The sequence below is a fragment of the Somniosus microcephalus genome, chromosome 6, assembly GCF_052327205.1.
Source record: "Somniosus microcephalus isolate GS21.2 chromosome 6, FLI_Smic_1.0, whole genome shotgun sequence".
In the NCBI taxonomy this organism is placed as follows: Eukaryota; Metazoa; Chordata; class Chondrichthyes; order Squaliformes; family Somniosidae; genus Somniosus; species Somniosus microcephalus.
The window spans coordinates 250,443,467-250,504,414 of NC_140992.1; the positions used below are offsets into that span (position 1 = coordinate 250,443,467).

Here is a 60,948-nt window from a genome sequence, read left to right on the forward strand (position 1 = left end):
TGCTCCATCATCGGAGGCCAATCTTAGAAGCATAGGAATTGGTGTAGGCTATTTAACCCATTGAGCCTGCTCTCCCATTTTGTTGAACATGGCTGCTCTACTTCTGCAATTCAAAGCTCAATTTCTTGCTCTCTATCCATATCCTTCCTTCTAGTAAATACCTTTCAATCGCTTTGCCTTTATCCTCTGGAATTCTCTTTCAAAAACACATTGCCTTGCTACACCTATATCTACCTTCAAAGTTTTCCTAAAATGTATCTCTTTGACAATGCTGCACCAACCCCACCTCCCCAGATTGCTTCACCTCTTGTTCTGTCTCCATCTGTCCCCTGTAAAGTGGTCTGAGATTTAGATTTCATAAACGGAATCAAGAGGAGGGGGAATCAGTGACGATGTTTATTGCTGCTTTAAAAAGGTTGTCAGAACACTGCGAGTTCAAGGAGGTGCTGAATGACACCATTAGAGACAGACTTGTGTGTGGTCTGCAAAGTGCAGCCACACAGAAGCGCCTTCTTACTAAGGACAACCTTACTCTTGAAAAGGCCATTGAAGTTAGTGTCTCCATGGAGATGGCGGAAAAGGAGGCGCACCAGTTGAGTTCAACAGGGAGAGTTCACAAGGTGTCGTCTGAGCCTAAAGGTGCGCGGAACGGCACACGTTACCGTTGTGGGAAAACGGGCCATCACGCTAATGACTGCTGGTGTACGGAGCTGGAATGCCGAAATTGTGGCAAAAAGGGTCACATTGAACGCGCCTGTAGAGGTAAAAAAAAGAACAGACAGAGCTGGGAAGCATGGAAGCAAAATGTCTGTATTTGGACAAGAGAGGAAAAAGAGTGTTCATTCAGTGCAGTATGATGGAACAAGCAAAACAGAGGGGAGCGACACCTCTGAGGAGGAAGAGGTGCACATACTGACGGTTGCAGGTGATTTAAATGGCTACTGGGTGTCACCACTGGTGGAGGGACAATCAGTGCGGATGGAGGTGGACACAGGCGCGGCTGTGTCCCTTGTTTCAGACACTGTCTACAACAAAATGCTAAAGCATCTTACCCTTCAGCCAACAAACATTGTGCTAAAGACGTATACCGGTGAACCTGTGGCCATGAGAGGCGTCATTGAGGTGACAGTTAAATTGAACGGACAGACTGCAAAACTGCTACTATATGTGGTAAAGGGAAATTACCCATCGCTACTGGGGCGTGCGTGGCTAGAGAAAATCACGCTGGACTGGCCTGCAGTCCGCATGATGTCAAAAGGGGAGTCAGGTCTGACTGCAGTGTTAAACAAACATGCAGAACTCTTCAATGGGGAACTTGGGAGCATGAAAAAGATCAGCGTGAGACTGGGCATTAAACCTGACAGCAAGCCGAAGTTTCACAAAGCCCGACCTGTACCCTATGCAATTAGGCCAAAAGTTGAGGCTAACTTGGAGGCCTTAGTCGAGAATGGAGTCCTGGAGCCTGTGAGTGTGAGCAAATGGGCCACACCCATTGTTCCTGTCCTGAAAAAGGATGGATCTGTTCGAATCTGCGGGGATTTTAAAGTGACTATTAACCCGGTGCTGTCTACGGAACAGTACCCTCTTCCCCTCATTGATGATCTTTTTACGGGCCTGGCCGGAGGGCAAAAGTTCAGCAAAATAGACTTATGCCAGGCTTATCTACAAATGCATGTCGATGACAAATCAAAGGAGCTGCTGACAATTGTGACACACAAGGGGCTATACAGGTACTGCCGCCTTCCATTTGGAATTACGTCGGCCCCTGCTCTATTCCAAAGGGCAATGGATCAGATTTTGAGTGGACTGCCAGGAGTCCAGTGCTACCTGGACGACATCCTTGTCACTGGGACAAATGAGGAGGATCATCTTCTGAACTTGGATGCGACACTACAACGACTGAAAGAGTACGGACTCAGAGTTCGTAAAGACAAATGTGAATTCTTTCAGTCTTCAGTTGAGTACCTGGGGCATGTGATTGACGCTACTGGCCTGCATAAGGCGCCGTCAAAGGTCAAGGCGATCGTGGAGGCCCCAGCACCCCAGAATGTGAGCCAGTTACGTTCATTTCTGGGGCTACTTAACTACTATGGGAAGTTTATTCCAGACTTAGCAACATTGCTGAAGCCATTACATCAGTTGCTATGTCAAGGCAAAATATGGAAATGGACTGAACTGTGCAACGAAGCTTTCGCCCAAGCAAAGAAAGCATTGCTGAAATCGGAGGTCCTGACGCACTTCGACCCAAAGCTACCCGTGCAGCTAGCATGTGATGCATCACCATATGGTGTGGGGGCAGTCATATCCCACATCATGCCTTCGGGTGAAGAGAAACCTATCGCCTTCGCATCACACACCTTGAACAAGGCCGAGAGTAACTATGCGCAGATCGAGCGCGAGGCCTTGGGAATCATTTTTGGAATTCGAAAATTTCATCAGTACCTGTTTGGGAGAAGGTTCACACTCCTGACGGACCACCGTCCATTGACTTCAATCTTCGGGCCCCACACCGGAATTCCGTCTCTCGCTGCAAGCAGGATGCAAAGGTGGGCTTTACTGTTGTCAGGACACACATACGACATCAAATATCGCAAATCAGACTTGCACGGCAACGCAGACGGTCTCTCGAGGCTACCCTTGCCTGTTACTCCCCCAGAGCCTCATCAGATAGACATCTTCTACTTTAGACAAGTGGAGGGAGCACCTGTCACTGCAGTTCAGGTGCGAAGGTACACCCGCAACGATCCAGTCCTGTCTGAGGTAATGGACAATGTCATTCGAGGGAGAGCTATAGGAGATTCTCCTAGTTTGAAACCTTACGTTTCAAAAAGAAATGAGCTCTCCGTCCAGGCAGGTTGTCTTCTTTAGGGACGTCATGTCATCATTCCGCCACCTCTGAGGGAACCTATACTGCAACAACTTCATACAGGCCACAGTGGGATGGTTCGGATGAAGGAAATGGCAAGAAGCTACTTCTGGTGGCCAGGTCTCGATGGGAATATTGAGGAGAAAGCCAAAACATGTTCCCCATGTCAAAGGGTCCGGAATGTTCCACAGCTGGCAACCCTACACCCCTGGGATTGGCCTGCAGAAGCGTGGCAGCGAGTACATGTGGACTTCGCCGGTCCTTTCGAAGAGAAGATGTTTATGGTGGTTGTGGACGCTCGTAGCAAGTGGCCGGAGGTCGCTGTGATGAGGTCTACCACGGCAGAGAAAACAATTGAGAAACTTGGTGAGATGTTCAGCCGTTATGGCTCAGCAGAACAACTCGTAAGTGACAACAGTCCACAATTTGTATCACAGGAATTTGCAACCTTCCTGCATGTGAATGGTGTCCAACACATCAGGTCTGCACCCTATCATCCCTCTACTAACAGCCAGGCAGAAAGGTTTGTGGAAACTTTGAAGCACACCTTGAAGGCATCGCAAGGTCAGGGCTCAATCCACCAACGTCTGAACAGCTTCCTGTTGTCCTACAGGAACGAGCCACATGCCACAACCAAAACTTCCCCTGCTTCGCTCATGATGAAGAGGCAGTTGCGGACAAGTTTTGACTTACTCAAACCTCCAAGGGCAGAACAGATTGTCCATTGTCAACAACAAGCTCAAGTTGAAAAGAGAGAGAAAAGAGCCAAGGAGAGACGGTTTCACCCTGGAGAGCACGTCCTAGCTCAAAACTACAACACTGGACCGAAATGGGTTCCTGCTACGGTGATCGCGCAGACGGGCCCTGTGTCTTACATGGTTGAGACTGCTGAGGACGTCGTCTGGAGAAGACACACAGATCAACTGTTGCTAGGAGCAGAGACAGCCACAGAGGCTCCAACGGCTGGTTGGCCTGAACTGTTTCCGGATGATACCGCAAACCAGCATCCTTTGCCACAGTGCTCTTCTCCAACACAGGAAGTCAAAGAGACTGTTCCACCTGTGCAAACTCCTGACTTTCAACTGACACAGGCACCTTCTCCATCTAGGCCTGTGTCAATGCCTATTGCTGTGGAAGCCAGCGATGACCGCCGGTATCCTGTCAGAGAGCGGTGGCCTCCAAGACGCTTGGATCTGTAGGCTTAGTGACTTACCCACAAGACTGGGGCAGAATAAACCCCAGGGTAAAGTCAGGGTTTGAGGCAGTCTACCTCTACCCTAGGTTCGTTGAGTGCATTGAAAGTAACTTACCTGTTGAGGAATAATGTGGACCTTCCATTTAAGAGGGGAGGAAATGTTGTGTATTGTGTGTTCTATTGTGTGTTCTCCTCCCACCTGTGGTGGCGCTGTCACAGGAGATAAATGGTTGGGTGTTCTCTGTTAAGTTTAGCTCTCTTTGTTCGGAACTCTCCAGAACTTCCTTTCCTTCCAATAAAGCACTTCATGTTTGAATCTCTGAGTTCTGAGTCCTAAATTGTGTCTAGGTAGAAAGGTACTGACACAACAGACATCATATAAGTGTGCATTATTATTGTTGTTAAAGGAAAGGACTGGCATTTAAATAGCACCTTTCCAGAACTCGGGACATCCCAAAGTGCTTTTCAGCCAAAGAAGTACTTGTGAAGTGCAGTCACTGTTGTAGTGTAGGAAACGTGGCAGCCAATTTGTGCACAGTGAGGTCCTAGAAACAGCAATGTCATACATGACCAGATAATCTGCTTTAGTGATGTTGGTTTAGGGATAAACCTTGGCCAGGACACTGGGATAACTCCCCTACTCTTCTTTAAATTGTGCCGTGGAATCTTTTATGTTCACCCGAGAGGGTAGATAGGGCTTTTGTTTAATGTCTCATCAGAAAAATGGCATCTTCAGCAATTCAGCACACTCTCAGTATTGCACTGAAGTGTCAGCCTGGATTATGTGTTCAAGTCTTTGGAGTGGGGTTTGAACCCACAACTTTCTGACTCAGTGGCAAGAGTGCTACCACTGAGCCAAGGCTGACACTTGTTGGTCCATATGTGTTTTTGAAATATGGTTTGATAGCTGCATTAATTTGGCACTAATTTGGCTCTATTACAATTGTATCAGTGTTTAAGTTTTGCATCTGTATGTTGTAAATTGGTTTTGTTGTAACCACACCAGAACAGGCAAACTACGTTAGTGACAGACATGTCGGTATTAATCTACCATCCCAGATAACTACAACAGCAGTATAAATCATACTTAACTCTTGGCCAAACTGTAGTGTATGTAACCGTTCCACCTTTAAGAGAACTATTTTAAGGGTTGCACTACTTTATCTTGGCTGCTGTATACTGTAATACCGGTGGTGACCACACCGGTATATAAGTGCTGTGTAATGATTTATTGGGCAGTTCCGCCCTGACCTTCGACTAGTAAAGACCTGTTAAAATTTACTCTTGTGGTCTGTGTAATAATTCTCATTATAACACACAGACTTAACAGTGGCTACGAGTACGATCTTACCCTGCGGCAGAGATACATCCAAGGCAGTTTAACGGGCGTCGAGAGGAGGCATCCGCCCTCATCATTCTGCTGAGAAAAGACTCGGGTCTGCAGAGCAAAGGAAGAATTCTGACACGAAGCCTTCCATCAGCAACAGGCAGTGATCATCCCTTCTATCACGGTGGTGGGTAAGCCGATCAGCGACGAGCAGCCAGTCGGCCACGTTGGCTGTGAAGTAGGGGAGGGAAAAACGGAGGATATAAGGGCGGAGAACTCGACCACGGCCGGGGAAAAGAGCCAGACAGAAGTCGGGGCCAGAGGCGCTGAGACTGGGGCAGCGTAAGGCACGGAAGCCGCGGTGAATGCAAACGCAGCCGGTGTGAGAGACCGGGCTACAAGCGGGCTGGGAGACGCAACAGCGTCGAGAGAGAGCTCGACCGCGACCGGTGAAAAAGGCCGGGCAGCTACTGAGGCCATGAGGCGCAGCGACCGGGACAGCGTAAGCGCGGGAGAAAATAAAAAAAACCGCGGAGAACTCAGCCACAGCCGGGGGGGGAAAGGACCGGACTGCAAGAGGGGCTGGGAGGCACGATTTGAAAACCGCTGGGGAGGGCGAACGCAGCAATACGGCAATCGCCATTACAGCCAGCGGGGGAGAAAGGCAAACGCGGGAAGCCGCCATTTTCGTAGGCGGGGGAAGAAGACGAGCGCGGGAAACCGCCATTTTGAAAAAAAAAAAGAAAAGAAAAATTTCTTTTTGTCTCTCAAGAAGATTGCGAGGATGCCTAAGCGTGGTAACATCAACGATTTCGATCCCGATGTTGAAGATTGGGCCACGTATGTAGAATGCATAGAGATATATTGTAAGGCAAATAAAATATCAAATGAAGATAAAGCACTAACCTTACTAAACTCAATGGGTGCGAAGACATATGGGCTATTGAAGCATCTTCTATCACCAGCTAAACCGGCGGATCAGACTTTCGCTAATATTGTTGCTGTCCTGAAGAATCATTTGAACCCCACACCGCTGATGTTAGCGGAACGATTTAAATTTTATGCGAGAACGCAACTGAAAGAGGAAAGCAACGCGGAGTATTTAATTGAACTGCGTAAGCTAGCGAAATACTGTCAGTTTGGGGAAAGACTGACAGAGGCACTGAGAGACAAATTCGTGTGTGGATTGTCGAAAGAAGGAACACAAAAGCGGTTGCTTGAAGAGAATGATCTTACACTTGATAAGGCTGTCACTATTGCAGCATCGCACGAAGCCGCAGCGAGAGGCACTGCGGAAATGCAGCTGAAGGCAGCGGTACTCAGCGTAGATCAAATGGCTTTGGGTACAACGAAATGTTATCGTTGTGGAAAGACAACACACGATCAGAACCAATGCTGGTTTAAAGACCAGGAATGTAGAAAATGTGGCAAGCTTGGTCACATAGCTAAAGTATGCCGGTCAGGAAAGAAGACCAGCAACAAAAAGTCACCGCAGGAAAAGTGCAGAAAGGTACATAAGGTGGCTGAGAAGAGTTCGGATGAACAGAATTCGGATTCAGACTCCAACAGCAAGGAACTGGGTAGTCTGAGAATTCACAATGTGAGTAGGGAAGCTGACCGACAAACTATCTGGGCCACACTGCAGATAGCAGGAGTCCAAGTGAAGATGGAATTGGACACCGGATCGGCGTTGACGGTCATGAATAAGCAAGATTACAAAAGGTTATTCACACATATTCCCCTACGGGATACGGAGATAGTATTAAAGACATACACGGGGCAAAGAGTATACCCCATCGGAAAGATAAAAGTCAAGGTGGTACACAAGGGCAAAGAACACCAAGGAATGGACATATATGTACTACCTGAGGGAGGTCCACCACTTCTGGGACGGGAGTGGATCAGGAAAATAAATATGGACTGGCACTCCCTAAAAGCAATAACGGTAGATTCCGGGAAAAACAAAGATGTCAAACCTGCACGATTGTCCAGAATATTGGATGAGGGCATATGCAGCAGTGACAGTGACAAAGCAGAGAGTGAGAACTCGGTGAAGACAATCAGCTCAGACTCTGGAACTGATGATGGTAAGACCAGCCCATGTGCAAAAGACAAGTCTAAAATGGACTTGCAGACTAATGATGGAAAAACGAAGGAGTGCATAAATGCTTCAGAAGAGAACAAAGTATCAGAACAGAATTCCACTGAACAACAACAACATAGTTTGACAGAGAATTCTGAGTCTGTCCAGTCTACAGACATGCACATTTCTGAGGAACACCGGGCTCGAACTCAACTCAATTTCAAACTACAACAGCAATTAGAACAAATGATTCGCCGTTTTGAACAAGAGATGAATGCAAAGAAAAAGTTCTTTGATACAGAGTTGAAGAATCTGGGAAGACAGCAGAAGCAGCTGATTGAGAAAATGGAGCAGGAACACACAAACCGTCTGCGCGATGAGGCCAAACGAATCAAAGCTGAGCAAGAAAGGGAATATGTCAAATTCATCGATCAGTTGAAAGCTAAGAAGAAAGAGCACCCTTTTGTGAGCAGTGTCAGCAGTAATAAGCCACTCAGGGGATTGGTGGCAGAGGCAAAAGCTGAAGTGATGGAGGAAATAGAAGACAATAGAGAAGAAGCAGAAGATGATGACTCATCTGAACCATTATCACCCCTACCAGGTCACGCACGTGGTCCCTCCGAACTGAGCCAAATCAGTCTGGAAGTAGAAAAACTTCCCAAGGTACTCGAGCCTTTAGAAGTCAGCAATGCTGGTTCTGAAGTTACGAAAGTTCAAGCTGTTAAGTCCAGTGAAGAACTATTAGATGAGTCACCCCAGCAACGAGAACCTACTACACCACCGAGAACTACTACACCACCGAGGCGTTATCCGGACCGAGTCAGGAGGCCTCCTCGGAGACGGAATCTGTGAACTGTTTTTACATGAAGTTGTGTATATATGTTATAATGTTATGTTTAATGGGGAATATATACGGTTAAGCTAAAAAGGGAGGATTGTAGTGTATGTAACCGTTCCACCTTTAAGAGAACTATTTTAAGGGTTGCACTACTTTATCTTGGCTGCTGTATACTGTAATACCGGTGGTGACCACACCGGTATATAAGTGCTGTGTAATGATTTATTGGGCAGTTCCGCCCTGACCTTCGACTAGTAAAGACCTGTTAAAATTTACTCTTGTGGTCTGTGTAATAATTCTCATTATAACACACAGACTTAACACAAACAGTGCTGATTTCCTGTATTAGTGGCATGCAGCTCCCATAAGGTATATGATATACTGTATCACACAAAGCACAAAAACTGCTGTTTCCCACACCATGTAGGTCAACAGCTATTGCCAGGCACCATTGCATTTTTGGCCCCCCACAATATTATGGCTTAACCTGGGAAGGGTGAGTAGTGGGGATGCCAACTGTCAGCCCCACTAGCTGCTACACGATCATTCTTGCCCTGAACTACTTCTAATGTGAAAGTTAGCATCCACATCAATGCCCACACTGATACACTCTCAATAACTTCATCACACTGGCAGCCTGTGGGCTGGTCATCCCCAAGCTTCAAGCTGTCTATCAATGTTTTCAAAGATCCAGCACATCCAATCTTAGCCACATACACTTCACATTGCCATCTTGCATCTCTGCACTTAGCAGAGATTTGAAAATGGCTACTGACACAGATTTATGCCTCATTAATTCAATCACCACTTAGCCTTCTTTGCACCAGTGGAATAGTCCTCGCATCTCAAGCCTCTCCTCATAACTATAGTTTCTCATTCTTGTCATTATCCTTGTAAATCTACTGTACGCTCTCTGTGGCTTTAATGTCTTTTCTGTAATGGGGTGCCCAAAACTGCACATAGTACTGCAACCTAACGATTGCCTCATACAAACTTATCATAATTACTTTGCTCTTCTAATTTGTGTCCCTATTTATAAAACCCAAAATGCTATTGGCCTTTTTTATAGCTTTATCTGCTAGCACTCGTACTTTCAAGAAGTTGTGTATTTGCATCTCTGGGTCTCTCTGTTCCTCCAAACCCATCAACTCCACCATGTGCATGCTTATTAGTATGAGAGGTTTCAGCGGCAATGTACAAGCATATAACAAAACTGTTAGGAATAAGAGGAACATAAGAACATAAGAACATAAGAAATAGGAGCAGGAGTAGGCCAATTGGCCCCTCGAGCCTGCTCCGCCATTCAATAAGATCATGGCTGATCTGATCCTAACCGCCAATCCACTATGACAGGACTATCTCCTGACTCTAACAGCATTAGACACACGAAAACAGGAGCAGGATCAGGCTACACGGCCCCTGGGCCCGCTCCGCTACCCACAGGGCCATGACCTATCCGAACCTAGACTCATGTCCAAATTCCTGCCCGCTCCCCGTAACCCTTAATTCCCTTTTCTACTAGGAAACTGTCTATTTCTGTTTTAAATTTATGTAATGATGTAGCTTCGACAGCTTTTTGGGGCAGCATATTCCATGGACCTACCACCCTCTGAGTGAAGTAGTTCCTCCTCATCTCAGTTTTGAAAGAGCAGCCCCTTATTCTAAGACTATGCCCCCTAGTTCTAGTTTCACCCATCATCTGGAACATCCTCCCTGCATCCACCCGATCCAACCCCTTCATAATCTTATATGTTTCAATAAGATCGCCTCTCATTCTTCTGAACTCCAATGAGTAGAGTCCCAATCTACTCAACCTCTCCTCATATGTCCATCCCCTCATCCCCGGGATTAATCGAGTGAACCTTCTTTGTACTGACTCGAGAGCAAGTATGTCCTTTCTTAAGTATGGACACCAAAACTGTATGCAGTATTCCAGGTGCGGTCTCACCAATACCTTGTACAACTGAAGCAATACCTCCCTATTTTTATATTCTATCCCCCTAGCAATGAAAGCCAACATTCCATTGGCCTTCTTAATCACTTGCTGCACCTGCATACTAACCTTTTGAGTTTCGTGCACCAGGACCCCCAGATCCCTTTGTACTTCAGTACTTTCAAGTTTCTTGCCATTAAGATAATAACTTGCTCTACGATTTTTCCTGCCAAAGTGCATAACCTCACACTTTCCAGTATTGTATTCCATCTGCCAAATCTCTGCCCACTTACTTAGCCTGTCTATGTCCCCTTGCAGGTTTTTTATGTCCTCCTCACTCACTACTTTCCCTCCCATCTTAGTATCATCTGCAAACTTTGACGTGTTACACTCGGTCCCCTCCTCCAAATCGTTAATATAGATTGTAAAGAGTTGGGGACCCAGCACTGACCCCTGCGGAACACCACTGGTTACTGATTGCCAGTCTGAATATGAACCATTTATCCCAACTCTCTGCCTTCTGTTAGATAGCCAATCCTCTATCCATGCCAGAATATTACCCCCAATCCCGTGATTTTTTATCTTAAGCAATAATCTTTTGTGTGGCACCTTGTCAAATGCCTTTTGGAAGTCTAAATACACTACGTCCACTGGTTCACCTTTATCCACCCTATATGTTACTTCCTCAAAGAACTCCAGCAAATTTGTCAAACATGACTTCCCCTTCATAAAACCATGCTGACTTTGTCTTATTAAATTATGATTATCCAAATGTCCTATTACTGTCTCCTTAATAATGGACTCCAAAATTTTACCTACCACAGATGTTAGGCTAACCGGTCTATAGTTTCCAGCCTTCTGTCTACTGCCCTTTTTAAATAAGGGTGTTACATTAGCAGTTTTCCAGTCTGCCAGGACCTTTGCTGAGTCCAGGGAGTTTTGGAAGATTATTACCAATGCATCCACAATCCCTACCGCCACTTCCCTCAAAACCCTGGGATGTAAGCCATCAGGTCCAGGTGATTTATCCGCCTTGAGTCCCATTATTTTACCAAGTACTACTTCCTTAGTGATTTTAATCGTATTTAGCTCCTCCCCCCCTATAGCCCCCTGCTTGTCAAGTGTTGGGATATTCTTGGTGTCCTCTACTGTAAAGACTGATGTAAAATATTCATTCAGTGTTTTTGCCATCTCCATATTTCCCACCATTAATTTCCCGGTCTCATCCTCTAAGGGACCAACATTTACTTTAGCCACCCTTTTTCTTTTTATATAACTATAAAAACTCTTACTATCTGTCTTTATATTTTTTGCTAATTTACTTTCATAATGTATCTTCCCTTTCTTAATCAATCTTTTTGTTATTTTTTGCTGTCTTTTAAAGTTTTCCCAATCCTCTATCCTCCCACTAGATTTGGCTACCTTATATGCCCTTGTTTTTAGTCGAATACTATCCTTAATTTCTTTACTTAGCCACGGATGGCTGTCTTTTCTTTTACACCCTTTTTTTCTCAGTGGAATATACTTTTTTTGGAATTTGTAAAATAACTCCTTAAATGTACACCACTGATCATGTATCGTCTTATCCTTTAACCTATTTTCCCAATCCACTTTACTCAATTCTGCTCTCATACCTTCATAGTCTCCTTTATTCAAGCTTAGCACGCTTGTTTGAGATACAGCCTCCTCACCCTCTAACTGAATATGGAATTCAACCATGTTATGGTCACTCATTCCAAGGGGATCCTTTACTAGGACATTTTTAATTAATCCTGTCTCGTTACACAGGACCAGATCTAAGGTTGCTTGCCCCCTGGTTGGTTCAGTTACATACTGCTCAAGAAACCCATCCCTAATACACTCAATGAACTCATCCTCAAGGCAGCCCTGCCCAATTTGATTTGTCCAATTTATATGATAGTTAAAATCCCCCATAATTATAGATGTTCCCTTATTACAAGCCTCAACTATTTCCTGATTGATACTCCGTCCAACCGAGTTGCGACTGTTCGGAGGCCTATATACTACACCCACTAGTGTTTTTTTCCCCTTATTATTCCTTATCTCCACCCAAACTGTTTCATTATCCTGATCCTTTGACCCAATATCATTTCTCTGTATTACAGTGATTCCTTCCTTTATTAACATAGCCACCCCACCTCCCCTTCCTTCCTGCCTGTCCTTCCTGATTGTTAAATAACCTGGTATGTTTAATTCCCAGGCATTGTCACCCTGCAGCCATGTTTCTGTAATGGCCACAAGATCATACCCATATGTAGCTATTTGTGCCTTTAACTCGTCTATTTTGTTACGAATGCTACATGCATTCAGATAGAGAACTTTCAAATATGTTTTGTGACACTTAGTTCCTGCTATTGCCCTTTTTATTACTTTACCTTTTACTCCACACCTTCTACCCCTTCCTGACACGCTCTGGTTTTTAATTTCCCCACTGCTACCTAAGTCTATGACCTTCTCTGTTGTCATTTGTATTATTTGCTCTCTGGGAACCTCCCCCCCACTAGTTAGTTTAAAGCCCTCTCTACAGCCCTAGTTATATGATCCGCCAGGACTCTAGTCCCAGCACTGGCCAAGTGAAGCCCGTCCCAACGGAACAGCTCCCTCCTGTCCCAGTACTGGTGCCAGTGTCCCAGGAAGCAAAACCCATTTCTCCCACACCAGTCTTTGAGCCACGCATTTAACTCTCTTATTTTATTTGTCCTAGCCAAATTCGCTCGTGGCTCAGGTAATAATCCAGAGATTATTACCCTTGTGGTTCTGCTTTTTAATTTGGCCCCTAGCTGCTCAAACTCCCTCAGCAGTACCTCCTTCCTTGTCCTATCTATGTCGTTGGTACCAACATGGACCACGACAACTGGATCCTCCCCCTCCCACTCCAAGTTTCTGTCCAGCCCAGAGGAGATGTCCTTAACCCTGGCACCGGGTAGGCAACACAGCCTACGGGACTCTCGCTCTTGGCTGCAGAGAACTCTATCTATCCCCCTAATAATACTATCCCCTACCACTACAACATTTCTATTTACTCCCCCCTCTTGAATGGCCCCCCTCTCCACGGTGCTGTGGCCAGGTTGCTCATCCTCCCTGCAGCCCCTGCTTCCGTCTCCACAGGGAGTAAGAAGCTCGAACCTGTTGGACAAGAGCAATGGCTGCGGCTCCTCCAACACTACCTTCTGGATCCCCGTACCTGCCTCACTCGTGGTCACACCGTCCAGTCCCTGACCATGAGCTACATCTGAATTAATTAACTTCATAGGTGTGACCACCTCCTGAAACACAGAGTCCAGGTACTTCTCCCCCTCCCTGATGTGTCGCAGTATCTGAAGCTCAGACTCCAGCTCATCAACACGGAGCTGGAGATCCTGTAGCAGCAGACACTTGTCACAGATGTAATCACCGTTAGCCTCAATGGGGTCTACCGGCTCCCACATCTCGCAACAGTAACACATCATCTGCTCCATTCTATGCAATTAATTATAAAAAAAATTATTTAATTAGATTAAATCAATACCTCTAAATTACACCAGTTTAATGGTTAACCAACTGTCTCCCTTACAGCACAGACCCTAGAAAAAACCCGCCGAATTTAAGCTTGTAATAAAAAGAAGAAATACTCACCAACCAATCCAACCAATCACCTACCTGCTTCCTGGTGACGTCACTCTTGGATTATTTTTTACCTCTCTCCTCTGCTGTTGATTTGGTACGCCTCTGGTCGCTGCCGCTGGTTTTTATGCCGGTTATAGCTCCTCCTCCTGACCTCGCTGCTCACTCCTAGGTCCGATGCTGGTCTCGGGCCTCTGGTCGCTGCCGCTGGTTTTTATGCCGGTTATAGCTCCTCCTCCTGACCTCGCTGCTCACTCCTAGGTCCGATGCTGGTCTCGGGCCTCTGGTCGCTGCCGCTGGTTTTTATGCCGGTTATAGCTCCTCCTCCTGACCTCGCTGCTCACTCCTAGGTCCGATGCTGGTCTCGGGCCTCTGGTCGCTGCCGCTGGCTTTTATGCCGGTTATAGCTCCTCCTCCTGACCTCGCTGTTCACTCCTAGGTCCGATGCTGGTCTCGGGCCTCTGGTCGCTGCCGCTGGTTTTTATGCCGGTTATAGCTCCTCCTCCTGACCAAAAAAGGAAAGTCGGTTATCAGGAATCAACAATAATCTCCATTGAGTAAATAAATCCATTCCTTGCTTTTCCATCCGTAAGTGCATCACCTCATACTTTTCTGTATTAAGACGCATCTGCCATCTGTCTGCCCATCCCCCTGACCTGTCTATCTTCCCCTGAAGTCTTTTACAGTCCTCCTGGTTGTTTGCCAAACCCCTACTTTTGCACCAGCAGCAAAATGTTGATATTATACTTCCTATGCCTAAGTCTAAATTACATTTATATTGAAAGCACAAGTAGAACCGGTATTGAATCCCTGGGATACACTACTTCCAACCTTTTCCAATCTGAACCTGTTAACTCTAACCCTTTATTTCCTGCCTGCCAACAAACTTTCTATCCATTATACCACATTTCCTTTTATTCTCCTAACCTCTCCCTTCTTTCTTTTGGTGATGATCTTAAATTTATAGCCTCTATTTACTGACTCACCAACCGGTCAAAATAGTTGTTCCCTACTTACCTTATCAGAACCCTGTTGGAGGTGCCGTCTTTCGGTTGAAACGTCAAACTGTAGCCCCGTCTGCCCTTCAAGGTGAATGTAAAAGTTCCCGTTGCAATATTGGAAGAAGAGGGGAGTTCACCCGGTGTCCTGGCCAACATCGATCCCTCAACCAACACCTAAAAACAGATGATCTGGTCATTTATTTCATCGTCTGTGGGAGCTTGCTGTGCACAAATTGGCTGCTATGTTTCCTACATTACAACAGTGACTACACTTAAAAAATACTCTATTGGCTGTCCTGAGGTCGTGAAAGTCACTATATAAATGTTCTTTCTTCCAGAATTTTGAACATCTCTATGAAAGTATGTGGAACTTGCTACCACGAGTATTGAGGCAAATAGCATAGATGCCTTTTAAGGGGAAGCTAGATAAGTACATGAGGGAGAAAGGAATAGAAGGCTATGTGGATGGGGTGAGATAAAGTAGGGTGGGAGGAGGCTGGCGTGGAGCATAAAGGCAACACAGACCAGTTGGGCCGAATGGCCTGTTTCCGTGTTGTAAATTCTATGTAGCCTGTACCTATAATCTATGCAGATCTGTAGCCTGTACCTATAATCTATGTAGATCAGTACAGAAGACATTAATTGCTAGGTCACTTTTTAAAAGAGCTGCCTACATGAAAATATTTAGATTTTTAGGCCAAATGAGGGACACTGAGGAGGATGACACCACTCATCCAAACAGCGCATGAGAGCGAACACAAGTTGTCAATCATTCCCTTCCACCAGTGACCATCTGGAGGCAGGACTTGTCTGTATCACATGCTTCACGGGAAGTGGCAATTTCACCAGTTTCTCTCTGTAAGTGCACGTATTTAGCTGGTTGGAAAGTTCCAGTCGGTGAGTTGTGCCCCTTCTCCCGAGGATAGAACATTTCAGTGGTGACTTACAGGTGAGTCCAGCGACGGAGGTAATTGGGTAAAAGGTTGTGATCGATGCCAAACATGTATTTACAGAAGACGTTTAACATTCGAGTAGCAGGAGTTAAATGCTCAATTATTGCTGGTTGTTTAAATTCCTATAACCTCTAAAAGGGAAATAAAATTCAGGAAGTGGGGCTGTTTTGCCAGCTTTGTAATGGGGCAGCTGCATCACCGGGAGTTTCACTTTCTGTTCCGTTGTTCTGACCTTGTTAAAAAGTCCGGGAATGGTTCACGTAACTTACGATGGTTAATGAAACCGTGCCATAATCATGACGTCCATCCTGCTGATTGCAGCAGTGAAACGAGAATAAAAGCGTTGAGGCCATAAAATATAATGTTGCTACCTAATATAAGGGAAAGTTATCCTGTAGTTGTTTGCGACCGTTCGGTGGCTGTCGATTGCAAAGTGAAACTTGCACCGCCCGTGTTGCCTTCTGGGTGCCAAGTTGCCTACTGACCACTAGCAGAAAGATCTTCTGCATATGTGTTTATAGAGCTGGCAAACAATTCTATTAGTTTTATCTTGGACGAATTCGTTTTCGCCACGGTATTTCTCCCCCTTTCAAAAGAGTCAAGGAAATAGCTTGGGTATCTCGCATGTTCCAAGTTTAATATCAGAGTTAGGTCTACTTCTTACTCGTGGGCATACTTTCTCAGCCATGGCACATATATAAGGGGAGACAGGCTTTGCATCGTTGGAGACGAGGTTGGCTTATGGAAACCGCCTTTTTGCCTTGAACACAGACCGGATAGGGGGGTTGGGAGAAAGCCCCAACCGTAACAAATGTTCGATAGCCCCCACAGGACTTGACTTTGGAGATAATCTGCGGTGCACAGCAAAAATCACTTCCATCTTCGCAAAAGTAATGGTATAATTGTACCCTTGCACTTAATATTCTTGGGAAGCAACATCATGCGTTTCACTTTAGTGGCCAATATAGTCCATTAATGCTTCACACATTAACTAACTTATTTTTTAAGATGCTGGCTTTTTTTGTTTAAAAACATTGTCAAGTGGTCTGACTGGAATTTCAGATGTTCTCATCTTGCAAATCAGCTTGTGTGTGTGGCATTGGAAAGCATTGTGTTCTTTAGGGAACTGATCAATACAAGCAAAATGCTGCATGTTAACTTTGAAAGCAGATATTGGTGTATTTATTTTAAATGTTTTTGCATAAAATGGGACAAAAGTGGTGTATCTACATTTTTAAAAGGATGCATCATTGCCATTTCAAACAGCTTTGTTTCTAAACCAGCACGCAGGGACCAGAAGATTGGGTGGCTAGACCTCCTCCCTGGGCCCCACCAGAAATGCTGGGGCTTTCTGCTCATTTAATTCATGCCTGCTTGTTCTGGGCAAGAGTGTAATGGAGCATGCAGATGAGGGCTTTTAGCAGACATGTTCATATTTCTGATATTTGGGTAGAGTTCTGCAAAAGTCTTTTGTCCATGAAAAGGTGTACTCTTGTTGTGATTTAAACAAATTAGTCTGTAAATAAATAAATAAAACTTTAAAGGAACCTTAAAGCAAGTGTAAAGAGGAAGCACATTAAAGTACCAATTTAAAGCAATCCATTTTTATCTTTATTTAAATTAGTAACTTGTGTGCTCTTTTAATTGGTGTTTAAACAAATTGTCTGTAAATTAATAAGTTTTCTTTAAAGTTTTAACAAACTAAATTAAAATTTGATTGTCCGGGTTGATAAATCACTCCAGTCCCCGCGGTGCTCACCGGTCGCGAAATGCCTCAAGCGTGCCGGCGGACACCGCGTGCTCCATCTAATAATAATAATAATATTATTATTATAATTTATTATTATTATTATTTCAACTTTATTGTCATTGCACAAGTACATGAACAACGAAATGTGATCTTGCAAGCTCCCATGACTGGGAGAAGCAAAGTCGGTGCGCGCCGCCATTCCATTTCCACCATTCCTCCTGTCCGACAATCTTCAGCCCAACGCTTGGGCCTGCTCACCAGCCGCTCCTCCTTCCGTGACCTTCTCACCAACCGCCCCTCCTCGGGGCTCCTTCCGTGACCTTCTGCACCTGGTCTTCCCTGATGGTCACCCCTCCAGGTACTAACCAGGCCTGGCTCTGCTTAGCTTCCAAGCCTTGCCAGTGACCCTGTCCCTAGTCCCAGGAACAGGGCCACCCGGGCGCGAACATGGCTGCGGAAGAGAGGCAGGCAATCGGGCCGAACGACCCCCTCGCCCGCCCGCTGCCTGGACCAATTGATGGCTTTTTTGGCCAGGCCCAGGAGCAGTCCTACGAGGAGGTCCTCCGATCTGCCCGCTCCCCTCCGCACCAGGTGACCAAAGATCAGGAGCGTGGAGTAACTTGTGTACTGACTGGAGGAACAGTCATTGTTCCCAATATCACAGAGAAACTGACTTGTAGGAACTCTTTTTCCAAGAGTTGTGCATAATAGAATGATCTTTAAAGATGAGATTTGTAAAGTGTCTCCCACATTACCAGTAATCATTTTGTCACGAGGTGTGCCACAGCATTGAACTGGGAACTATGCTAACTGCAGTGTCCTTTGGCAAGTCACTTATTTATTGCTGGGTGTTGCCAAGATTGCAGTTTTTCATACTTGAAGTGGTGCTAAATGGAAAAAGGACATGACTGGGCGATCAGGCATCAGAGCCAGACTGCCAGCACTGTCATTAAGTCACCAGCCATATCTGCTGGTCCTGACATAGCTACCTGGAGATAACTTTGGGGAACTGGTTCTGCCCTTAAGCTGTATTGGTACAGTGTCAAAGCATTTGCAGAGCATTGAGTGTCAAAATAAAGTCACGTTTCCTGCTCCTGTCACTTGGAGTGGGAGAAGGCAAGATTCTGCATGTTTGCTCAACGGGCCTGCATGTAGTGTTACTTACTAGCCTCCTAATCCAGTAAGTTTCTACTGACAGGAACAGGCTGCCCCATCAGCTCTTTTCATTCAGTCAGTAGGAATTGAAAACCTGCTGGACAGCTAGTTTCACTTATTGTCGTAACATTTTTTTAAAGACGTAACTGTTTGAGATTTGATAATATAACAGAAGACCTTGAGCAATAATATATTCTAAGTGCTGTCTATTTTCATCTCCATTACCTGCTGGATAATGGGGTCCTAACAAGTACAGGTATGTGAAACAAACCAGTTTTGAAATGTTGTTAATGCCCCGTCATTAACAAGTTTTTTGTAAGTTGTTTCACTTGAGACTCCACGTATGTATTTATATACAAGGTGCCCTGGTCTCCACGGTGTGCTGTTACTTGCCCACAAGTTGTACAAAAAAATTATGTACGGCATTTCCAATCCAAGATTTCTACAGCAGCTAGCAGCCATTTTGTAAGTGGAGTGAGAAAGTATACACTCCATTAACATATTCACTGAAAAGGAATTTAGTTCTTCTGCCCCCAGTACAGTATGTGATTTGGCATAAGCTTTAATACCCAAATATTTTAGACACTATATTGAATAATGTTACTTTCTGGTAATAAGTCACCTACTAGTTGAGTTGCAAAAAAAGCTTATGACTTCCCTGCAATCTCTAAATTATGTTGTTGCACTGCTTTGAAATGTACTAATTAGAGTTTTTAATTGGAGAGCACTTCATTAATGAAAACAGCATTTTAAGACACAATTTATTCGCCCCCTTCCCTTCAACTTCCCATTTGCTGGCAGCGTAGGTGTTTGAGGCTGACATTTTGTCATTTTATTGGTGTGCACCAACAAAAATGTGAATTGTCTTGGACCTGGGTTAAGGGGGAACCAATTGCAAAAGACTGGATTTGATATATTCAAGTGTTGGTACTAAATAAAGGCTGTAAATGCTTGTGTTATTGCCTGTGCTTTTTTTGAATAAAAGGGGGAAGTTGAGGTGTCTGTATTAAAGGTGGTGTGTTCTGTAGATTTTACTGAAGCTTTTCCATCTTCCTGTTGGTTAGCCTTGGTAATTGTCCTATGTCAGGCATATCTACCTTTAGGTGCCATATGGAAGTGATTAATCATAGTCCTGAAATGTATCCTAATAAATGGTATTGGATTTTTTTCCTTTCAGAATGAGCACTGGACTAAGAAATATTTTTGAACAATATAAGAAGTTTTATGAAGATGGTCCTTCAGGACATGATGGAATCTGCCATGATAAAGAATTAAAAGGACTAATCAAACAGCAGTTAATAAAAAGGGTTGCAGATTTGCCCATCTTCCTACAGAATGATGTGTTTGAAACTATTTACAATTCTCTGTACCAGACTCGGAATTACAGAAGTACATTAAAATTGCTGATTGGGGCTTTTGAATTATTGGAGTTGGCTGCTGTCAACCTCTTTCTGTACCCATGGCGAAAGGAGTTCAAAACCATTAAAGTAAGTCCCTTGCTAAACATTCATAGAGTAATTTTAATTGCCATTTATATTGCCTTGTATAGCTTGGAATATGTAACAACATTGAGGGATTGAAGTGATGGCAAAACAAATATGTTCAGCAAAAATCAAAATCAACTTATGTGCATTATGCTGATCTTATTCTTGTGCCTTGAATATTGCTATACCATATATGCAAGCCCAAAATGTGGGTACTCTTGATTATCCACCAATTTCCAACATCCACTGAGGCAAGCAGTGGGGTGCATTCCCATTTCGGAAGACAATTGAGGTTCCACTCTGGGGAAAATAAGAGTAAAGACGTCTTACTGCAATTATATAGGGCCCTGGTGAGACCACACCTGGAGTATTGTGTACAGTTTAGGCCTCCTTACCTAAGGAAGTATATACTTGTCAGAGTGCAATGAAGGTTCACCAGACTGGTTCCTGTGCTGAGATGGATTGTCCTACGAGGAGAGATTGAGTAGACGAGGCCTATATTCTCTAGAGTTTAGATGAATAAGAGGTGATCTCATTGAAACATACAAAATTCTTACAGGGCTTGACAGGGTAGATGCAGGGAGGATGTTTCCCTTGGCTGGGGTGTCTAGAACCAGGGGTCACAGTCTCAGAATAAGGTGTTGTCCATTTAAGACTGATGAGAAATTTCTTCTCGGGATGGTGAATCGTTGGAATTCTCTACCCCAGAGGGCTGTGGAGTTTCAGTTGTTGAGTTATATTCAAGACTGAAATCGATAGATTTTTGTATATTAAGGGAATCCAGGGATATGGGGAGAGTGCAGGAAAGTGGAGATGAGGTAGAAGATCAGCCATGATCTTGAATGGCGGAGCAGGCTCGTAGGGCCAAATGGCCTGCTCCTATTTCTTATGTTCTAATGCTATTTTTCCAAAGAAAATTTGTTAATCATGTAACACTTTTTCTTAGACTTTTTCAGGAGCTTATGTGCACTACCTCAAACCTGCAATCTGCAGTGAAGATCTTGCAAGAATTTTTAAGCAAATGGGTTATAAACTAAAGGATAATCTCCAACTAGAAATGAAAGACCCTCCACATTCTTTGTTGTTGATCAGGCTGGCCTTTGAACTCTTTGTTACAAGAATTGAATGTGAAATCTTGTTGGAAATAGTAGGAAAGTTGGAGTACTACAAAGTTTCAGTTGATGAGTTGCTTCAGGAAAGGAAATCGATGAAAAGTATTGACACTTGTGTCGATAAACTAAAAATGAGCCATCCTGCCGCTGATAGAAGCCAGAGAGAAAGCCGACTCGAAAGAACACAGTCAACTGCCTCTAGTGGAGAAAATATTGACCTCGCTTCAAAAGTGGTTTCTAGTCCAAGGAATCACGCTGGTTCTCCTTCTCAGAGTGACTATGATGGCAGTGCAGTCTGTTCACCGCCATGGGGATTTCCCAAGCCTGCTACTAGTGACCAGTACAAGGACGAGTCTTGCAGTAAACACATTCCTGGAATCCCTGGTACGGACTGTGTTCCTTTATTAAGCCGCCAGGACAGTAAATTCAAGGAGTCCCAAGATTTATCTAGAGACAGATGCAAGTTTAACTTTGATCTTCATAACCCGAATACAGCTGGAAATTCTTTAGGAGACGCAAGTGCTGAAGACTACAAACTGCATAGCTGCCTCGCTAATGGTGAATCTGCTCACTACTGTTGTGAAACCTGTCGCACAGTACACACCATTTTGTGTGAAGCTATTAAAACGTGTGACGGCCATCATTCTCTTCGATTTTTTGATGCTGAAAACTCAACCTATCTACAAAAGGTTGAAGCTTCTAATGGTGACTTAGGGCCACGATCCTATGCAGACATATTAAAAACTGACCCAAACTGTGGGATTTGTAGAGGTCCATCTGCACATTTTCGTTGTAAATGTGGCATCCGTCTGTGTGGGTACTGTGCTTATAAAAATGTATTGATATGCATGGACTGTGGCAATGTACTTTATAATGATTGTAAAACTCATCACTAGCTTAATATTCAATAGCTTAGGATGAAGACATGATTTACAAACATTCATACATAAATGTAATTCTGTGCTTTGTTGGGAAAATTGTGGCTCCTTTTGTAAAAGCTGTTACTGTAAATAATTAGCACTTTTGCTTGTGTGTATTGGCACATAACATTTTCTGACTGGGTTATGAACATATTGGTAACTGAAGCATTATATTAAATGGAAATGATCACATGCCCTATTGTTTTCTGAACATGCACAAGCTGGGGTTGTTCTCCAGGGAGCAGAGAAGGTTGAGAGGAGATTTGATCGAGATGTTGAGCACCATGAGGGGTCTGGACAGAGTAGAGAGGGAAACTGTTCCCATTGGCAGAAGGGTCGAGAACCAGAGGACACAGATTTAAGGTGATTGGCGGAAGATCCAAAGGCGATGAGAGAAACTTTTTTACGCAGCGAGTGGTTAGGAGCTGGAATGCACTGTCTGAAAGGGTGGTGGAGGCAGATTCAGTCACAGCCTTCAAAAGAGAGTTGGATAAGTACCTGAAGGCAAGAAATTTGCAGGGCTACGGGGAAAGGGAAGTGGGACTAGCTGAAGTGCTGTACAGAGCCGATATGGCTCTAATCATTCTATGATGTCATGGTCAATTTGTAATAGCAGCTTAAGCTGTTGGAAGTTGAACAAAATTCTTGATCAATGTTTAGGGCCATGCATACACGACTAAAGCAATTTTACATAACTTGTTTTTAAAATCATTAACATTGAACTTTGGAAAGTTAGCTTGAATATATTACCTGGCCAAAATAAAATCTTTAAAAATCAGTACCTTGGTTTGTCAATTCTACTTTTAACTCTTAATTCCAAATGTAAATAGGGAGGGGGCTAAATTGGATAGCCCCCTGAAACCGAGCAGGGGGATCACGCTGTGTAATTAACCTGGGCCCGTTGATTGAAATGCAGGCAGCACGCCAACTTTGTGCTACCTGCTCATTTAAATGACTGCTGCGTGCAGCCAGCGCTAACCTTGCTGTTCATTGGCTGGACGCATCAATAGGGGACCAGTATCGTAACTTGCTAGAACCAGTTAAAGCTAGCCTGCGCCACTGCGGGGAGGTGCATTGTGGTTGGAGTAGGGCAGCACGGTGGCATAGTGGTTAGCACTGTTGCCTCACAGCGCCAGGGACCTGGGTTCGAATCCGGCCTCGGGTGACTGTGTGGAGTTTGCACATTCTCCCCGTGTTTGCGTGGGTTTCCTCCGGGTGCTCCGGTTTCCTCCCACAGTCCAAAGATGTGCAGGTTAGGTTGATTGGCTATGATAAAATTGACCCTTAGTGTTAGGGGGATTAAATACGTGGGGTTACAGGGATAGGGTGGGATATGTGTTGGTGTAGGGGTTACGGGGATCGGGTGGGATATGTGTCGGTGCAGGCTCGATGGGCCGAAATGGCCTCTATCTGCACTGTGGTGATTCTGTGATAGGTGCTGGGAGTCTGAATCATACCTGGGAAACTGAGGCAGGGCACAACGTGGGAGAGAGCGGGCTCCAAACTTTTTGGATGCTGTACTGGAGGCTTTGTTGGTGGAGGTGGAAAGTAGGAGAGATGTCCTGTATCCGCAGCAGGCCCTCCAGACATGCTCAAAAGGCAGTGGGCGCAGATAGCCATGAAGGTCAATGCCAGGAGTCTAGCCCGGAGGACCTGGATGCAGTGCCGCAAGAAATTCAATGACCTCATGTGAGTGGTCAAGGTCCGTGAGTGCATCTTCAAAGACCATAGCTTACCAACTGCACCACTAGCCTCCCATCCCTCGCCTGCCAACAATCTCTATATAGCAGGACTCTTACCAAACGTTCCCCTGCTTCACCTCACGCTCGCGCGCACACACCACTGCTGGAGGCCTCACACTCGTATCTTTCAGGTTGCACACACAGCCAGCTATTCCACCATGACAGCCACATCACCCAAACAGATTGCACGACACGCTTCCCTCTCTCTTGCAGGACAAGGTGGCGCACAACCAGAGGCAGCAGAAGCTACCTGTAGGGGGACAGATACACCTGCATGTCCTAACTCCGATGGAGGAGATGGTGCTGGACATTATTGGAGCGGCAATTGGTGAGCCAGTGGCGGGGCTGAAATCAATTGGAGATGACGGTATCCTCATGCCTAATCCTCCTTCTCACATCCCACTTCCTCCTCATCCCACAATCTCTTCTGACAAGCTGCAGATGGTGTAAGCATGCAACTCTTACTTTCCCCCCTCCGCTCACCACAACATTACCCTTGTGCCTTTCTCTTATCAGATACCCAAGAGGTGCAACCTGGCCAGACAGTGGAGGAACAGCAAGAAAAGAGTGATGATGAAGACACACTGTCACTTGATTTCACACTTGCAGCCACCAGCACAGATAATGACACTGTGCATAATTTAGCAGATAGCATAGAGGTAGGACCTGCATGCGGTGAGACACCTAGCATAAGTGGGCTGCAGCCAGGGCAGGGGGCAAGGATAGCGCAGGTGTCAGCTTGGCTGAGGTTGAGGTCGCACACGAGTTCTGCTACAGAGGACTCGGATGGGAACGTCGATGGGGCAGCCTACAGAAGAAGGCTGATGGGTATGCACAACAAAATGCTTGGTGCATTGGGAAGCCTGCACGAAAGCCTGCATTCAATGTCGAGCATAGAGGAGTCCAGCACAAACTTGGCGCAGAGCTTGGAGCTCATCCTTTCCAGCATGGAAGTGGCGGCCAACTCCATTCTCACACTTGTGGACCCAACCATGATGCAGCGTCTGATGACCACTGTCGCAGCTTCCATTGCAGCACAAGCAGCAGCCACACAATGTCGGAGTGCGGCAGTGGAAGCTCAGACTGCTATCGTGCAAGCTCAGCTTGCTGCCATTATGGCTGTGGATTACAGTATGCAAAGGGGCTTACAGGGTGTCACAGTAATCTAAGAATCTGTCCTCCAATAGTCGACTAGAATTGCTGAGGCATCGCCCCGAGGGAATGGCAGGGACTCCATGTTGTCCTCTCTCAGGAAGACAGCATTCAATCGCCCACTCCACCAGTGCCCTTGCTGTTGCCTGTCAGCTGGCCAACCCAGACTGCTGCCGCCCATGCCGAGATGGTGCAGTCCACAGCTGGGCCTTCTAGGCCCAGAGCTGCTCGAGGGCGTCATCTGCCGTCTCCCCCACTGAAAGTCAGCAGCCTTCCACCCACCATCTGCAGCCATTGGGGTAGCACTGCGCAGGAGCACTAAGACAGGCAAAGGTACCCGGAAGACAGGCATTAAGGGAATGCACAAGGGTGATTAGTTGACTTTTGTAAGCAATATAGCATGATTGCATTTATAAATTTGGTTTGGAATGTTTATTTTGTGGTGGCTTTTATTTTTGCATTGTGGCCAAGCAGATGCTCTGATGGTCAGTGACAGAGGGAAGGGAAGGTGTGGGACTGTTGGTGAATGGGAAATTGGGCTGCGGTTACTGGTATCGCACTCGATTAGTTCTTCACAGACAGCCCGGGCAGAAAGGGGCTGTCTAGGTTGCCTCCTCCTCTTCCTCCTCCTCCTCATGCTCCTACTCCTCAGCTGCTCGCCGTATAGCTGGTGGCAAGGGCTGTCCCCACATGATGGCGAGGTTGTGCAGCAGGCAGCAGACCACCACGAATCATTGAAACCCGCTCTGCCGAGTACTGCAGGACTCCTCCAGAATGGTCGGAAGCGTTGTTTCAGCACGCCAATGGTCTTCTCTCTCACATTTCATATGGCAGCATGGCTTTCATTGTATGCGTGTTGTGCACGTGTGCGAGGGTTGCGCACTGGAGTCATGAGCCATGTCGTCAGCAGATAGCCCTTGTTTACATGTAGCCACCCTTTAGTTTGCTGTGGTGGTTGAAATGCAGCTGGCACAGTGGACTGCCGCAGACTGAAGGCTTCATGATTGCTGCCAGGATACCAGGCATTGATCTGCATGATTCACTGCATAAGGTTGCACACCAGCTGGATGTTGAGGGAGTGGAATCCCTTTTGGTTTCGGTGTATGGTAGAGTTGACAAAGTGATGTGCATACAGTCAATGGCACCCTGCAACATGAGGAAGCCTGGAATCCTAGCAAAGCCACGTGCTCGCTCTGCCTGCTTGTCTTTGGCAAGAGAGAATGAAATGTAGTCCGTTCTCTTTGAATAGAGAGCCTCAGTGACCTCCCTTATGCAACAGTGGATGGCAAACTGCAAGATATTGCAAATATCTCCGGCTCCAGCCTGGAAGGGACCAGACGAATAAAAGTTCATGGCCACAGTCACCTTCACAGCCACTGGCAATGTGGTCCTTGCCCTGCTCTGAGGTTGCAGTTGTGGCTGCAGCAGGTGGCAGATTTCAGTGAGGACGTCCTTACTGAAGGGCAGACGTCTCACACATTGTCCCTCGCTGAGGTTCAGGTAGGAGAATTGTTCCCTGAACACCTTGGGCGGATATGGCCTCCTGCTGAGAGCCCTTCTCCTCCTCCCTCTTCCAGCAGCTTGTCCTGCTCAGCGTGCCCTCTGTTCATTCTCCCAGTCATGCTGTATTCCAAGGGGAATTCCTACTAGTGCACCCATGTCTGGGAGCAACTGGTTTGTGCAGAAGCCTTGAAGTCAGCAAAAAGTCCTTCAGCACCTGCTACGCCACTCCCTGTAGACTTTTGCAACTTGAAACAACTATATAGAGCATCAAACACTTGTAGAATAGAAACATAGAAGATAGGAGCAGAAGTAGGCCATTTGGCCCCTCTAGCCTGTTCCGCCATTTAATGAGATCATGGCTGATCATCCAATTTCAGTACCCGGTCCCTGCTTTCTCCCCAGATCCCTTGATCCCTTTAGCCTTAAGAAATATATCTAACTCCTTCTTGAATATATTTAATGAATTGGCCTCAACGGCCTTGTGTGGTAGTGAATTCCACAGGTTCACCACTCTCTGGGTGAAGAAATTCCTCCTCATCTCAGTCCTAAATGGCTTACCCCTTATCCTTAGAATTGTAGCAACAGCCAGAAGATAGCAACCAGCAACTAACCTGCAAGTAGTTGATGATCCCTTTAAATAACACTGGTGTGGGGTCCTTCTTGCTGTTGAACGCATGTTAAGGGAGGTTAAGAGTAGGCTGGAGCATTGAGCTCCAAAATGGCACCACTGATGCCAAATCAGAGTTGCACGCTGATTGAAGTCATGATCTGCCTGCTCTGTGTACTTCCGGTGGACGTACACTATGTGTGCACTAACACCCTCACCAATATGGTGTCTGGCTCAACAAGTGTGCGCGCGCAGACACCATTTTGGAGCTCTCAGGGCACTTGTAGCCCCCCAAAAATGGACTCGGATAATGTTTACTGTAGGTAGAATACAACACTTGTATCAGATATGTGCAAGAAAGCAAAGTATTGGAACAGGGAAGAAATATTTTTTGTGACAAAAGAGTAAAAGTTTCTGACTTTGGAGTTGCCAGGAAGTGTACTTTTATATGATTATTACCATTGGGCAAAAACTTCAATCCTTTAGACAGAAGTTCTTTACTAACATTTTTAAATACACACCTTCTAAAAAGGTTAGGTGGAAAAAATTATTTCTATTGAAATAAGTGCTTTACTGCAATTTTGAGGATGAACTTCAGAATTTTAAATGTAAAAATTAATTTCTGCACTGTTTTGGGCAGGGGCTGTTGAATATGTAGTCAGTATTTTACTTGGTAACTAAAATAACAGTTCTAAATCACCCAAATTCAACTCTCAATTATTTTCCCTCAATTTACCAGGTGCAGGTTTCCAAATTCCTGAGTTGTATTTTGCTCCCAAACTTCCAAATTGTCAACATCACTTCTGACATGGAGTAAGCATGCATCTTAAAGTGTACTTCACTTAAAAGTTGGGAAGAAGTTCCAATTGAAAAATAGCCCAGGACATTCTGGGAGTAAATCTAATGAGCCACTTAAGAAACATTTAATTACTGCGATCTCTTATGTTTTATAAATCTGTTGAGTTGCCACAGCCCATCTGCTGCTAAAACTCTCACCCATGCTTTTACCTCCAGACTCGACTATTCCAATGCTCTCCTAGCTGGTGACCCATCTTCCACCCTTTGTAAACTCTGCTGCTCGTATCTTAACTCGCACCAAGTCCTGTTCACCCATCATCCCTGTGCTCCCTGATCTACATTGGCTCCTGGTCCTTGTGTTCAAATCCCTCTATGGTCCGCCCCTCCCTAGCTCTATAACCTCCAGCCCTACAACCCACCGAGAGCTCTGTGTTCCAATTCTGGCCTCTTGTGCATCCCTGATTTCCTTCGCCCTACCATTGGCAGCCATGCCTTCAGCTGTCGAGGCCCATAGCTCTGGAATTCCCTCCCTAAATCTCTCCATTTCTCCATCTCCTCCTTTAAGACACTCCTTAAAACATACCTCTTTGACCAAGCTTGGTCATCTGTCCTAGTATCTTGTGGTTCGGTATCAAATTCTGTCGTAACGCATAACCATCCTTTGCACTCATAGCTCTAAAACTAGCTGTCTTTTTCACATTGGTTTTCTGCACAGACCACTTCTTATATATTTTAGTTATAGTATTAAATTCAGAGGTACATCTCAACTGTGATTAGATTTACATTAGTATGTTTTAATCTGTAATTTAGTTTGCAATAAGGGCATTGGTGCATCAAAGTTGGTGCATTTTAGCAATCTGTCACTACATTGAGCAAAACAACATATTCCTTTTGTATTTCATTTAAAACTGCATTTTAGGGTTTCCCAATTTTTGGATGATTTCACCATGGAGCTGCGCTGAGCAGAAGCTAGGACCTTCTAGGAAAGTGGGGTGGGTGGGCATTGTCAGACCATTCCTATACTTCCTAGCAGCAAGTTTTAAAGCAGTGCGAGCGAAAGCTGGAGGCAAGTCAGCAATGGATGCTATATGGTATGGTAAGCCCCAATTAATGAAGAAAATGCTTTAATAAATGATCCTAATTTCAAAAAAAAGGGAGTGGTGAGAAAATGGAGGGTGCATCATGCATTTGTAAAGTCATAGAATCATACAGCACAGAGGGGCAATTCAGCCTATTGTGCCTGTGCCCGCTTTTTAAAAGAGCTATCCACTTAGTCCCACTTCCCTGCTCTTTACTCAATAGTCCTGCAAAACATAGGAACAGGAGTAGGCCATTCAGCCCCTTGAGCCTGTTCTGCAATTCAAGATCATGGCTGATCTGTATTTTAACTCCATCTACCCGTATTGGCTCTATATCCCTTTTATGCCCTTTTCCTTTTCAAATATACATACAATTCCCTTTTGAAAATTAATATTGAATTGTCTTGCTACAATTGGGCTTTGGCAAAACCACACCTGGAGTACTGTGCACAGTTTTGGTCTCCAAATCTGAGGAAGGATATACTTGCCTTAGAGACGGTGCAACAAAGGTTCACTAGATTGATTCCTGGGATGAGAGGGTTGTCCTACGAGGAGAGATTGAGTAGAATGGGCCTATACTCCCTGGAGTTTAGAAGAATGAGAGGTGGTCTCATTGAAACATATAAGATTCTGAAGGAGATTGACAGGGTAGATGCCAAGAGGTTGTTTCCCCCTGGCTGGAGTGTCTGGAACTGGGGGCATAGTCTCAGGATAAGGGGCCGGCCATTTAAGGCTGAGGTGAGGAGGAATTTCTTCACTCAGAGGTTGTGAATCTTTGGATTTCTCTGCCCCAGAGGGCTGTGGATGCTGAATTGTTAAGTATATTCAAGGCTGAGATAGATAGATTTTTGGAATCAAGGGATTTGGGGATCTGGCGGGAAAGTGGAGCTGAGGTCGCAGATCAGCCATGATCTTATTGATTGGCAGAGCATGCTTGAGGGGCCACATGGCCTACTCCTGCTTCTAATTTTTGTGTTGTTATGTCTTCCACTACCCTTTCAGGCACTGTGATGCAGATCAGAACAACTTGTTATGTAAAAACATTTCTCCTCATCTTCCCCCTTGATCCTTTTGCCAATTATCTTAAATCTGTGTCCTCCTGGTTATTGACTCGCCTGCCAGTGGAAACAATTTCTCCCCATCTACTTGATGAAAACCCTTCCTAATTTTGAACACCTCTATTAAACCTCCTCTCAACCTTCTCTGCTCTAAAGAGAACAATTCCAGCTTCTCTAATCTCTCCACAGAACTTAAGTACCTCAAACCTAGCATCATTCTAGGAAATCTCTGCACCCTCTAAGGCCTTGTCATCCTTAAAGTGTGGTCCCAGAACTGGACACAATACTCCAGCTGGTGCCTAACCAGTGATTTATAAAAGTTTAGCATAACTTCCTTGCTTTTGTACTCTATTCCTCTATTTATAAAGCCAGGAATTCCATGTGATTTAAAAAAAAAGCCTGTCAACTTGTCCTGCCACCTTCAAAGATTTGTGCATGTTTATTTTTTTGTGATAAATTAAAACATTTCTAGTACACAGTGCATTACATGTGTTCAAAGGTAAATCCAAAATAATTAGCAAAGATTAATGACCTATGCTTAATTCAACACTCTCCAACACAGAGGAGATATCAAACATGGGTACAAAATGTGTAAAGTTCAATGTGCTCTCTGACCTTACCTATGTCAGTGAAAAATGACACAAAAACTCCATTAATATTGCAGTAAAGCAGATATGTTCTTAATAGAATTGGATAGAGTCAAAATGTTTTAAACCTCTGGTATCAGCAGTCTAATTTAAAAGCAGAAAGACATTATCAGGAGTGTAGTGAACTGTGATTTTATTTGTTTTTGGCATAAGTCTGGATCGGAGGTATCTGCAGCAGTATTGTGTTGGTACCATTAAACACCAAAAGGAATAGGTTTCAGTGAGTTGTGATTCAAAGAAGTTTTTGACATTGATGCAGATCTTAAAATTATGACTAGGATCCATTTTCTTCTAGAAAGTTTGAGTTCAAAATGTACAGAAGTTATGACCAATTTCAAATAGAACAAGATGAAGTTAATTGTGTACAAATTTTATTTAAAGTGGCTTTAAAAAGACAAAAGACTTCGACATATTTCTGTGAGCATACAGTGGATTTATTATGGAGATCTGATCACTGCATATCTATGACATTATTACATAGGATAAAATCTCAACAGTAAATTGAGTAGACTTTTTTTGGAACAATATTCTTGTAAGGACAAAGTCAAAACAGCACAAAAAAAACAAGAACATTTTGTCGAGAGAATATGTATCAGAAAAACATCACACTATATTTTTTTTTATTTTTTAAAAAGGGCCCACAGCAGATGACAGTGTAGAGTTACAATTAAATGTTGTCATTGTTCAGTTTGTGGGCTGATTCTTGGCTTTTTGTTTGTCAGGCAACGGATTAGCAAATGTGTTGCAAAAGACTCTAGTTGGTTGGTTTTATAGGACAGTGACATTCTGTTAAAGTATTTTAAGAGGAAGTGATATTTTCTTTTATTTTTGTTCCGTTTAAATAATGTGTTTTTTCTGTAGTCGGACACAATCACATCAGTTTGATTAATTCAATGCCTTTTTTCCCTTGGACCAGTGCCACTCCTGAGCATTGTTTCAGCCAGAGAGTTGTCTTGTGCTAGGTCTGTTCATTGCAACGTCCACCTCAACCCGCACAGGCGTGGGATAGAGCACATCGGGAACAGCGCATCTTTCGTTGTCTCCTGAGCATAATCTGAATGAATGAATGAATGCATAACAGATAGCTGAAAAGAAAATGTTACAATAATTTTCTTATTAAAGTTTTCCATGTTAAGCTGTGATCAGTGTGATCTACTATGATAGCATTCTCTTCATCAGAATGTTGCAATGCTGTAATAGCTTCACTTGGGACCTATCAAAAGTTCATTTTCTATTAAACTTAATCTATAACATGCATGAAAAAGTTTTGCATAGAAGTTAACATGTAAAACTTAAAATGTGGATTAAGAATACCAGAATTACAGTAAACAAGTAACAGCCAGGATCTCTCAAAGAAAATATTTTACATTCTTACAAACAAAAACAAAAACTGAATGCAGATCAGATTTCTGATCCAGGTCAGAAGTGAGTAAAAATTTAACTTGTGTATACTATGGAATTGAGGTGAGCTTTCTTTTGAAAACTGCAGTTTGGGACGAGTATATTTTCAACTCTGATGGTTAACACTTAACAATATAATATGGATTAAACAATTTATTTGAATGCTTTTGAACAATCTTTGAGGTTCTGATTCATAAATAAAATGGAGTTAGAGGGAAAAATTAAGGACATTGGCACTTAATGGAATCTTTGAAATTTTGAACCAAATGATCAAGATGTATCCAATTCCCTCAGGAGCAAAACACCCATTCACCACATTCAAAATGGACTGCAGCAAGAGAAGTATCCTTGCAGTATTATTTACAATCCTGAGATTTGTTTCCTACACACTCTGCACAGTAGGGATAGAATACAATAGCCATGAAAAAAGGCAGAGTTCACCATATACACAGATAAGAATCAGCCCTGTACCGGAGATGGCCTTAGGCATCAGATTCATTGCATCACACTTTTAGACGTTTTTGCTGATTATCCACACTAGAAGCAGCTCGCTTGTTACGATGATGGGGGAAGGTAGGCATCAGCTCTGGTTCACATGCTTCAGAGAAACAGAAAAAAGTTTCGATTTAGTTTGCAATAACTCCAAAATTAGAGTCATAGTTATACAGCACAGAAAGAGGCCCTTCGGCCCATCGTGTCCACGCTGGCCATCAAGCCCTATCTATTCTAATCCCATTTTCCAGCACTTGGTCCATAGCCTTGTATGCTATGGCGTTTCAAGTGCTCATCTAAATGCTTCTTGAATGTTGTGAGGGTTCCTGCCTCTACCACCCTTTCAGGCAGTGAGTTCCAGATTCCAACCACCCTCTGGGTGAAAAAGTTTTTCCTCAAATCCCCTCTAAACCTCCTGCCCCTTACCTTTAAACTATGCCCCCTGGTTATTGACCCCACAACTAAGGGGAAAAGTTCATTTCTATCTACCCTATCTATGCCCCTCATAGTTTTGTACACTTCAATCAGGTCCCCCCTCAGCCCTCTCTGCTCTAAGGAAAACAACCCCAGCCTGTCCAGTCTCTCTTCATAGCTGAAACGCTCCAGCCCAGGTAACATCCTGGTGAATCTCCTCTGCACCCTCTCCAATGCAATCACATCCTTCCTATAGTGTGGCGACCAGAACTGCGCATAGTATTCCAGCTGTGGCCTAACTAATGTTTTGTAACCTCCCTGCTCTTATATTCTATGCCTCAGCTAATGAAGGCAAGTATCCCATATGCCTCTTTAACCACCTTATCCACCTGTTCTGCTGCCTTCAGGGATCCATGTACATGCACACCAAGGTCCCGCTGATCCTCTGTCCTTCCTAGGGTCCTACCATTCATTGTGCATTCCCTTGCTTTGTTAGTCCTCCCAAAATGCATCACCTCACACTTTTCAGGGTTAAATTCCATTTGCCACTGTTCTGCCCATCTGACCAACCCATCTATATTGTCCTGTAGCCTGAGGCTTCCCTCCTCGCTATTTACCACTCCACCAATTTTCGTGTCATCTGCGAACTTACTGATCATACCTCCTACATTCATATCTAAATCATTAATGTACACTACAAACAGCAAAGGACTCAGCACCGATCCCTGCGGTACACCACTGGACACAGGCTTCCAGTCACAAAAAAAAGCTTCAACCATCACCCTCTGCCTCCTACCATTAAGCCAATTTTGGATCCAATGTGCCAAATTGCCCTGGATCCCATGGGCTCTTATCTTCTTGACCAGTCTCCCATGCGGGACTTTGTCAAAAGCCTTACTGAAGTCCATGTAGACTACATCAACTGCACTACCCTCATCCACACACCTAATCACCTCCTCGAAAAATTCAATCAAATTGGTTAGACATGATCTCCCCCTGACAAAGCCATGCTGACTATCCTTGATTAATCCTTGCCTCTCCAAGTGGAGACTAATTCTGTCCCTCAGAATTTTTTCCAATAATTTCCCTACCATTGATGTTAGGCTCACTGGCCTGTAATTCCCTGGTTTATCCCTACTACCCTTCTTGAATAATGGTACTACGTTAGCTGTCCTCCAGTCCTCTGGCACCTCCCCTGTGGCCAGAGAGGTTCTGAAAATTTATGTCAGAGCCCCTGCAATCTCCTCCCTTGCCTCACACAGCAGCCTGGGATACATCTCGTCTGGGCCTGGGGATTTATCCACTTTTAAGCCCGCTAAAACCGCTAGTACCTCCTCCCTCTCAATGCTAATTTGTTCAAGTATATCACAACCTCCCTGCCTAATTTCTATGCCTACATCGTCCTTTTCCATAGTGAATACAGATGAAAAATATTCATTTAAAACCTCACCCACATCTTCCGGCTCTACACAGATTGCCACTTTGGTCCCTAATGGGCCCTACGCTTTCCCTGGTTATCCGCTTGCCCTTAATATACTTACAAAACTGTAGTGTATGTAACCGTTCCACCTTTAAGAGAACTATTTTAAGGGTTGCACTACTTTATCTTGGCTGCTGTATACTGTAATACCGGTGGTGACCACACCGGTATATAAGTGCTGTGTAATGATTTATTGGGCAGTTCCGCCCTGACCTTCGACTAGTAAAGACCTGTTAAAATTTACTCTTGTGGTCTGTGTAATAATTCTCATTATAACACAGACTTAACAGTGGCGACGAGTACGATCTTACCCTGCGGCAGAGATACATCCAAGGCAGTTTAACGGGCGTCGAGAGGAGGCATCCGCCCTCATCATTCTGCTGAGAAAAGACTCGGGTCTGCAGAGTAAAGGAAGAATTCTGACACGAAGCCTTCCATCAGCAACAGGCAGTGATCATCCCTTCTATCACGGTGGTGGGTAAGCCGATCAGCAACGAGCAGCAAGTCGGCCACGTTGACTGTGAGTAGGGGAGAAAATACAAAAAAAAAACAGAGGATATAAGGGCGGAGAACTCGACCACGGCCGGGGAAAGGAGCCGGACAGAAGTCGGGGCCAGAGGCGCTGAGACTGGGGCAGCGTAAGGCACGGAAGCCGCGGTGAATGCAAACGCAGCCGGTGCGAAAGACCGGGCTGCAAGCGGGCTGGGAGACGCAACAGCGTCGAGAGAGAGCTTGACCGCGACCGGTGAAAAAGGCCGGGCAGCTACCGAGGCCGCGAGGCGCAGCGACCGGGTCAGCGTAAGGCGCGGGAGGAAATTTTAAAAACCGCGGAGAACTCAGCCGCAGCCGGGGGGAAAGGACCGGACTGCAAGAGGGGCTGGGAGGCACGATTTGAAAACCGCTGGGGGAGGGCGAACGCAGCAAATCGGCAATCGCCATTACAGCCAGCGGGGGAGAAAGGCAAACGCGGGAAGCCGCCATTTTCGGAGGCGGGGGAAGAAGACAAGCGCGGGAAACCGCCATTTTGTAAAAAAAAAAATTCTTTTGTTTCTCAAGAAGATCGCGAGGATGCCTAAGCGTGGTAACATCAACGATTTCGATCCCGATGTTGAAGATTGGGCCACGTATGTAGAACGCATAGAGATATATTGTAAGGCAAATAAAATATCAGATGAAGATAAAGCACTAACCTTACTAAACTCAATGGGTGCGAAGACATACGGGCTATTGAAGCATCTTCTATCACCAGCTAAACCGGCGGATCAGACTTTCGCTAATATTGTTGCTGTCCTGAAGAATCATTTGAACCCCACACCGCTGATGTTAGCGGAACGATTTAAATTTTATGCGAGAACGCAACTGAAAGAGGAAAGCAACGCGGAGTATTTAATTGAACTGCGTAAGCTAGCGAAATACTGTCAGTTTGGAGAAAGCCTGACAGAGGCACTGAGAGACAAATTCGTGTGTGGATTGTCGAAAGAAGGAACACAAAAGCGGTTGCTTGAAGAGAATGATCTTACACTTGATAAGGCTGTCACTATTGCAGCATCGCACGAAGCCGCAGCGAGAGGCACCGCGGAAATGCAGCTGAAGGCAGCGGTACTCAGCGTAGATCAAATGGCTTCGGGTACAACGAAATGTTATCGTTGTGGGAAGACAACACACGATCAGAACCAATGCTGGTTTAAAAACCAGGAATGTAGAAAATGTGGCAAGCTTGGTCACATAGCTAAAGTATGCCGGTCAGAAAAGAAGACCAGCAACAAAAAGTCACCACAGGAAAAGTGCAGAAAGGTACATAAGGTGGCTGAGAAGAGTTCGGATGAACAGAATTCGGATTCAGACTCCAACAGCAAGGAACTGGGTAGTCTGAGAATTCACAACGTGAGTAAGGAAGCTGACCGACAAACTATCTGGGTCACACTGCAGATAGCAGGAGTCCAAGTGAAGATGGAATTGGACACCGGATCGGCGTTGACGGTCATGAATAAGCAAGATTACAAAAAGTTATTCAAACATATTCCCCTACGGGATACGGAGATAGTATTGCAGACATACACGAGGGAAAAAGTGTACCCCATCGGAAAGATAAAAGTCAAGGTGATACACAAGGGCAAAGAACACCAAGGAATGGACTTATATGTACTACCTGAGGGAGGTCCACCACTTCTGGGACGGGAGTGGATCAGGAAAATAAATATGGACTGGCACTCCCTAAACGCAATAACGGTAGATTCCGGAAAAAAAGATGTCAAACCTGAACGATTGTCCAGAATATTGGATGAGGCTAAAGAGGTGTTCCAACAGGGACTGGGAACACTGAGAGGAATTAAGGCAAAAATCAAGATTGCAGAACATGCAAACCCAAAATTTTTCAAAGCCAGACCGGTCCCGTATGCGATATGACCTGCTGTGGAAGCTGAGCTGGAAGGGCTGGAACGTTCAGGAGTACTGTCTAAGGTGGACTGGAGTGAGTGGGCCACGCCCATTGTTCCCGTCATGAAGCGTTCATCGAGTAACAAGCCAGGGGAACCGGGGAAGGTCCGCATCTGTGGAGACTTCAAGATCACAGTTAATCCGGTGCTTCACACGGTGCAATATCCGCTTCCGCGGATTGAGGATATCTTTGCTTCATTGTCTGGCGGGAAACGCTTCACCAAGATAGACCTGGCGCAAGCGTACTTACAGATGGAAGTTGAGGAAGAGTCGCGCCAGTATCTCACAATCAGCACGCACAGAGGCTTGTATCAATATAATAGACTGGTTTTTGGAGTGGCTTCGGCTCCGGCAATTTGGCAGAGGGCCATGGAGCAGGTATTACAGGGAATTCCAAGCACTCAATGTTACTTGGATGATATCCTGATTACAGGAGATGACGATGAGGAACACCTTGCAAATTTGAAACTGGTGCTCACCAGGTTGAAGGAATATGGCCTTCGAGTTAATCGCCAGAAATGTGAGTTCTTTCAGAAACGGATCTCATACTGTGGTCATGTCATTGACCAGGAGGGGCTGCACAAGTCACCTGACAAGATCGAAGCTGTTGTGAAAGCTCCCGCTCCGGAAAATGTATCCCAGTTGAGATCGTTCCTAGGGTTGATTAACTATTACCATAAGTTTCTGCCAAATCTATCCACGGTGCTGCACCCGCTGAATGCTCTTTTGCAGAATGAAGTACCATGGAAGTGGAGCGAGGACTGTAAGAAGGCCTTTCGCAAAAGCAAGACATTGATCACCTCAGAGGAAGTGTTGGCTCACTTCAACCCAACGCTACCTATTCATTTAGCTTGTAATGCTTCTCCTTATGGTATTGGAGCAGTACTCTCACACAAGTTGCCAAATGGCTCGGAAAGGCCAGTCGCATTTGCATCCAGATCATTGACCTCCGCTGAGCGCAACTATGCTCAGATAGATAGGGAGGCTCTCAGCCTGGTGTGGGGAGTAAAGAAGTTTAATCATTACCTGCAGGGCCAGAAGTTTACACTGCTGACAGACCACCAGCCGTTGGTATCCATATTCAACCCTAAAAAGGGCGTTTCCATTATGACAGCGCAAAGGCTACAGAGGTGGTCCCTTTTCTTAGGGGCACACCAATATGACATAGAATACAAAGGATCAAAACAGCATGGGAATGCTGACGGTTTATCACGCCTACCGTTGCCAACGGTAGAAGAGGCGCCTACAGTGGACCCAGTGGAGATGTTCCACTCAACCATAGTGGAATGTCTACCAGTAACAAATTCTACGATCGAAAAGGAAACAAGAAATGACCCGACTCTCTCACGAGTCTACGATTTAACGGTGAAGGGATGGCCAGCACATGGCGAACCACTGTTGCCAGCATTTTCGCAAAGAAGAGAACAGCTGTCAGTGTGCCGAGGAACTTTGATGTGTGGATCCAGAGTGGTGATTCCACCCAAACTCCAGCATAAAGTGCTAAAGGAGCTTCACGAGGGGCATCTGGGTGGAGTGAAAATGAAGAACCTAGCCAGAACGTTCGTGTGGTGGCCAGGTATCGATGGAGACATCGAAGAAATGACCAAGAGCTGTTTAGGATGCCAGAAGGTCCAAAACACCCCACCACAAGCTCCTCTGCATCCATGGGAGTGGCCCTCATCTCCATGGCAAAGGGTACATATCGACTTTGCTGGTCCATTCATGGACTCGATGTTCTTAATCGCGGTGGATGCACACTCCAAGTGGCCGGAGGTAATAAAGATGTCCTCCACCACCACGGAAAAAACCATCACAGTATTAAGGACCATATTTGCCAGGAATGGGCTGCCGGAACAGATATGTTCTGATAATGGACCGCAATTTGTGTCCAAAGAATTCAGGAAGTTCTTAAAAAACAATGGGGTTAAGCACTACACGTCCGCCCCATACCATCCCGCCACCAATGGATTAGCTGAAAGGTTTGTCCAGACCTTCAAGAAGGCCATAAAGGCCATGGGTAATGAAGACATAAATCTACAACATAAGGTAGATAACTTCTTGTTGGTGTACAGGAATGCAACACATGCGGTCACAAACCAAACTCCCGCCATGATGTTTTTCAATAGAAGACTAAGATGCCGGCTGGATTTGATCAAGCCAAACATCAGAAGGGACGTAGAGAACCGGCAATTTCAAGGCATGAATGAAAGGCCAACTAGAACCTTCCAGATAGGTCAACAAGTTTTGGCCCGGGACTACCGTACCGAGAAATGGCAGCCTGGAACTATTTGCACACGACTAGGACCGCTGATGTATACCGTGGACATTGGTGAAAGCATAATAAGGCGCCATGCTGACCAGATCATAGCGTCATCCGAAAAGGGACAACCTACACCACCACTGAAGGGTTCCTTGTACTGAAACCAAAATTCGAGGGGGAAGTGCAACGAGGACTTTCTGGAGGCCGAGCTGGTTGCAGTACTGGAAGTGCTTACAAGTGGAATAGACACTTCGCCATGCAGTCACAGAGCATAATTAAACCCAATGGCCTAGAAATTGTCTATAGCCCCGTTTGGGGCGCGAGCCTTGCCAGGGCACTAAAAGTAGCGCCCCGGAAGCATTCGCGGCCGCCCGCCAGAAAGGGGAGGGGCCTTGTTCAGCACGATCTGGGGCCCAGCTGGGCCCCAGAGGATCGCGAGTGCCGGCAAAAAAGCCCGGCACCGAGGAGAAGTGCTGGGCTATTGGAACGCAGCCGGCACTCTGCCGGTTTCAATTCGTGCCGGACCACTGAAGGTGCCGGACCATTGGGGTACCTGTACCCCCCTGCACTTTCTATACTCCTCTAGGACTTCCTCTGTTTTTAGTCCTTTGTATCTGCCTCCCTTTTTTTCCTAAACCATTCTTGTATATCCCTTGACATCCAGGGTTCCCTGGGCTTGTTAGTCCCACCCTTGATCTTTACGGGAACATGTTGGCGTTGTACTCTCTCTATTTCCTTTCTGAAAGACTCCCACTGCTCTGATGTGGATTTTCCTACAAGTAGCTTTGGCCAGATCCTGCCGTATCATATTAAAATCGGCCTTCCCCCAATTTAGAACCTTTATTTCCAGTCCATCTTTGTCCTTTTCCATGACTACCTTAAATCTCACCGAATTATGGTCACTGTCACCAAAATGCTCTCCTACTGACGCATCTACCACTTGCCCGGCTACATTCCCTAGAATTAGGTCCAGAACCGCCCCCTCTCTTGTAGGACTTTCTACATGCTGGCTCAAAAAGCTCTCCTGGATGCACTTTAAGAATTCCGCAACCTTTCACACTTTGACTATCCCAGTTAATATTGGGGAAGTTGAAATCCCCTACTATTATTACCCTATTATTTCTACACTTCTGAGATTTGCCTACATATCTGTTCCTCTATCTCCCCCTGACTGTTTGGGGGCCTATAGTACACTCCCAGCAAAGTGCTTGCCCCCTTTTTGTTTTTTTAAGTTCTACCCATATTATTACTTCCTATTTCAAATTGTTACAAAAACACTGACATTTTACATTTTTCTTTCTACTAATCAGCCAGGTGTTCGGATAAAAGTTCTATCCTGAACAGCCATGGATTATACAGCTTGATTGCAACACCTTTATCACATTTGGCATTGGAAATGCATTTCAGGGTGTGTACTAGTTTACAATGGCCCAGATTTTGTGGTAAAAATAATGGTGAGGAAATCAGGAAGTTGTTATCCGAGTTGCGCTGCTCCACCAGGAGCTGTGCTATCTTGCCGAGAGACTCGGCATTGAAATACATGGAAGGGTGTGAAATTGCTGTACCTGCACAATAGATACCCACGAAACATGCCAGAAAAAGTTACGGCCTGTCCATTCCAGTGTGAATATATTTTTAACGTGGAATAAGTTTTAATTACTGCCAAACTCTCTGGCACTAAAAATTAACTTTTACAAGTGTGGAGTCTCATTCCTTCAGATTTTAATTATTATTGGAGGAGATTTTAAAAAATTAAATACTTTTTAAAAAACTTTTTCTGATCTCTCAATCTCATATTTCTTTATTTCAATTTCTGGACATGATTTGGCATTGAATTAACTATTCTAACTGACACTTCCTGGTTCAGACTCTGCGCTGCTCATTAACAATTCTTCAATCTGATTGGTTAAGGAGATACACAGTTGCTTGCTCTGTTCACACTGATCCCAGATCCATGTAGACGGTGCCATGCTGAAATGTCAAATTTAAAATTTTTAATTTTTAAAAAACTTTTCCTTTCTGTTTCTTTTTTCTCTCTCTTAACCAATCTTTCTCTCCCTCTCTATTTCTCTTTCCGTACCTGATTTGACATTGAATTCACCCACTCGAATTTACACTTCCTTCTCAGTCCTTTGGCTGTTTATTTCTCAATCCTTCAATCTGATTGGTTAAGGAGATACTCTGTTGGTTTCCCTGTTCACTCAGGTCCCAGCTGCCATTTCCCTCGCTGCGCCATTATTAGCTCTCACTTTCAGCAACTTAGTGGGCAAAAATGTTTGGAGCTGAAGGGTGCAGGGGTAAGTCTAACTAACGGCAGATGCCATTAGATGCCCTGCTACAGTAAAATTTGGCTAAGTGGTTATGTGGGGAGGCAGTCAGCCATTGTTTGGTTGTTTTGTTTACTGATTGATCAGAAACTAAACTGGACAAGTTTTTTGACTAGTCCATCATGTTACTGAAATGTTAAGGCTAGCAAACCGACATACTCATATTAGACATTGTTAATAATTTCTGTTGCAGCCAGGCAGAGAGGAAATGACTCAGCAGTCAATCAAGAAACTGCTATTTATACCTCGAGTGGTAGAAATGATTAATATTCTGATTGCCTGACTATTGAGAGAGAAAATCTAAAATGAAATTGATTGTATTAGAGTTCCACTATGTGATGACAATGTTACTTTGTTCAAAAAGAATTGGTACATTCAGAATTGGGTCTGTATTCCTGTACATAATAAAAAAATGAAAATTGCAAATTATTGCAAAATATTTCTGAAATTACTTACGTAATGGTTTTTCTTTAAAATAGGAACTCTCCAGACTGTCCTCAGCTGTAGCCCTTAAACACAGAATAATATCCATCAGCTCTTTGCATTGCATGCTATATACGGAATCACAGTGCTATAAAACACGAGAGATCAACTGCATTACTACTAGGCCAGTAGAAGTTCTGTGTAAAATTCTGTCTCAAGTTCACAATCATTCATGTTGCAAAGTTAGGGAACCATCAACGGATTAAATCTTTTTGATGCAAAACGCAATCCAGCAAACAGAAATACAATTAAAGACTTTCTCAGCATTTAAGGTTGTGAAAGTACAGTGGGGTAAAGTTTTACAAATGAACTCTCCCTGAGCAGAGCTTCATGTGACAGGAACGCATTTAAGGAATTCGGGCGTGGAGGACAGAAAATTGTATGAGGTGCACTGACCTTCATCTGCCAATTCAACACAGACTAGAAATCAAAACTAACAATTAGTATTCTTCAGAAACCAAGAGGTGGTGGAACATCCACAATAGAATACACACAGATAGACTCAGGATGGATGGAGCAGGCTCGATGGGCCAGGTTGCATTTTATCACTCTGGACTTTATGCTCCAATGAGACAACTATCCCAATCTTCAGTTTTGGGCCTAAACTGGCCGAAAAAACTGCCTCTCAAGTCAGTTTTCTGCCAAAGGCCAGCTTTTTGGAATTGGCTCCCATCTCCACTGGTGGTATCCAGGAGACAGAAGAAAAGCTTACTTTTCAACAAAAAGCTGTAAAATAGATTAGATTATATTAAATAGAAAAAAAGTGAAGCTAAAACAAAAATTGAAACAAATAATGGGGTAAGAAGACGACAGAGTGAGGGGGAGTAAGTTTTTTTTAATTTCAACTTTAAAAAAAGTTTATTTTTGTAATGAAGAGTTATTACAGTAATAAAAATAATCAAAGGTCAGGAGCCACATTATTTCTCTAAAACTGACCATATACTACCAAAGTAATGCTACAGTAAAGCTCCCAATATTTGAGTAGGTTTATTACTGTAATATAAATGCTTGTTTCAACATCATGTAAGCTGAAAATTTAAAAAGGCCAAGCTAGCGAGCCTGGAATTTCCCTGGTGTGTCCAGCAGTGTAAGGGGTAAGAATCCTTTTAGACTAAGGGACACCATCCAGTATTACTACCAGATCTATGCTGGCTTTTATAGTGTAACCTTATTTTGCTGTACTCGCAACAAAGATAATGACGTGATACATGGAAGCACTAACTTCCCCATAGAAACTATTTCCATCAGAACGAAAATCGCTCACCATATATAAAACAACAGATGTTAAAATACCTCTTTTTGGGGTCATACATGAAGAGGAAGTTGAGGAGTCGGAGGCCTGCCTCTGACAGCCATGGAAACTTGTGCTTCAGGTTATTGTAAGGCTGTTTTCTCAGAGTGTACTGACCCACTAATGGCAGCTTGGAAAAACCCTAGATCACATCATAAATACAGGTAAATAGCTACTCGATAAAAATGGGAGTAGTATCAGAAACAGTGTGATAATATGAGTGAGACCACTTATTCAGGCGATTACTATTTCCAGCTGTTTCAAGACATAACATGTCACCAAATAGTTGCCACTTTTCTTCATTCAAAACTCACAAAATTAAGCAAAAAAAACCCATCGAACAAAAAGGCATCAATGAAAAGCTTGATAGACTTCAACATGTGGAAAGCTAATTTAAAAAGCTGTTAAAGAAACCCATCAGCTACATTCAAACTTGCTATTTTCAGCTCTTATAATGCTATAAAACTGTAGAAACTTAAAGCATAATAATTGCATGCAACTGCCACATTACTCCTCGACGATCACTAAAAATCATTAAAGGTACTTGTCCCCATTATAAATGGAACACCACCAAATGTGCTATCAGACCGAGATCCAGATAGAATTCTCTATCTGCAGAATAATTTGACACCTCCACAAACATGTTTTTATGTCTATCTATAATAGACCACAAAGATACATCTTCCAGTTTGTTTAATCAGGAGTAACTAGTTAGAAGTGATGGTCACTGGTACAAGAGAAGGATTTTGAATTGATGCCTGTATCTGAACCCATCTGGTCAACAAAGCATTGATTTTAGACTGGAGAAGGATTACTTAAAAGCTAACAAGATGAATTTACACTTCAAGTTTCTGAGTTTCCACACTCAAAGAGTCATGCCTTACAGTATTTATTACACCTTAATAAATGATATATTCGGTACTTGAATTAGGTAGCAGACCTCTGCTAAGTTCACACCATGACTTACTGGCCATATATTCTCATTAGGAGTTCCTAATAACTGAACAATCAGGTCAATCTGATGGATCTCAGAGCTTCCTGGAAGCAAAGGTTTGTGGGCCAGCAGCTCTGCAAGGATACAACCCACTGCCCTGTGAATAGCAAAAAGAACAGATTGTGAGAAAATCTGCAACAAGGTTTAGCAACAGAAAGAAAAGTGCTGAGAAAGGCCATGTAAATAAGATGCCTACCACATATCAATAGCTGTAGTCTGGGTCTTTGTTCCCAATAGTAATTCTGGTGCTCGGTACCTAACATGTAAGAATGCAAGATCCAATCAGGAATTCAAAGCCCCCAAACACAAAGGCCCGGAATTTGTGGTGGGTAATAACTGTTATTAACCCTTTGAAACTGACCGCAACTTCAGGATGTAGCGCATGGGCTTCCTAACGCGGAAATCTGAAGTGGTGGTCAGTCATTCACTACTCCGACACTGGCTGCACTATGCCCCCCCATAGCCGGCAATCAGTGTAATCAGGGAAATCAGCAAAACTGACGAAAACTTCAGCTTTTCCACGGTAATATCGCTGTTAAATACCCCATTAAAAGTTAGACCTTTTTGGATTAGGTGTAACTGGAGTTTTAACAGGATATTGACTACTAAAAAAATGTAATGGCCCTGAAAAACTAATTTTAATTTTGTGGAGTGTCAAATTTTTTACAAAGATTACAATTTTTAAGAAACTTGAAAAAAATTATTTTTTTAAAGTTTGTTCATATTTATTTCAGGTTTACCTTTTCCCCATGCGAGAGCCCCAATCTTTGTTTTGCTCTCTGTAACATTTTTAAAATGTCAGAATAAAAGGAGCTTCTTCGCTTTCTGGTTTCCTGTCTGTGAGAATTCTGCATTGCGATTGGCTGCTTAGACAGCTTGTTGACACCACTGCAGCACAATGCTCGGGATTCCCACTACACTGCACTGATGTCAACTGAACGTCAAAAAAGCCAAACTTCTTGCCACAGAGATCGCGAGATCTTTGGGGGAAGCTTTCTTCAGGGCCAGTGGCGAATGCCTTTGCTTCGCCGCTGACCACAAATTATGGGCCATAAAAGCAACCTCCGTTTTTAAATGTTGCACAAGTCAAAATACCCAGTATCATTGTTTTAAATAAAGTAACTTATCGGGCCTTGGGTTTTCAAAAATGAAGGCTATTGGAACATAGCAGGAGTTGCAATTATCAAAGTGGCAGATTTTTACAAGTCTGTAGTTTTCAAAAGACTTGAGAGATTGTCAGTTTCATCCCCATGACTTATTAATGAGTACTGATGTCATTGATATGAATAGGGACATTGCAGCCACATCATTATGTACAAGCACATTGGCTTTACAAATAAATAAGTTTGCAAGTTATGGATATCACTGCACAACAACGACAGGCCAAGAAAGCTTCAAAATCTTTAGAGAGATCCAGAAAGAGCTTTAACACTGATGGCAGCATCATGCGGGGTCTGAAAAGAGGCTGGGATTGGAGTGTTGAAAATACATGCATCTCTCGCCCCAGAGGTTGGAGTGTCACACATCGGTCAAGATATGACTGCACATTGCAAGGATGTATTGCGGCCCATTAGTAACTGGAAAGTGACCACATAGCATTAAAAATTAGGTCAGGTCTGTGGCTTTGTTGCTTCCTTTAGACAGTCAATGTGAACAAAAGTACCACAAAGCTGCAATAAATCCATCACAAAAAAACAACTGACTGAATGAGATTATTGTAAACTGGTTTAACTTGAACGTGTCTCAGAGGGCAATAAAATGAGCACAAAATGCTTTTAAAAGTCCTTTTTCACCTGAGAATCTGAGGGGGAATCAATATAGTGTGTTTCATAAAAGTTCCCTCCAATGTTTAAACAAATTTGCAATGCAACAGTCATATTGAGTTTTTGCATTGAGTCCTGGAGTCAATTCCAAACACGATCTGCAAATTTTTTGGACAATTTATGCAGCACAATTAATGGAGTCAGGACTTACCATAGTGTTACCACTTTTGGAGTCATGGGCTTCAGAGGCACTCCATATGCACGTGCCAGCCCAAAATCCGCTGCAATGAAGAATACATTTAAAAGGTTTAAAATAGGAAAGCTATGTAATGTACAATCAGTATAAGGCAAGAAAGAAAGAACTTGTATTTATAGAGCGCCTTCCACAACCTCAGGACACCCTAAAGCAATTACTTTTGACGTGTAGTCACTATTGTGGCAGCCAATACGTGTACAGCAAGGTCCCATAAACAGCAGTGAGATAAATGAACAGATAGTGTGTGGGTGCGGAATACTTATAAAGCAGGGAGGAAAATAGTGAAAAAAGAATTTACAAATTAAAAATTACATTAAAAGCTGCTGCTGAATTTACAATCCAAAGCACAGTCCATTATTAGTCTCTAAAAGGCCTACCTTAAATTTTTTTTAAAGTATAGAATTGATGAAAGATACTAGTGTGTAACTACAGCTGACTCGAGCAATTTTACAAGGCCAAAAGCTAATGACACCAATGAGAATAAAAAAAATAGGAGGTTACAAAGCTCACCTATCTTCACACACCCTTTATCGGTCATCAGCAAGTTGGACACCTTAAGGTCTCTGCAGAAAAGAAAAGCATTTATTACCAATCTGAAGCCATGTGTTTAAAAGCTAATTTGTTGGCCAGCTAGTTCCATGGTCATAATGTAACTATCTTAAATCACCCATGACATGCTTGTTGCGTTTGATGATTGATATACCGAGAGTAGGAAACAGCTGCTACAGGATCTACTTTTTGAAAAATCACAGAACGTCAAAATAACCCAGAATTTCCTGCATCAAATTCGCCAATATCTGTGTTCAGTTCTGTGCCAATCTTGTCGACAGGAACTTGCATCCAAATTTCCTGCAGAAATGTGCTCAAACATAATGGCCCAGAAATTCGGGTTGGGGGCTTCCCGCGGGTGCAAGCCCCCGACCTGCACTTACCTTGCGCGCCAGCAGTTGAGCTGTAGGGCCCCGTGGAATTCCGATCTGGGGCCTGGCCCAGCTGTCGGCGCGCAGTGCTTGCGTGTCCCAGGGGCGCAGTTAGTTTGATGCGTCCCCTGGGATCACGTGGGCCATGGGCAGCCAATCGGACTTATAAATACTACGGCCCCAAAATAGCAGTAAACCTTCAAATACATTTTTTTTTTTTTAAATCACACTTTTTAAATAGACTATAAATTACATTAAATAACTATTTTAAACAATAATTTAAAATTTTGAAAAAATTATTTTACATTATAATGGGGCTAAAAATAAACTTACCTTGCTTTAAAGTATTTAAAAATAATACACCTGTGGAAAAAATGTTTTAATTTTAATTAATTGACCACTTACCTTGTAAAAAGCAGGCCTTATGCCTGCTTTTTAAATTTCTAAATCCTAAAGACTTACCCTCCTGGAGAAACCTGTAAAAAAAACGTAAGTTCAAAGCGCACGCGCAGACTCCCCCGCGCACGCATTCGACCTCTGAACCCCTTTGTTCAGAGGAACGGAACTGCGCAGTGCATGCAGGAAACCAGCACTTCCATCGGGCCCATGCGTGAGTACCCCGTGCGTACTCACCCGTGGAGACCCGAATTTCTGGGCTATTATCTTACATTTTAGTTTCTATGTTCTAAATGGATGAAGAGAGCTTACATTTATGGTTGTTTTAGTCATGTCCTAATAAAATTGATCAAAACTACATCTGTATGCGAACATCTTCATTTGATTTTATGTTTCTTGAAATAATCAAATTTGCTAATAAATTAAACTTTGCTCAAATCCCACCATAGAAAACTGTAAAAACTGAATTCAGTAAATCGAGTAATTTGTGGGCCAGCACCAGAAACATAAACGTGGAAGCTGAAGGATTGTTGTAAAGATCCAATTGGATCTTTACGTGTGCTTCAGAGAATAATCCTGCCATCTCTGGTCTGACTGACACATGACTCCAGTCCCATTAAGTGGTTGACACTTTGGGCTCGAATTTCTAAGCCCCGAGGAGGTGGGTTTGGAGGCGGGAGTGGTGGGAAAATTGCAGAATCGGGGGGGGGGGCACAAACCCATCCCGCCTCCAAGCCAATGTCCCAGGAAGCGGGTATCCGATCTGTGCTGGGAGCCGCCTCCCCGAGGCGGGAAGGGGATTAGTGCCAATTAACTGCCTGTTAACAGGTAGTTAACAGGCAGTTTTTTGCCTAATCCCTATTTTTAGCCCTGAAGTGTGGGCTTCCTGATGGCTCGGAACCACGCCAAGTTAGTGAGGCGGGCCGTCGGTCTGAAGGGGTTGGAGGGGTCGAGATGTCCATTGTGCAGGTGAGTGATGGGTGCATGTGTGCAGGGGTAAGTGTGTGAGGTAAGTGTAAAGTGTTTTAATAAGTTTTACTTACCTTTACTTTCTCCTGCAGGCTTCCTTCCTACAGTTCTCGGGAGTCCCTCAGCTCACCGGCACAGAAAGCAGAATGGCCGCTGAACTGTCAAAAGCTGCAGCCTCTGCTTTCTGGTCTGGAGAGCTCTCTAACTGAGTCTGAGTAGAAGGACTCAAGTTAGAAGACAGATTGTCAGTGTTTGACAGATTCACAGAGCTGGCAAACGCTGATTTTTCATCTGTCAAAAGCTCTTGACAGATGAAATGTCAATCACTGACATCACCAGTAACCAAGTGTCCCTTAATTGGCGGGCTTAACAAGGTCAATCAAGGGAAAATAGCGTGGGTTGGCCACAAGTCGATGGAGGCGGGACGACAACCCAAAAAGTGGGAGTCCCGCCTCCAAAAGCTCCCCATTGACAAAATCCAGCCCTTTAACTTCGCACTTGTTAAGGTAACTTGTTAAGGTAAGGCCAGTGTTGAACACATCTGGAGATCAAATACAAGGCAAGAACCTTTAATTGTTGTGTTAAACTTATTCTATGTTCTTAAAGTCTAGGTCATCAGGTAGAAAGTGGTCAATGAACATTTAGGTTTGAATTTCACGTGCAAAGAGCAAGAGCAATTCAGTGTTGGAAAACTCCACATTCCAAGGTTTGATTATATTTCATCTTTAGGAAGCTGAAAGATAAAACAAACCAGTCCATTTGTGAAAGTTGGTGAGTGTAGTTCTCCAGCTTCAATCTATCAATGTTTCTTTCTTTATTTTCTTGCTGCATCCGATTTTTATGGACTATTGTAGCTCTTTCTTTTTCTACTCCTTGGTGTCAAAATGTTTTTTATATATGGTAGACTGACCAAATGTTTGAAATTACTGTTTCCAGTCACATAGAAACATAGAAGATAGGAGCAGGAGTAGGCCATTCGGCCCCTTGAGCCTGCTCCGCCATTCAATGCGACCATGGCTGATCATCCAAATTCAGTACCCTGTCCCTGCTTTCTCCCCATATCCCTTGAGCCCTTGTCACCTTACATCATTCTCTGTGTTAAAGGTAACTATAGCACTTACTTTTTCAATTCACTTACCTGTGAATAATGAAGTTTTCATGTAGATATCGCAGTCCCTTCAATAACTGCAGGATTATACATTTCACCTTAAGAAAAATGGAACCAGTCCAATAGTCAATGTATAAAATTTTAGAAAGCCAAAGGAATAGTGACTGAAAAGTGCTGTATAAAACTATCAGAATATAAAAGAACTAAAAGTGAGAATGCGGTGCTTCTTTTTGGGAATAAAATTACCAAGTTGGACTTTGAATTTCTTTTAACAAACTACTATAAGAGGACAGTTTTATGTTTACCTGAGCCTCTGAGAACGGTGACTGCATATTTTCCAAAAGACTGGCAAGGTCCTGTTCACAATATCCCATTACCAGGAAAATACTGTGGGAAAATAATTGAGATAGAAGTGACAACTTCATCTGTCTCTTAATTATCTTCATATACTATCTTAGTAGATGCATCACTTGATAATACAGGCCAATAGTGTAACAATACATTATCCCTAAGATGTGTTAACATTGTCAAGCTATTTAGTCAGCTCTCTAGGGTCAGAAGATGCAAAGATATTGAAAGCTTTCCTTGGGAATTTGAAAGAAAAATATTCAAAGAAAGCTAGAATACATCTTAATGACAGTGGCAATACTGACGCTCCCCAGTTGATTTTGTATCTAGACAATAGAGAAAATCATTCCTTTGCACTCGGAACAGAAATGTTTTGGTGTTTAATAAACAGAAGAATGTTACCAGCACAGGTAATATTCTTCATTAACAGACGCCATATGTAACTCTCCCACTGGAGGGGCAAATCGCCAGCCGAACCTCCCTCCTCTGCTGAAGCAGAAATCAGCGCCTGGAAACCTCCGCTTCCCTCCCCCCACCTCTCGCCCCCGCCTGCTCCAAGGCAATATTTGAACCAGGACGCTACCCACCCCACTGAGACAAAGTTTATTTTGCCTCTTCCTCCCTCCCCTGCCTTTTCTCTTTCCCCCTTTTCCTCTTCCCTTCTTGGTGTGGGTTAGGATAGTGAAGGAAAGTCCAGATCATTGTAGCCAGAGGAAGAACAGAGCAGCAACAAAAGAGACACAGTTACAATGTGGCATTCACTCATGTCCCAGAACGTTATTATTTAATCTTTTTTTAATTACTCAATGTATATGTAACTTCTACTGCTAGCAAGTGAAAGCTGGCTCAAGTCTCACATTGTGGGTCTGATTCTGTACATCTGTGAGGGAGGAAAGTGAGAAAGATTCTCCAAATCTACTGGTATTTAGTTTTGTATTTTAATGCTACAAATTCCTCATCAAAACATTTGTCCTCTTTGTCAGGGGATGGTACATGAAGTAGGAGAACCTCAAAGGGGGCACAATATTTTTCTTTTTTCTTTAAAAAGGAGGTCACATATCAACATGTTAACCTGACAACTTTTAAAGGTAATTGTACAAACTTCTGGCTAGTTTAAATCTTACTGATTGCAGATGAAAAGAAGACATGTCTGTGTTATGATTCAAATCACTGACCTGTCCAAGTGATTTCCTACCACTACTTCTTTTAGCTCCACAATATTCGGGTGGCGCAGTTTAAGGAGCAGATTAATCTCTCTCAAACTGCTGATGGGGATTCCTGCAAATGAACAAATGAAACATAGAAGCTTTACTTGCAGTGGATTTGATTTTATTGTACCCAGTTCTACTTGTGCTTATGCTTACATTACAAGAGTATTACATTATAACAGTGACAACACAAAAAATACTTAATTGGCTGTAAAGCGCTTTGGGACATCTGGAGGTCGTGAAAGGCGCTATTTAAATGCAAGTCATTTAAAAAAAAAAAATTTCATTGTACCCAGTTCTATTTGTGCTTATACTTATTTTCTGTTTCTTCCTATATGAGTGGGCCTGGAGGCTTGGATAGAGCTAATTTTAGTGCTGTTGCCTAATTGGTGGATAAATCCAAAATTAGAACACCAAGATCTGTTAATATCAGCAACTTGAGATTGTGGAAAACTGATTCAAAATTATATGTGGCCTCCAAGGCTTCATGACACACACCTATAAGGCCCAGAGAGAGAAAAAGCTTGGAAACTCCTATGTTAGTACACTGTTTTCATTATTACGTTTTAACCCACATTAGCATTCCAGTTTGCAGAGTGATGCCAACAAGCAATAGTGTTCGACGACTATATCATTAGTAATAGAATAATAATAGTGACTGCCATTTTAGGCTGCAAGTTATCATTTAAAGGACACGGACTACAGAAATGACCCAGGCGCTACAACACACGATCGATCATTTCCATAAACATCAGTTCACTACTATAACCCTTTGTGTGTTTGATATTTGCGTAATAATAGAATGTGATCTCAATTGTACTTTGGTACACACTCAAGTGCAACTAGAGGTTATTAGACTCTAGCAGCAGTTTCTTTCGTTGTTTTCACAACTTAAAAAATAAAAACAATATCAATTTTAAAATGACAAAAGTGACACTGTTTACACTTTTCCCCCCCCAAAACATTTTCTCATTGAAAAGAACCAGCTGCCTTGTGGCACCAATAGGAGCATTGTGTTAGCCGTGGCTCAGTGGGTCAGAAGGTTGTGAGTTCAAGCCCCACTCCAGAGACTTGAGCACAAAACTCTAGGCTGACACTCCGAGGCCCCGTCTGCTCTCTCAGGTGGATGTAAAAGATCCCATGGATCGAAGAGGAGCAGAGGAATTATCCTCGGTGTCCTAGCCAATATTTATCCCTCAAAGATTATCATTATTACATTGCAGTTTGTGGGAGCTTGCTGTGCGCAAATTGGTGGCCGTGTTTCCTACACATCAAAAAGTATGTGTAAAGAACTTTGGGACGTCCTGAGGTCATGAAAGGCACTATATAAATGCAAGTCTTTCTTATTTTTCTTTTGTAGATAACTGGAGTAACTGGTAAAATAAGCTCATCACATAAGACCAAAGTGGTTCAAAATATACACTCGGTGTGCAATCGATTTCAGACATTATTGTTAAAAGATTTTTTTTAAATGAATTCAGTTAACTAGAGCAAGTTGAACAAGCCATTGGTTTTAACTTTGATATTCCTGACTTACCATCCCTCTCTTTATCCATTCGAACCTTCTTAAGGGCAACAATTTCATCACTTTTTGTATCATGGGCTCGGTCTAAAGCAACATAAACAGTTAATGTAGAAACTACTACCTTGCAGCTTATCCATGATCAACACTAATAAGGTTAAATCATCATACTTGATCCCCCCCCAGTCTCTCTCTGTTCCCCCCCCCAGTCTCTCTCTGTTCCCCCCCCCAGTCTCTCTCTGTTCCCCCCCCCAGTCTCTCTCTGTTCCCCCCCCCCCCCCCAGTGACAGGGAGAGGGGGGGACACACAGGGGCAGGGAGACCAAGCGCCCCAAAATTGCCCTCGCAACGCGGGGCTCCCCAGCTAGTTACATATAAAGAGACATCTCAAAATGCTTTACATGGCAGTGGACACCCTGTGCGGGGGGTGAGGAGGAGAGAATGGAAGAGGATCAGGAAGGGGCAAAAGCATAGTGAAGAAAGAGAGTCTTAAAGAGATTCTTGAAGGCAAGTTAGGAGCTGGTGAGGTGGAGATGCTGAGGGAGGGGGTTCCAGAGGGCAGAGGAAAGGTAGCGTAAGAAGCAACCACCAATTGTCAAGTGGAGGGAGTGGGGAAGGAGAAGTCGGCTTGTGTCGGGGGACAGAAGGCGCACACAGTGAATAGGGCTGGAGGAGATTATGAAAGTAGTGTAGTGAGGTCACGGAGGCGTTTGAAATTGAAGATAGGAATCCTGTAATTGATTCTCTAAGGTAGGAGAGGCCGGTGGAGTTTGGCAAGTACAAGGGTGATGTGGATGCAAGTTTTTGTGTGGGTGAGGATATGGGCTGTAGCATTCTGGATGACTAGTAGTTTATGAATGGTAGAAGCGAGGCGGCCAACTAGAAGAGCATTGGAGAAGCGCAGTCGCAAGGCGAATAAGAGGTAGGGTGGAGGTGGGCAAGATTTGATGGAGGAAGCTGAGCTCAGGGTTGAATGATACCTCAAGGTTATGCACTTCTGGGCTAAGCTTGAGGTAACAGCTGAGAAGAGAGATGAAGTTGAAATCAGAGGTGTGCAAGTGTTTACAGAAGACAAAGAAGATAGCTTTGTTTTTGCCAACATTAAGCTGGAAGAAGTTTTGGCTCATCCAGGTCTAATGTTGGAGACAGTGGCAACAGCCATGGGATTGATTGAGGAGGTGACATCAGCATACATGTGAAATCTGGCCCATAGTTCTGCATAATGCAACATTAGCATGTAAATGATGAAGAGGTGGAGGCCAAGGATGAAACCCATGCAGATGCAGGAGGAGAAACCATTTGAAGCAATGTAATGTCCACAGTGGAACATGTAGGAAAGCAGTGCCATGGAGGTGGACTGTGGAGAAGAGACATTTGAGGAGGATGGAGTGGTCGACAATGATGAAGGCAGCAGACAGGTCAAGGACAGACAGTGCGCTGTGGTCACAGTCATGTATGATGTTGGTAACTTTTACAAGAGCAGGTCTGGTGCTGTGGGCAGGGCAGAAGCCTTAGTGAAGGGCTTTGAATTCTATTGTTCATACCTCGTATCAACATTGAATACTCCCAGGCCAGGTATAATACGAGTCAGATATGTAGTAAAGCTCCAATAATATGCTTAACCTCAACCTTAGAAGACCATTGCCAAATTGCACCAGTATGAACAAACTGATTCACACAACAACCATCCTTATGGGCTTTCTAGCCTACATTTGTCAGTCAGCATTATTTAACAATTACAGTACCACATTTATTTTAGCTGAAATTAAAATACCGATCGAAAAATCTAGATATCTGAATGACACCAATTTAGTCCGAATTTCTGTTCAACTGGATAGCTTTTGCCCTCTGATAAAAAATGTCTGTATTAAACTACTGATTTGAATTCTTTATTACTAAAATCGGTACACAGTTAAGCTAGATTCTGCAAACTGGAGGGAGTTTACGGTAGTCTGGCTAATATTTGTATCTCATGGCAAGGCGGAGACACATATAGTTCTGGATGCGGCCTGTGGGGGTGGTTGCTCTGGCTGCCTGCGTCTCTTCCGCGGCCTTGTCCAGGTGGCCCTGGAGAAGGAGTATGCGGTATCCGCTGGTACACTGGAGGCCTTCCGCAATCGGTGGGCACCACAGGGACTGGAGGGTGTGGTGGATAGTGCAGATAGAAACATAGAAGATAGGAGCAGGAGTAGGCCATTCGGCCCCTCGAGCCTGCTCCGCCATTCAATGCGATCATGGCTGATCATCCAAATTCAGTACCGGTCCCTGCCTTCTCCCCATACCCCTTGATCCCTTTAGCCTTAAGAAATATATCCAACTCCTTCTTGAATATATTTAATGTATTGGCCTCTACTGCCTTCTGTGGTAGAGAATTCCACAGGTTCACCACTCTCTGGGTGAAGAAATTCCTCCTCATTTCTGTCCTAAATGGCCTATCCCTTATCCTTAGACTGTGACCCCTGGTTCTGGACTCCCCGACCATCGGGAACATCCTTCCTGCATCTAGTCTGTCTAGTCCTGTTAGAATTTTATAAGTTTCAATGAGATCCCCTCTCATTCTTCTAAACTCCAGCGAGTACAAGCCCAATCGACCCAATCTCTCCTCATACGTCATTCCTGCCATCCCAGGTATCAGCCTAGTGAATCTTCGCTGAACCCCTTCCATGGCAAGAACATCCTTCCTCAGATAAGGCGACCAAAACTGCACACAATACTCAAGATGTGGTCTCACCAAGGCCCTGTATAACTGCAGCAAGACATCCTTGTTCCTGTACTCAAACCCTCTTGCTACGAAGGCCAACATACCATTTGCCTTCTTAACCGCCTGCTGCACCTGCATGCTTACCTTCAGCGACTGGTGCACAAGGACACCCAGGTCTCGTTGCACTTCCCCTTCTCCCAATCTATTGCCATTCAGATAATAATCTGCCTTCCTGTTTTTGACACCAAAGTGGATAACCTCACATTTATCCACATTATATTGCATCTGCCATGCTTTTGCCCAATCACCCAACCTGTCCAAATCATCCTGGAGTTTCTCGGCATCCTCCTCACAGCACACACGCCCACCCAGCTTTGTGTCATCTGCAAATTTGGAGATATTACATCTAGTTCCCTTGTCTAGATCATTAATATATATTGTGAATAGCTGGGGTCCAAGGACCGATCCCTGCGGTACCTCACTAGTCACTGCCTGCCACTCGGAAAAAGACCCGTTTATTCCAACTCTTTGCTTTGTCTGCCAACCAGTTCTCTATCCAAGTCAATACCTTGCCCCCAATCCCACGTGCCTTAACTTTACACGCTAATCTCTTATGCGGGATCTTATTGAAAGCCTTCTGAAAGTCCAAATACACCACATCCACTGGTTCTCCCTTATCTATTTTACCAGTTACAGCCTCAAAATTTTTTAAATAATATTATTTAAATCAGAAGTTTCCTTTGTTTTTGCTTAAGTTCTTTATTAGTTGAGCCCCTCTAAAAAGGGGGCATTTTTGTTAGTTTGTCTCCTTATAGTTTAATTAAGAAAAGGCATATAGTTCTGGAATTCCTTAGTATGTATGTTCTGGTTGGGAACCCAGATAGGTTGCCTGAATGAGTAGCGTAGCGATGGGGAATTAATATATATATATGCATGAGATATATATATGAGAGATATATATATATATATGATATATATATATTTTATGTGTATCTATCTATGTAATATATATGTGAGTGTGTGTGTGTGTACATAGAGAATATCAATTATATGTACAGGAGTTAAATTATTGATAAGATAACAGTGAGTTATACTGATCTTGTTATCCCAATAGAAAATGAGCTCATTTGTAAAGCAGCCAATTTATTTACCGAAGTTATTGTAAAAGTACAAGTTTAATTAGATGCTCCTCTTAAATTTAACCTTTGGGATAATCATGTAATGCAGAAACGTGTGAATTATCACATAATTGGGGAGAGAGAAATGTATAAAAAGTGTCCGACTGTAATGAGTATTTCGATTTGTAACGGTTTGATTGGCGTGAAATACTGAGCTCAGAACTGTAACGCATGAGTCCCCAGCCATGAGGTGTGGTTGTAAGTACTATCTTTTAAGTGTATGTTTATATACGATTGTATGTACTGTATGTTTAATATATCTATGAACACTTGACCTCAACATTTCAAGAACCTTACTGATTTTGAGGAATAGATAGAACATCTAAAATCATAAATAAAAACCATCCTCTAACACAAATATAAAAGTTTATTAAACTGGACTTACACACAATACCATATGTTCCTTCACCGATGCGATTTAACTTTACAAATTCTTTCACACTTCTGCCTCTTCCCAGCTGCAAAATAAAAACATACACAATCCATTTCACACAAATGAATTTCAGTCCAGGGAATTTGCATTATGGCTAGAAGTAACTTCTTCTATCTTAAAGATCCTTCCAGCAGCTAACAGACAAATTTAACCGCATGAAGCAGTTGTTCAGGTACCTCAAATCGCCCAGTTCCCCCAGAAGCCAATGATACTCCACAATCCCCAGTGAGAACTGGCCTCCTCAGATGTCCTCAACCCAAAAGACATAAACATATCACTGCTATGCACATAGCTCTCATTTCCACATTGAAATACTCCCCAAAAAGTCTAAGAGTGAAACCTAGACCACTAAACAAGAAGAATAATGGAGTAAATTTGTGAATAAACGATCATAACTGCTCCTTACAGCAAAGATGTAGGAATGCTAACTTGGGTACTGAATATAATCTTTAAGGTTCATGAATTCCACTCCTCCCTGTGAGTTCAATGCTGGAAAGGATACAACCAGACTTGCATGCTCCTACACATTTTTTGTTCCTGCCCCAGATCCAATTATTCTGGGCAGCGATCCAGGATATCACAAAGACTGACCAATAGAGACCCGACTGCTAGGCCTATTCCAGGATCCATAAACTAGCACAACTGTTATTGCTAGAAACAAAAGGATACACTTCTACTGCTATGGCAAAGCTGTACCCCCCCCCCCGCCCGCCCCACAAACATATACAATAAACAACGGCGAGGCAAATGCAAGTCAATGCATGATATATGGCCTCCGCCAGGAACTGGGAAAGTACTAAGCAGTTTGGACCCCCTTCCTGAAGGCCCACACAAATCCCCTTGACCAACATCACAACATATACTTCATATAAGGAGGGGCAAGCTTACCCCAGGCGAAAATAGAAACAAATTACCACTCTCTCTCAGGTGCAATAGTTAAATGTTTAACTGTTTTCTTGTTTGGAGCTGCAAAGACTGCTTTTCACAAATTAAAGATTTGCTTGTATAATGTCATATACTTTTTTCTATACTTTTTTTTATAGTAACCAACAATATCAATGCAATTGAAACTATGGATTTTTACATTTTCACTTTTATTTTGGCTGGAGTACTACACAAATTCGATGTTGCACAAACCGTACCAAATCCCCCCTCTGGCATATTTAACTGAGTATTAGAAATAACAGAGTGTATACAATCTCTAACTAACTAATCCATTAGAGAATAAATAGTATACTCTATTTCATATCCATGTATTTTTTCTCTTCCTAATCATTTCAAATATAAATCTAGAACAAAATACCTCCCCCAAACCTGCAACCGCTACCATCTAGAATGACAAAAGCGTGAATTCAGGGCCATTATTTATTCTCCTGAGGTGCATAACAGTGGGTGAACTTTCACCCAGTGAATTACATACAATACCTGCTGATTAATTTTCAATGCATGTTATTACCTAAAACATTCAATGAAGATTCCCCCACTGGCCATCTGATTAACTGAAAGATTATGAGGTGGAATTGCTCTGTGAGAATCATGTATTCATTATTCTAGTGGTTTGTAACAACCACATGACCACTGTTAGCAGTCATATGATTGGCATGGACCAGTCCCTGCTCTCCAGTCTGTGCCCAATGGGCATCGGAGCTCAAACCTAGATTCCTGGTTGTGCTTCCATTTCCCCTCGATGCCCAGTGCGGGGTTCCCATATCCCCTCAGGTAAAGCAAAACCATGGCTTATGCTGTCAGTCCGCACCGGAAGGTTAACTCCTCTGCTCTCCTCCCACGGATGCCGAGTGTTTGCAGCAGCGTCTGACTCTTGGTGTCCCGGATTTAGTCCTGCGCAGTAGTGTCAGCTGTGTCTCAGCGGGTATCATTTTCACCTCTGAGGTTGTGGGTTCAAGTCCCACTCCAGAGACTCGAGCACAAAAATCTAGGCTGACACTCCAGTGCAGTGCTGGATTGTCGGAGGTGCCGTCTTTCGGATGAGACGTTAAACCGAGGCCCTGTCTGCTCTCTCAGGTGGACTTAAAAGATCCCATGGCACTATTTTGAAGAAGAGCAGGGGAGTTATCCCCGGTGTCCTGGCCAATATTTATCCCTCAATCAACATAACAAAAACAGATTCAAAAGCAAGATACTGCAGATGTTGGAAATCTGAAATAAAAACAGAAAATGCTGGAAATACTCAGCAGGTCTGGCAGGATCTGTGGAGCATGAAACAGAGTTAACGTTTCAGGTCGCTGGCCTTTCGTCAGGACTGGAAAAAGTTAGAAGTGCAGGGAAAGGGGAGGAAAGAAAAAAAGGGAAGGTCTGTGATATGGTGGAAGGCAGGAGAGATTAAATGGCAAAGGTATGACTGTACAAAGCAAAAGGAGATGGTAATGGGAGAAGTAAAGAAACAAAAGATGAGTTTAGAAGGTGTAAATGGGAATGGCAGAATCATCAACAGCTGGCATGTGAAAAAATGGGGGCAGAGGTTATGGTCTGAAATTGTTGAACTCGATATGGAGTCCAGAAGACTGTAAAGTGCCTAATCAAAAAATAGGGTGCTTTTGCTCGAGCTTACTTTGAGCTTTGCTGGAACAGTGTAAGAGGCCGAGGTCAGAGTGGGCGTGGAACGGAAAATTAAAGTGACAGGTGATCGTAAGCTCGGGGTCACGTGGTCACCCAATCTGAGTCAACGAAAACAGATTACCCTCTTGAGCATCCCTGAATATTAATCACTCAACCATTGGTGAGCGCGCCTTCTGTTGCTGAGGCCCTGGAATTCCCTCCCTAAACCTCTCCGCCTCTCTCCTCCTTCAAGGCGCTCCTTAAAACCTACCTCTTTGACCAGGCTTTTGGTCACCTGCCCTAATTTTTCCTTATGCGGCTGGGTGTCAATTTTTCTTTTGTCTTACAATACTCCTGTGAAGCGCCTTGGAATGTTTTACTACCTTAATGGTGCTATATAAAGACAAGTTGTTGTTGGTGGTGCTGTTGTTTGTGGGAGCTTGCTGTGTGCAAATTGGCTGCTGCGTTTCCTACAATTACAATATACTGACTACACTTCAAAAAAAAGTGTACTTCATTGGCTGTAAAGCGCTGTGGGAGGTCGGGTGGTGGTGAAAGGCGCTATAGAAATGCAAGTCTTTGCCAGAACGTCCGCTGCACGGCCAGCGGTTCCACCGACTCCCGGTTAAACGGCAGCGACCGTCGAAGCGATGGAGCTTTACAGACGAGGGATTATTCCACTCCTCCCGGTTCCAGTCAGGTTATGGCCGACCACCCCACCTTGTCCTCCGGCGGCACACTGAAGGCCCCCTCGTATTTCAAAGATTTCAGCCGGATCAGATCCTGCTCCTCGTTGCAATCGCCCATGGTCTCGACAACCGGTCCCGGCGCCACGGTTGGCCAATTGCTTGCTTTCTCGGGGTTTACCGCTGTGATGGCCAACCATCGCCGCCTGGCGGCTAAAGTGCTTTATGGCGTCACCATTGGCAACGCGGCGGCCCTGCACCGTCGATAATGTTCCAGCAACTATTAACAGCGCAACGCGCGATTTTGAGTTCGTGGTGAGGCGTTATTAGTAGTTATTCCGTCAATGCTAACAATAACAGTCGTTTTGCAATTTAGACTTTTTTTAATTCCATGTTTTTGCTGTTTGCTGTGGAACTCATTGGAATTTCGTTAAATTTTTCTCGACTTTCTTGAGAGTTGTGTTTTACAGATGTTTGCAAGGAACTACAATGCAATACAA

The 60,948-nt window shown here is 43.8% G+C and overlaps 2 protein-coding genes across 6 annotated transcripts; one reads left to right on the plus strand and one right to left on the minus strand.

Annotated features, from left to right (window-relative positions):
- Positions 1–15,660: 15,660 nt before the first annotated feature.
- On the plus strand, positions 15,661–23,017 carry spata2l (spermatogenesis associated 2-like). 2 transcript variants are annotated; one of them, XM_085991739.1, is made up of 3 exons: positions 15,661–15,816; positions 19,903–20,212; positions 21,156–23,017. In XM_085991739.1, exons 2-3 carry the CDS (start codon positions 19,904–19,906, stop codon positions 22,215–22,217), a joined length of 1,371 nt encoding a protein of 456 aa, XP_085847865.1. In that variant the 5' UTR covers positions 15,661–15,816; position 19,903; the 3' UTR covers positions 22,218–23,017. The 2 variants fall into 2 exon arrangements, with proteins under 2 accessions (XP_085847865.1, XP_085847864.1); XM_085991738.1 differs by lacking the exon at positions 15,661–15,816 and having other exon boundaries at positions 15,835–20,212.
- A 7,579-nt stretch (positions 23,018–30,596) lies between these two features.
- cdk10 (cyclin dependent kinase 10) lies at positions 30,597–60,697 on the minus strand. Of its 4 annotated transcripts, none has more exons than XM_085991742.1 (14): positions 60,483–60,697; positions 57,159–57,231; positions 52,911–52,982; positions 51,341–51,443; positions 50,123–50,204; positions 49,848–49,915; positions 46,935–46,987; positions 46,380–46,449; positions 44,602–44,661; positions 44,379–44,502; positions 43,414–43,553; positions 42,094–42,146; positions 32,700–32,826; positions 30,597–31,881 (listed from the first exon to the last, which is right to left on the minus strand). In XM_085991742.1, the coding sequence occupies exons 1-13, from the start codon at positions 60,567–60,569 to the stop codon at positions 32,732–32,734; spliced, it is 1,080 nt and encodes a 359-aa protein (XP_085847868.1). In that variant the 5' UTR covers positions 60,570–60,697; the 3' UTR covers positions 30,597–31,881; positions 32,700–32,731. The 4 variants fall into 4 exon arrangements, with proteins under 4 accessions (XP_085847868.1, XP_085847867.1, XP_085847866.1 ...); XM_085991741.1 differs by having other exon boundaries at positions 30,597–31,912; XM_085991740.1 differs by having other exon boundaries at positions 30,597–32,826.
- Between the last annotated feature and the right edge of the window lie 251 nt (positions 60,698–60,948).

Excerpts from the sequence above, each read along its gene's own strand:
- spata2l (XM_085991738.1), top strand. The coding sequence starts at position 19,877 with ATGGTATTGGATTTTTTTCCTTTCAGAATGAGCACTGGACTAAGAAAT. Across the intron at positions 20,213-21,155 it reads AGGAGTTCAAAACCATTAAA|ACTTTTTCAGGAGCTTATGT; the intron begins GTAAGTCCCTTG and ends ACTTTTTCTTAG.
- cdk10 (XM_085991742.1), bottom strand. The coding sequence starts at position 60,569 with ATGGGCGATTGCAACGAGGAGCAGGATCTGATCCGGCTGAAATCTTTG. Across the intron at positions 52,983-57,158 it reads AGGAACATATGGTATTGTGT|ACCGAGCCCATGATACAAAA; the intron begins GTAAGTCCAGTT and ends ATGTTGCTTTAG. Across the intron at positions 44,662-46,379 it reads CCAAAAGTGGTAACACTATG|GTACCGAGCACCAGAATTAC; the intron begins GTAAGTCCTGAC and ends CTTACATGTTAG.